Source organism: Nuphar pumila, chromosome 17, assembly GCF_984573655.1.
Source record: "Nuphar pumila chromosome 17, dmNupPumi1.hap1.1, whole genome shotgun sequence".
NCBI lineage: Eukaryota > Viridiplantae > Streptophyta > Magnoliopsida > Nymphaeales > Nymphaeaceae > Nuphar > Nuphar pumila.
In genome coordinates this window covers 51,059,899-51,131,987 of record NC_143265.1, presented here as the reverse complement: position 1 = coordinate 51,131,987, position 72,089 = coordinate 51,059,899, and the positions used below count along the sequence as shown (strand labels likewise).

The 72,089-nt window shown below is 40.7% G+C and overlaps 1 protein-coding gene across 1 annotated transcript; it reads left to right on the top strand.

Moving 5' to 3' along the window:
• Positions 1-45,800: 45,800 nt before the first annotated feature.
• Positions 45,801-46,211, top strand: LOC149811951 (uncharacterized). Its single transcript, XM_089992952.1, has one exon. It carries the CDS (start codon positions 45,801-45,803, stop codon positions 46,209-46,211), a length of 411 nt encoding a protein of 136 aa, XP_089849078.1.
• Positions 46,212-72,089: the final 25,878 nt, after the last annotated feature.

The following is a 72,089-nucleotide window of genomic DNA, read 5'->3' as shown; positions in this document are numbered from 1 at the left end:
ATCCTTAGATATTTAAGGATAACCACGACCTCCATACCTCTGAGTGACGAAGGCCATCAATGAACTCTATCAGGTTCGGGTGAAATATATGTCACTCAAGGCTACGCCATCACCGTCTTCCTCGGTGAGAAATTCTGAAAGGGGCCTGCCGGTCTTACAATTACTTGACGAACATTGCATGCCTATAGGGCAGCCTTTGAGAAGTATGTACCCGACCCCAATCAACCACACGGTTTTCACCGTGGAACAAAGGTTTTATTCATATGCATGCTTAACTCTGCTCTCGGCACTTCGGCCTTGACGAGCACTTCACCTCTTTCGGTGGAAACAACACACTCCGGCTCAGCGGCCCTTACGAGTCTGGTTGTCTGATAATTCTCAATGAGCATGCACATGACTCGATCTCTACGGATCGGCTACTCGGCGTATTTTTACGCAACGAGCTCAGGACCTCGTCAAGGCGCTACCACTACTTTGGCGCAACGGCTCTTACAAGTATGATGCCCTTGCAGGTGTCAGGGAGACGAGTCATTCTGACATCGTTCCAACAAAGGACATCATTGTGCCACTTAACTGGTTTTGGAAGCTCTTCTGCCAACCATTCTGTCAACACCTTCTCTGCTCTACCGGCAGTGGTGCGATGAACCTTTCTACATTGTAGAAGGCGTTTCATAACTGGGTAGCACTTCTGCTACGTTCTTTCTGAGCCATTCTTAGCTCCTTCAGGAATTTCAGCAGCACTTCCTCTCTTTTACGGAGAAAGCGTGCGTTTCTTTTATCCATTTCAGCGGCATCTCCCCTCTTTGGTGGGAAATCGCTACGCTTAACTCGGGAAATGGATGCGCACTGTTGTGCGTACTTTGCATCCATCAAGGTTGCAGGAACCTTGGGCCATAGCTAGGCCATACGTAATTGATTTAGTCTTTACGTAAAGAGCATTTTGCCAAAAGGCGAAGCCTTTCCAATAGGGGCTTCATTCGTCAAGCAGAATCTTGTACGAGGAGCGGTAAGGGAATCACATGGGCGATTTTGGAGTTGATCTCCGTTTGAACGCTCACTTACGCGCCATATATGTAATATAAGCAGAAGCCTGTGCTTTATACAGCGGAGGCGTAAAGGAAATGCATATACTATTATTCAGGGTGTGTAACTGAACGAAATATTCTACATATATAACAAAACAGGAGCCTTGGCATCGTTCGACGCGACGGCGTAAGTAAATGCATAATCGGAAGTGCAGTAATCGGAAGTACAGAAAGCAGGGAGCCTTGGCATCATACGACGCGACGGCAAAGGTAAATTACATGGCCTGTGCGATATAAGACGCGTCGGCAGTATCAGCAGATATATACCTAGATCTGTATCCAACGATAGTTACGAGGCGAGCGAGTGAACACCGAAGTGTCCTAGAGGGCTCAACCAAGAACTAGGGTGAGATACTATTTTGAAGAACGCATATACTGCGTATTCGAACATATATATCCAACGATAGTTACGAGGCGAGCGCGTGAACACCGAAGTGTCCTAGAGGGCTCAACCAAGAACTAAAGCAAGATACTACTTCAGAAAGTATATGCTATATACAAACAATCAAATACTTGAGAGAGATGGTTTAATGAAGCGAACTTACTTCAATTTGAGGAAGAAATGACTCCGATTGCTTCAAACGCTTCGAACGAGGCTCGACTTCGAAAAAGGATCAACTTCGAACTTCGGACGAAAAAGGACTTGGACTTTGACTTTGAACCAAACCAGGTTCAAGTCAAGTCAACTGGGTTCAGACTTAGGTCAAGTAGGTTCAGACCTAGGTCAGGTGGGTTAGGACCAGGTCAGGCAGGCTCAGACCAGGTCAAGCAGGCTCAGGCTAAGTCAGGCAGGCTCAGACCAGGTCAGGTGGGCTCAGGTGGGCTAGGCTAGGTAGGGGAGGTTTGGAAAAGGAGGAGAGAGAGAGGGGTTGGCGATTTTCTAAAGGAGGGGGGGTCCTCTATTTATAGGTTCTGAAACTTGGGCCCCAAGTTTCAGAATCCCCTCTTTACCCTTGGGCTTTTCTGAGAATCCCTTCCATGGAAGGTGCTGGAAGGAGCTGGAAGGCTCTGGAAGGTGCTGGAAGGTGCTGGAATATTCTAGAATCTTCTAGAATATTTTCTGAGAAATATTTCTGTGGGTCCCACCCATATTTCTATGGGTCCCGCAAGAATTTCGGGTTTTCGGCGATTTTTTTCCGAAAAGTTCTGAGTACGCCATTATCTTCGTATTGATGCCACTAAGAAAGTTGGCTCGCAGGAATCCTTTGATTTTGTTCAGATAGGAAGTTATGGCTTCCAGAGTGTTTGAGCATATATTCGCGATTCGACGAATATCCTAAGTGTAACTGGCTCGCAGGAATTGATTCGTTTCGCATTCTGAGAAAAATGTCATTTTTACCGGTAAATGCCATTTTTACCGGTAAATGCCTCATGAATTTTATTCAGATATTTTCTGAAAAATTGCGGGTCTTACACGTAGATTCACAATGCTAATGCAGTGCCTTCCACCCTACATCAATGTGTGAAGTGGTCAAAAGGTGGAATGATTACCACAATACTGGGAGAAGACCCAGAAGAAAGGCTCCCGCAGCCCATGATTCCCCGGCCATCATTCAATGCAGATATTCCCAGCATCAGGGAAAGCGAAGAGATCAATCTCGGAGAGAATCGAGAAATACTTCAGGCACCATCAGAGCCATCTCTGCACACAGTAGCCACGACACAATGGAAAGGTCCTCAATTCTTCAAGGTTGGAGGTCGAATCGACTACAGCACCATTAAGGATCATCCCTTGTTTCCTCAATTCATGAAGTCAAGAAAGGGATTTGACTTACTCCTGAAGCATGGCTATCAACCCTTCAAGGGACTCGGCAAGAATGAAGATGGCCGCATCGAGCCAATGATCCAGAAACATCGTCCCCACAGAGCAGGACTAGGGTTCTCCGGAGGAAGCTCACCAAGGAAGACTGTTTTTGTCAAAGGGGCACAATGAAGACCATTTGTCATTTTCTTTCTGTTCTTTTCCAAATAAATGTCTCATTTTACCAATGTCATTAATCAATTCAATCAATAAAATTCCCAGTTTCTTTGTCTATTCGGATGCCATCTGTCTCCCTTCCTGTCTATCTCTTCATTTTATAATTTGATTGTATGCATGGTTCTCTTCAAAGGATTGCTTGTCTTACTATAAGCCGATTTATCTGAACCAGATTTCTTCTTCAAAATTTCAGAATGACTTCTTGGACAATCAAGAAGCTCGTTCTCAATCCCAAGGCCTTTCAGAAGTCGACAGCAATTCACAGAGTCAAAGCAAGCACCGGAAATGACAAGAGTGCAAAGTAGTCTGATGATTGTGCAGAATATGATCAGTCTCTTCAGGAATTACCGGAGTTCGCCACAGTTCAGAAGCAGGATGAACCATCTCCTCTAGTATAAGATCCAACTGAAGGTGTCAATATCGGTTCAGAGGAAGATCCAAAAATTCTCCAGATCGGAACCAGTCTGAGTCCAGAAGAAAAGAAAAGGCTTATAGATTTTCTCAAGCGGCATGAAGAAGTGTTCGCATGGACATATGAAGACATGCCAGGCTTAGACCCCAAATTAGTTGAACACCGTCTTGTCTTAAAGCCGGACGCTAAGCCAGTCAAGCAGAAGCTGAGAAAAATGGATCCCAGAATAGAACAACAAGTCAAAGAAGGACTTGAAAATTTGCTCAGAGCAGGATTTATTCGAGCTATTGACTACCCGGACTGGTTAGCCAATATCTTCGTTGTCCCAAAGAAAAGTGGCAAAGTGAGGATCTACATAGACTTCAGAGACCTTAACAAGGCAACTCCGAAGGATGACTATCCACTTCCAAGCATCGATCTTCTAGTCGATAGCACGACAGGACATGCCATGTTCTCTTTCATGGACGGATATTCCGGCTACAATCAAGTTAAGTTGGCCGCCCGCGACCAATCAAAAACTTCCTTTACTACGCCTTGGGGCACTTTCTGCTATACAGTTATGCCTTTTGGGCTCAAGAATGCCGGAGCAACGTATCAACGGGCAATGGCTGTCATCTTTCACGATCAGATGCGCAAAATCATGGATGCATATGTTGATGATATCCTCGTGAAATCTAAAGAGGAAGAAGATCACCTCGAAGCACTTGACCAAGTCTTTAAAAGACTTATTCTTTACAAGTTAAGGCTTAACCCGCAAAAGTGTGTCTTTGGAGTCGAATCAGGCAAACTGTTGGGTTTTCTGGTCAGCAAAAAGGGAATTGAAGTTGACCCGGCCAAAGCCAAGGCTATCATTGATATGCCACCCCCGAAGAATCTCAAAGAACTACGTAGCCTTCAAGGACGTATGCAGTCAATCCGGCGATTCATTTCCAATTTGGCGATGAGATGTGAGCCCTTCAACCACTTAATCAGAAAAAGAGTGAAGTTCGAATGGGGGCCAGAATGCCAACAATCGTTCGATCGAATCAAGAAGTATCTTCTCAATCCTCCCATCCTGAAGCCGCCAGAATTGGGAAAACCTCTTCTGTTATACATCTTAGTCAATCAAGTCGCATGCGGCGGATTCTTGGCACAATACAAAGAAGGCAGCCTGATAGAGCACGCCATTTATTACGTGAGCAAGACTTTCATAGATTATGAAAAGAGATACTCTCAAATAGAGAAGACCTGCCTAGCTCTGGTATGGATGTGTCAGAAGCTAAGACACTACCTGTTGGCATCAGAAGTCAAAATTTTGTCTAAACTCAATCCCCTCAAGTATATCTTAGAACAACCTTTCCTCAGCGGACGAGTCACAAAATGGCAAGTCTTACTGATGCAGTATGACTTAGAATATGTCTCGCAGCAATCAATCAAAGGCCAAGCAATTGCAGACCAATTGGCGGATTTTCCTCTGGCTGAAGAGGAGAAAGCCGAAGATGACTTCCTTGATGAGCAAATTTGCAATATCCAGCAATTTCCAGTCTGGAATTTATTTTTCGATGGTTCTAAGAATATAGCGGGAATAGGCATCGGAATTTTATTAATCACTCCTGAGAGGGAGATGATTCCATTTTCTCTCAAGTTAGATTTTCAATGTACTCACAACATGGCTGAATATGAAGCCCTGATTCAAGGTCTAAAAATTCTATTAGACTTCGATGTCAAGAGAGTGCATGCCTACGGTGACTCATTACTTGTTGTCAATCAAGTTTGAGTCGAATGGCAGGTCAAAGATCAGAAGCTATTTCCCTATCAGAAAATTGTTTCAGCTCTTATCAGCAAGTTTGAAGAATTCCAGCTCTTCCATATCAAGAGAGATTTTAATCAAGTGGCCGATAGCCTAGCCAGTTTAGGCTCCATTATGGCATTCAAGAATGGAGAATCTTGTCGCTCTTTTGAAATTGGCAGACTTGACTAACCTGCTTTCATTTCAGCGGAACAAATAAACCAGGCTGAGCAAGGGAAGAAGCCTTGGTATTACAACATCAAAACTTTCATAGAAACTGGCGAATTTCCTCCAGAACTCTCAAAGAAAGAGCAGCGAGCAATCCAGCGTATGTCTACTCGATACTTCATTCTGGAAAATGTCCTCTATCGTCGTGGATTCAGCTCAGAGTATTCCAGATGTTTAGATGAAGACGAAGCCAAAGAAGTCGTGCGAGAAGCACACGAAGGCATCTGTGGTGGTCACGTTGGCTACCAAACCCTTGTCAAGCAAATCATCAGAGCAGGGTACTACTGGAAGACTATGCAACAAGACTGTTATCATTATGTGAAGAAGTGTGTGCAATGTCAGATACACACACCTTCTATCCATGCTCCGGCAACTTATTTACAGTCTGTTGTGTCTCCATGGCCGTTCTCCATGTGGGCCTTCGATGTCGTAGGTCCCATCACTCCTTCAGCTTCAAATGGCCACAAATACTTTCTTGCCGCAACAGAATATTTCACCAAGTGGGTAGAAGCCATCAGTCTCCGCACAGTAGAAGGCCGACACGTGGTCTCTTTCATTCACAAGAACATCCTTTGCCGTTTCGGCATCCCGCATGACATTGTGTCAGACAATGGCAGTCATTTCAAGAATGAAAAGATGAAGACATTCTGCTCAAAATTCAAGATCTATCACCATTTTTCCGCTCCATATTATCCTCAAGGGAATGGTCAGGCAGAGGCCACCAACAAGATTTTAATTCGTATCTTGGAGCGAACTGTGGAAACAGGCCGTGACTGGCATGAGAAAATCCACGATGCACTATGGGCCTATCGGACCACCATTTGTACACCAACGAATGCTACTCCATCAGAACTGGTCTATGGAACAGAAGTAGTATTGCCGCTACATGTTCAGAAGCCCGCTTTGAAATTTGCTTCACTTCTGCAATTACCTCTTGATCAATACCAGCAGCAGCGACTAGTGCAGCTAGACTTACTCGACGAGAGAAGGCTAAAAGCAGCAGAGCATGCTCAATCCTATCGTCAGAGAGTAGCCAGGCAATATGCGAAATCTATCATCGAAAGAAGATTCAAAGTCAATGATTTAGTACTTCGATCCACAGCTTATCTCAAGCATCATCCCGACGGCAAATGGTCGCCAAACTGGGAAGGTCCCAATGTTGTCAAAGAAGCATTACCCCGCAACTCATATCGGCTCGTCAATGCCGATGGGGTAGAATTGCCAGATCCTATCAATGCTCGACACTTGAAAAAGTTTTATACTTGAAACATTTATCCTTCTCTTGTAATCCTTCCTGTTCTTTCAAATAATGATCCAACTTTCTTTCCCAGTTACACTGGGCATTTTAAAATTTTGTTCTATATGCAGACAGGATAAACAAATTCTTCATTTCATGCACATGTGCATTCATATGCATCAATTCATATTCATTTGCATTCAATTGCATTAACAACAATCTGGTCAGTATTGAGATTTCAACAAACAGTCCCATCACGATTCCTAATGATTCAAAATCGAAAGGTCATCACCAATACTGAACCAAAACCCAGCGCTCGAACTGGTATTATTTCAAAATCCAGTACTCAAACTGGCACATTTTCAAAATCCCAATTTTTCAGAAAACCGAGTTCCGACTCGGGTTTTTTATTCAAATCATGTTCTTTTGTTGATCCGGGTTCCGACTCGAGATCTCTCTATTCATTCGAGCTCTGATTCGAGCTCTTCATTTTCTTTGTTGATCCGGGTTCCGACTCGTAATCTCATTATCTTATTTGAGCTTAGATGCGAGCTCTTCATTTTCTTTTGTTGATCCGGGTTCCGACTCGTGATCTCTATATTTTATTCGAGCTCTGACTCGAACTCATCATTCTCCTTTGATTAATCCAAGTCATTTCAATCATCAGGGTCTGTCAATTGCTCAAATTTGATATTTTGCTCTCCAAATTTCAAATTAAATCCTCAAATCAAGCAATTCTCCAATTTCGACCTCTGGGTCACCCAATTTTCAATTCTCAATTTCAATTACCAATCTCAATTTCGACCTTCGGGTCAATCAATTTCCAATTTTTGACCTTCGGGTCAATCAATTTCCAATTCTCGACCTTCGGGTCAACCAATTTCCAATTTTCGACCTTCGGGTCAATCAATTTCCAATTTTCGACCTTCGGGTCAATCAATTTCTAAATTTCGACCTTCGGGTCAATCAATTTCCAATCTTTGACCTTCATTTCTCAATTTCGACCTTTAGGTCACTCAATTCTCAATTTTGACTTTTGAGTCACACAATCTCGACCTTTTTGGTCAAATCAATTCTCAATTTAGACCATCAGGTCATCCAATTTCGACCTTCGGGTCATTCAATTTCCAGCAACCAATTTTCCAATTTCCAATTTCGACCTTTGGGTCAATCAATCTCAATATCCAATTTCAATCATTTTCTCTTGAGAGAGACCCTTTTTAGGGAGAGTTCGAGGGAGCTCGTTCTTTTCGCATGCTATCCAATTAGTTCACTTAGCCCCTTTTTAGGGAGAGTTTAAAGGGGCTCGCGTCTTTGTGAACCGTTTGCAAAACAATTTCCAATTTCACACGAGGAACCCTTTTTAAGGGAGAGGCTCAACGGAGACTCGTTTTTCTTGTGACCCCCCAATTTCATACTAGGCCATCTTCGTCATGAAAGACCCTCTTTGCAGGGAGAGTGTGATGGACTCGTTCCTTTCATGACCCAATTTTTAGACCTCACTATTATCGGCCCCCTTTCCATAAGAGAAGCCTAATATTAGGGAGCTTTGACGAAAGCTCAATTTCTCTTCGAAAGTTCGTTTTGCAAACACCTCCTCTTCAGGGAAGAGAGGAGTATTTCCCATTTCCCATTCAGGTAAGGGCTAAGCCTGAGTCTCTCTTTTTGGGGAAAAAGAGAGGAGAATTTTCGTCACGGACGTATTGAGTCGGATTTCAAATACTCATTTTCACCAAGTATTTCAAGAAAATTTTGTCAATTTGTCAATCAAATTATTTGTAGATTTCAGAATCTTTATTGCACTAATCTCGGCACATCTTTAAAGGCTATTCTTGCAAAGATGAGGCAGTGAAAATATCCTGAGTGCTAGAAAAGAGAGCATTTACCCAAACCCTGTCTCCTCAGAATCACCTAAGCTGCAATTAAATATCCGCAAAAGGGATCTCTCACCTGTCGTCAAGATGAAGGCGAATTAGGCGAGTAGACCCCTGGGGCCAAAGAAGATTCGAAACATCTCCAAGATGACGGAGTTTGTGACGGGTCCTTCCAGAGAAAGTCCAAAGCACTGTCGAGATGAAGGCAGATGCGATGAACCTCTCGACAATCCCTAAAAGATATTTAATTTCAGCTATCATCCAAAGATCTCCAAACCCATCGTCCAAGAAGGATCGAAACATCTCCAAGTTGAAGGAGTTTGTGACGTACCCTTCCCAAAAGAGAGAAAGAGAGGAAAAAGAAAGAGAGAAAAAGTCAGAACATCTCCAAAATAAAGGAGAATGCAGCAAAAACCCAAAGAACCAAAAGAGTACAGAAAGACTATCATGAGAGAAGCTCTCAGGATATCAAACTGCCAAATCTATCAAGAATCCCCTTTAATCTTGTGAAATTCTATTATCAATATTCTTTCATCAATTGCTTTCATAATATCAAATTCTCTTTCCTGCTCATATCAAGGAAATTGATAACTTCCTTGAAGAAGGTCAATTGCGAGCAATTTGGATTTCAAATCTCGATTCTACGAAGTGAACCTTATTTGGAGGTAATGCTTTGGGTAGAAAAGAAAGAATATCTCTGCAACCATGTGCAACATTTTCAAATACTTTGGATTAACAACAAAATTCTCAACATTTTGACAATATTTTCTAGCTATCCCGACGTGAAGTGAGAGCTTGATATCCGTCTTCGATGCATCCTGACACCAATTTTAAATCCCTCTTAAGGACTTGATTCCTTCCCTTCTTTGAGAGCATGAACTCTCATAATTGCACACTTCCCTGTGTCCCCACTGTCCCACCATAGACAGTCCCATTTCGGTTCGAGGTCGAACCACCAATCATTTCCTCGCGAAAGGCAATTTCAAAAGCTGATTTTAGTCTCAGCAATGAGACACCCAAAATCGATCCCTTTTCAAGCTTTAGGGACCCCATTTTCTTCCTTTTGCAAAACCCCTGTCGGATTTATTGTGCAAAATCCGAAGGTTCCATCATACCAATTCCATTTTCCGCCCGATCAGGATAAGGGTACAAACCTGAGCCTCAACCAATGAGGTATTCCATTTTCCGCCCGATCAGGATAAGGGTACAAACCTGAGCCTCATCCAAAGAGGTATTCCATTTTCCACCCGATCAGGATAAGGGTACAAACCTGAGCCTCATCCAAAGAGGTATTCCATTTTCTGCCCGATCAGGATAAGGGTACAAACCTGAGCCTCATCCAAAGAGGTATTCCATTTTCCGCCCGATCAGGATAAGGGTACAAACCTGAGCCTCAACCAATGAGGTATTTCATTTTCTGCCCGATCAGGATAAGGGTACAAACCTGAGCCTCAATCAAAGAGGTATTTCATTTTCCGCCCGATCAGGATAAGGGTGTAAACCTGAGCCTCAATCAAAGAGGTATTTCATCTTCCGCCGAATCAGGTTAAGGGTACAAACCTGAGTCTCATTTCAATGAGATATTCCATCCCCCAATCAGGTTAAGGGTCAAACCTGAGCTTCGTTCCATGCGAGGTATTTCTGTCCCATCCAGGTTAAGGGCATAAACCTGAACTTCACTCTAATAGAGTGAATCTTTTCTCTCCATTCTTCGCTTCATATCTACCATCTTCCTCGGGCCAATTTCTTCACACCCAGTCAGATCCTCCTAACTGGGGCATTTTTTTTTATATAGCCCAAATTTGGTGTGTTTTTCTTTGCCACTAAGCTCGGCCATGAGCCGGCTTAGTAGCAAAGAGGGGCATCTGTAAACACCCCAAATTTTCACTCACCTCTCCGACATTTTCACCAAGCATCAACATCCAGCCTCTGAAATCGCTGGAGGGCAAAATGGTCATTTTCTGAGCCCGGACCTTGCAAAAGTCCAAATTTCATCTGAAACTCTCAATTTTCTCTATTTTTATCTCAGATATTCAAGATTTTACTCCTGACAGGAGACAGACATCTCCAGAGTCTTGGTTCAAGATTGCATTTCATAAGACATGACATTGCATATCATTGCACGAGCATTTCAAATCACTGCATTGCAAAGCATGTCATTTAGAGGTCTAGAACTCTTGATTTCAAAATCTTCAATCCAGATTAGAATTTCAACTCTTTTCAAAATTGATTTCAAAACCCTGGGTCTTCAAAATTATCAATTCTTCCCATTTTACCCCCAGGACTCTGAATTTCAAAATATTTTCTCAGGAAAACGATCTGGATAGTTTTCAATATGGATTTCAGTCACTTCACCTCAGATTTTGCCCCTTTTTACAATTTCAAATATCCTCCTTTTACAAAATCGCCCTACAAGGGCCAACTCTTTCCAAAATTCCTGTTTTGCCCATTAGTCCAGATTTTATGAAAATTCCAAAAAGAAGTTGTTGTTTTATCCTTATTTCAATAAAGAAGCAATGTGGGACCCACACTGAGGTGGTGTCACACAAGCTTTCCTTTTGAAAATTTGAATTTCGAAAAACCCAAAAATATAGGAGCCTTGTCCCCTGGATTGGTGCCACTTGTCCTTTCTCTCTCCTCTCATCCACATGCCAAGTGTCAGTGTGGGGCTACCTTCAGAAGCCGCCACATGTCATCCCAATTATCTGCCATATGTCACCCTATCCATCCTGCGCCATGTGTCATTTCAAAGACTACCAGGAGATGCCAAGTGTCATAGGTTGTCCTGTCTAGAAAAAGTGGAGTTTGTCTCCTCTGAGGTGGCGCCACTTGAAGTGTGTCTCCTGCAGAGGACACGTGTCAACCTCTCCCTCCTTCTAGAAAAGTATCCTGACACGTCTCTTCCTACTTTTTTCAGAAAAGTAGGAAACATGTGTCACTCCTAAATTCCTACAAAAAAGGTAGGCTTGTCTCCTCTGAGGTGGCGCCATCTGGAGTGTCTTCTGCAGAGGACACATGGCAAGCTCTCATTTCCTCAGAAAAAGCAAGTGCCATGTGTCGTTTTCTGTTTTCTTCAGAAAAACTAGAATTCAAAAGTTCAAAACTCCTCATAGGTGGCGCAAATCCTGAACTCCTACCTTTTTCATCCTGTCTGAGATGGCGCCACATGGCCTGGCCCACCTTCTCTCCCCTCTGCCACGTGTCATCTTCTGCTTCTTTCAGAAAAGAAGGTGACACATGTCTCCTTCTCACTCCTTCAGAAAAAGTAGAGGACACATGTCCTCTCCCTACTTTTTTCAGAAAAGTAGGAGACACATGTCACTGTCCTCTTTTTCCTCCCTCTTGCCACATGGCATTGTAGGAGCCACCCTGAGGTGGCGCCACATGTCCATCCTCCATTCCTCCAGGGCCAACCTCCATTTGAAATTCGAATTCTCCTCTGAGGTGGCGCCATCTGAAGAACCTCCTCCAGCAGGCTGACACTTGGAACCATCCTGGACTGCCACATGTCCAGATCTCCTTTCACCAGAAAAAGCAAAATTCAAATTCCTCTGAGGTGGCGCCTTCTGAGCCCACTGCTCTGTCCTTCTGACATGTGTCAAACACCTTTTGAGGTGGCACCATTCCAGGACTCCACTTGGCTCCATTTTCATTTTTTATTTTATTTTAATAAAGGTAGCCCACCATGAGGTGGCGCCACCTGAAGACTCCCTACAAAAAGTGAATTTGAAATTCAAACTTCAAGAGAACACCCTCTGAGGTGGCGCCTCCTGGGAGTTCCCTGCAGAGAGAATCAAGCAAACTTTTGAAAATTTCCAAATTCCCCCTGCTGAGGTGTCTCACCCACAAAATTTCCATTTTTTTTATTTTTCTCAAAAAATCAAAAGAGCCTTTTGAGGTGGCGCCACCTGAGGGCTCCCTGCTGAAGACAAATTCGAATTTCAAACCCCTCAGATGGCACCCCCTGAGATGGCGCCACATGGAGGGCTCAGATTGAGCCTGTTTGAATTTCAAAAATTTTTAGAAAATTTATAAAAACAAGGGTTCACGCCCAACCTAAAAAGAGATCATTTTTTTTTAGCTTTTGTGAACTTGGAAAATCCCACCTAGCCTTCCTAACATCTGATTTTGAACCTTGGAAATCGTGCCCCCTTTGGCGCATTGAAGAAGGTGGAGTAAAGTTCGTGCCGTGGCCAATCCGATTCCAACAGAGCTCGATTTTGGTGGACCATCCGAAGCTCGGAGCGAAGGACGAAGGAAGCTCGTGATAGCTGCCCCTTTCAAGAGCTCCTACGCTGCGTAACGAAGCAAGGTGCACTTCTTTTCCCCTTGATGTGATTCTATAATCCGAATCGGGAGTCGTTTGAAGAAAAAGCTCATCCGAGGGATGGATTGAGTTATTCTCATAAAACGACATATATAAAAATGTTTTGTTATGCTTCCTTGATGAATTTTAACATTTATATAGTTAGCTAGGTTTAATTTGCATTTTATTTCATTCATTTAGCATATTTCATGAATTAATTAGGATTAATTTAGCCTTTATTTCAATTCTGCTTATTTTTAGTAGGTCTCTGTTTTTGTCAGTCAGTCCACACGTCATTTCATGCATTTGTTTTTTATTAAAAATCCCAAAAAAATCACGGAATGCTCCCTTAGGTGTCCCTGAAATTTTTCCAAAAATTCGGAGGCATTTGAATTTGTTTACTGCAGTAAACGTTCAAAATGACAAGTCGGGTTTTTTTACCCGGGATGAGTTTTGAAAATCATTTGCCGACTTGTAAAATCGAGATATCCCTCATGGGAGATCCGATTTTCGATCCGAAAGATGTTCTGAACTCGGGAGAATGTATAGTTTTTAATATGAGTTTTTTAGATTTTTCTGATTTTTTTTTATGTCTGATAAAAATCCGAGAGTTCGGGACACGTGTCAAAGACTAATTCGGGCCTCTGAGATCTTGGATCGACTTAGGGCTATGGTTTCTCTTTGTGTGTTGCTCCAAATCCGAAACTGTAAAAAGTTAAAGTGGTTTCCGAGATGTACTCTGTTTGAATCTGAAAGCCTGTAAGTTTTAGAACAGTGTTGACCCCTGCTTCGGATTTTTTTTGTCAGCCCCCTATTTTGCTACATTTGTCGGTTCTGATAGTTTAGGCAGAAATAGTTATATTTTTATCTGTGTTTCCGTTGATCAAATGTCAAAGTCATAAACATAAAAGTTGTTTATGTAGGTGTCTTTCATAACTATGATTAATTTCATAAATTTCCATGGCCGTTTTGTATTTCTTTAGTATTTTTCATCAGATTAGTGTGATTTTTACCTCTGTCAGAACTAAATCTCTGTTATTGAACTCACCATGGCTCAAATCCCGAGGCTATAAAAACTAAAAATGTTCCATTTCAGTTCTTTTAGTAGTCTGCAAAATATCAGAAGTTTCCATGGTGTAAATCTTGCATTATCATATTAGGCATTGCATTTGGTTCGGATCCATAGGCAAAATCCATCATTTTAGGACTTTCCTTGAATTTTAGCATTTAAATCATATCATTTCGTGATTTTTAGCATTCTAGGTTGTTTATCAGAGTGTTTAGATGCTTCATACCGAATTTGGTGCAATTTGGAATCCATTTGAGGTTCGGATCATCCATAATACCAAAAGAGGGTCCCGCAGGACCCGGATCCAAGCAAAAAACAAGCAAAATTCGTTATTTTGAGTAAATTGCAAAATGCCAAATTCTGATTTTACAGTCCTAATGTGTTTAGCAGCATGTCATATTGCATTTCATCATCATTGAATTCAATTTGAATTTCGAAATCCCAATTTTACTAAGTTTTCCTTCAAAAAACCCTGATTTTAAAGGTATAACTTTATAATTAGGGGTATTTTGGTCATTTTGACCACCAATTCCGAATTTCAAACTGTTTTCCACTGAATTCCCTGCATTTACATCATTTCAAAACATCAAGGAAGCATGATCATAGGGTTTATATCCAATTAAATCCAATAATTTCATAATATTATTGGAAAATCTTGGAAAAACCCACATATTTGAGCTAACTTTATTTCAAGCTTGGCAGGGACATTCCAAAGAAGGAGCTGAAGTCTGCAAATTTCTTTTATTTCCTTCATTTAGTGATGTAATAATATAAATTTTGGAATAAAAGAGTTAATTTCCTGCTTAGACTAGGATGCATATCATATAGTTTAAATTTATGCAATATCCTGCTTATGTGATTCATGCATTTTATTTCAAAAGCACTATGGATGTTCACGAATGGCACGTGCACCAACTCTTAGGGAGTTGATGGACTCGGTGGAATCCATATTTACGGCCCTAGTCGGAATATGGACGAGACCCAGATCCATCATCTTTCTATTAGTCACATTGAGCCTACACTCTTAGGCTATCTTGAAAATGCACATCATATTTCCAAAGTTTTCAAAATCATGTGCATCAAATCAACTAAATTCTGAACATATTCATGGCCACAGTCAGAATATGTGAAGGATTTATTTGGACTTAATGCACATTTTCCAACCAATCCCTCAGAAAATCTTTTCAAAGGGCATTCATTTACTCATGTCATTTGCATCATGAAATCATTGATTTTCTCAAGATTTTCTCAAGAAAACTTCATTCTTAAGAAATCGATTTCTCAAGAAACTCTAAGGATTTTTCAAAATCGGTTTTCCAAAGACAAGTTTTTCCACAGCTTTTCCTGGAAAATGATATTTTCTTAAGAGATTCAAAAGAGTTTTTCAATCTTTCTCCAAGATCAAAATCGATTTCCAAGTATTTCAAGGGTAAAAATTCCTAAGATTTCAATTTCCCAAGTTTTGAATTTCCTTTCCTAATGAGTTTTCCTATAAATTTTCCATTATTTTCCTAAGAAAACTCTCAAGGTCCAAGTTTTCCTAAGAAGTATTTCCCTTTTCAAAGGTTCACCTTTTTTCAAGAATCACTTCCATTTTCCCAGGATTTTCAACTATTCCTGATTTTCTCACATCTTTATAAGCTTTCTCATGTTTTCAAAAACCCTTTTTATCTGAGTTTCCTGAGAAATTGACCCTTTTCCTGAGAGATTCTTTCCAACTCCAAATGTTTTCTAAACATACATCATGTTTTCCAACTTGCATTTTCCAAAATCTCATAGCACATGCCTGAATTCTTTGTGCATCTAGGATAGAACACGATTTTGATGATTTAACTAAGTCAAGCATAGTTTTGGTCCTTGGTTCGATTACCCCTGTTAAAGGCGGCAGGAACGGTCGAACCTCGTACCGACAGGTCGAGCCCCATCCCATGGATTTTCCCGCAATTTTCAAAAACGGAGGCGAGTATTTCAAAAGCAATTTCCAAAATCGGGTCAAAGTTTGAAGCGCGAAAGCGTTTCCCTCTTTCTCTTCCGCAAGGAAGGGAAGACGGGGAAAAATTTTGCGACGAAAACAGAAAGTCAAGCTAAATATATTCAATGTCACGATGGGACCAGCAGGAGACATGGACTGCTTTCATATAGATATTGCACATGAGCTAGTGGAAGAGCAGCCCGAGTTGTATATTACTGAGGATTCTTTAGATTTGTACCATGTAGAGAAGAATAATTGTATAGATAGTGTAGATGTGTCTAGAGTGGCGTCTGAAAGACCACCTTGGGGAGCTGTCAGTGAGCCTCTTCCCCCACTTGCGGAGACCCCCGCCAAATCCTCGATCGAGTCACCTCTGAAACTTGAGTTGAAACCCTTACCGGATTCACTCAAGTATGCTTATCTCGGAGATGATAAGACTCTGCCTGTGATCATCTCATCCCTGCTCACTGAGGAGCAGGAGCAGAGATTGTTGACTATTCTTTGAGAGCACAAGGCAACGATTGGCTGGGGAGTTGCTGATCTAAAAGGGATTGATCCTTCATTCTGCATGCATAGAATCCATTGTGATGTGGAAGTCAAGCCAGTTAGGGATATGCAGAGAAGGCTAAATCTCAATATGAAGGAAGTGGTGAAGAACGAGGTGGTGAAGTGGTTGGATGCCAGAATCATTTACCCTATTTCTGATAGTCAGTGGGTCAGTCTGATTCAGGTTGTGCCAAAGAAGTCAGGACTCATTGTGGTTGAGAATGAGAAGGGTGAGAGAATTCCGATGAGAACCACTAAAGGATGGCGAGTCTGTATCGATTATCGGAAGCTGAATGTGGCAACTAAGAAAGATTATTTCCCATTGCCATTCATTGATCAGATATTAGAAAGACTCGCAGGACAGAGCTACTACTGTTTTCTAGATGGATATTCAGGATACAATCAGGTAGCTGTCCATCCTGACAACCAGGAGAATACTACATTTACATGTCTGTATGGCACCTTCGCATTTAGACGTATGCCGTTTGGGCTCTGTAATGCCCCGACCACTTTTCAGAGGTGCATGCTTGCTATCTTCTCGGACATGATTGATGATGTGAGGGAAGTTTTCATGGATGACTTTTCAGTTTATGGCTCTTCTTTTAAAGATTGCCTCCAAAAACTTACTCGAGTACTGAGTAGGTGTGCGGAGACAAATCTTGTTCTGAGTTGGGAAAAGAGTCATTTTATGGTTCAGGAGGGGATTGTGCTTGGACACATTGTGTTCAAACGTGCCATTGAGGTTGATAGAGCGAAGGTGGAATCCATTTCCCGTTTGACTTCACCCACCTCTGTGAGGCAGATTCGGTCATTCTTAGGGCATGCGGGCTTTTATAGGCGGTTCATAAAAGATTTCAGTAAGATCTCGCGACCACTGTGTACTTTATTAGAGAAAGACCAGCCCTTTGTTTTTAGCGAGGATTGTATGAAGGCCTTTGAGATTCTCAAAGAGGCCTTGATTACTGTACCCATTTTGAGACCTCCAGATTGGACTCTTCCATTTGAGATTATGTGTGATGCATCTGATTATGCTATGGGGGCTATTTTAGGACAACACATTGATAGGAAGCCCTATGTGATCTACTATGCTAGTAGAACTTTGTCTGATGCTCAAATGAATTATACTACGATAGAGAAGGAGCTACTTGCGGTAGTTTTCGCATTCGACAAGTTTAGGTCCTATTTACTCGGTTCGAAGGTGGTTGTCTATTTTGACCATACTGCATTAAAATACCTGTTAAATAAGAAAGACACCAAACCGAGATTGATTCGTTGGGTTCTACTACTATAGGAGTTTGATCTCGAGATTCGAGATAAGAAGGGAAGCGAGAATGTAGTAGCAGACCATCTTTCTAGACTGATCGTAGAGACCACGCAGGATCAGAGGCCGATCAATGATTCTTTCCCCAACGAGCAGATCATGACAATTAGGACATCGCAGTTACCCTGGTTTGCATATATTGTGAACTATTTGGTTTCGAGGCAGATACCTGAGCATTGGAACAAGAATGAGCATGAGAGATTCCTATCTCAGGTGAGGCACTATTATTGGGATGAACCAGAATTGTTCAGATACTGTGCAGATCAGATCATTAGGAGATGTGTTCCGGAGGAGGAGTACCAGTCCATTCTTAATTTTTCCCATTCATTAGCCTGTGGAGGGCATTTTAGTAGTAGGAAGACGGCTGCAAAGGTTTTGCAGTCACGATTTTATTGGCCTACACTCCACATGGATGCTCATGAGTTCTGTAGGCGTTGTATTCGATGCCAGCAGATTGAGAACATGTCCAAGAGGGACATGATTGTAAACACCCCAAATTTTTCTCATCTATTCTTAAAAATCCCTCCTCGTGTAGTGCCAACCCTGTAGGTCAGTGTAGGAGTCAAACCCCGAGTCAGTTTCAAAAAATCAACATTTTACCCATTTTCATTAGGAAAATTACCATTTTACCCCTAGGTCATCCCGGACCCTAGTCAGTCGGAGTCAACTAAGCTCATTGGTTAGTTCAGAACATTTAGAATATCAGTCATTTCAAATTCATTTGAGCTCACAGTGAGAAGACCATTTTCATTTCTGACAATTCCTGCCAAAATGGGATCATTTCTTCAGAAATGAGCTCATTTCTTGCTCAAATCCAAGCCAATTGTCTCTGAGTCAGTCATTCACAGTCCGTCTTATCCCCCAGAGTATAACTTGAGCTCACCAGGAGTTCGAGTGCTCCTGTTTCAGTTCAAAACCATTTCTAAGTGTCCAGGAGCCCATTTTAGTCCATTTCAGCTGAAATTGAGCTAAGTTCAGTCAATTGAGCTAGTGTTCGAGCTTCGATTTTAGTTCATGTCAGTATTATTGACTTTTTTTTTAGCTCAAAGCCAGCTCAAATTCGTAATTCATTTCACTCCAGTGACCATTCCGTACCATTTCTCTAAAAATGACAACTTTTCTTGAAAATTCAGTTGGAAAGGTCAGTTGAGTCAGTGTCTGGTGAGTTCATTTGAGTTTTGAAGCTCTAAAACCCAGCTCAATCTAGCTCATCTCAGTTCAATCCAGCTCGAACCCCAATTTTCAGTGTCACTCTGACCCAGTAGAGTCCCGAAAACCATTTCTTGACCTATTTTGCAAATTTTATCAATTTTAATGCTTTTTAAACTAGTACAGCTGCCAATCGGGGTCTAACATCTAAAATTCTTCATTCAGGGTCTGCATTTCGCATGTCATTTTTCATCATTTCATATCATTTCTCAGCATTTCATAACATTTCATCACATTTCATTTCATTTTCGAAGTCCAGAACTCCAGTTTTATAAATTTCAATCCAGATTGAGTTTTAAAAGTTTTCAGAAATCAATTTCAAACCCCGGGTTTTCAAAATTGACATTTTTACCCCCGGGAGTCTAAATTTGGAAATATTTTTGCAAGAGAAATAATCTGGATTTATTTCAAACTCAAATTTTTGAATTCTACACTGGATTTGCTTCGTAACGAGATATTGAACTTCAAAATCCAAGCTCGCTTTAAAAACTGCCAAAAATAGCTCATTTTGCATGGAAATTTTCTGAAAAGACTATTTTACCCCTCTAATCGTCAAAATAAATTTCAAAAGTAGAATTTGGACCCGCTCTGAGATGGCCCATTCATTTACAATTCTCTTTTATTAAAAAAAAAATTTGTGTTTCTTTTCAAATTTCTTTTTATTTGTTGGTGTTTATTTATTTTTTTTATTTATTATTTTATTTTGTGAGGTGGGACCCGTGAGGGGGTCGCCCAAACCTCCAGCCCAGTTCCTTTCTTCTTTTTCCTCCATTTTCTTTTTTTTTTATTTTATTTCTTTTCTTTCCTTCTTTTTTTCTTTTCTTTCTTTCTTCTTCCTTTTTCTTTTTTTTCTTTCTTTCTTTATTTCCTCCTTTCTTTCCTCCCTCTCCACTCACGTATGATAATCCAGCCCCCCTTCTCTTTCCTCTTTCCCTCTCCTTTCTTCCCCCTTTCTTTCCTTTTCTTTCTCCCTTCTCTCTTTCCTTCTTCTCTTCCTTCTTCCCTTCCTTCTTCCCTTTCTATTTTCCCTCCACAGCCGTATGGCTACAGCCATTCATGTTACAGCCCTTTTTCATTAATCAATAAAAACTTAGGGAAAGATTTCATCTTTCCTAAGTTACCAACCAAAACAAGAGGAACGGCTGCCTCCCATCTCTCCTCTCATTCACGCATCTTTTCATTAGCCCTCTAAAAACTTAACTCCATCCTCAATTAAAACCTAAGTTTTAGGTTTTAATTGGGGGAGCATTTTACACGGCTGGGCATGATTATTGACAACTTTCCTTTCCCTTTAGATTCCCCAACATCATACGGGTGGCCCATAATTCCCTTTTTCATGGGGACTCCCTCTCATGGATTCAGGGGGCCATACGGCTGCACCCTGCTTCCTCTCTCAGGCATCTCTCATCCAACGCACCTCTCATCTCTCTCTCTCTCTCCCTTGAACTCTCTCTTTCTCTCCTCTTTGGCTGCCATTTTCCATCCCTTCAAGCTCCAGCCCTTCTTCAATCAGCCACAGCCTCCTCTTCAATAGCTACCAACCTTCTAACAGCCACCATACAGCCACCACACAAGGATCGTCCAGCCTCTCCTTCAGCCCCCACGCCCAGCAGCAGCCATGCAGCTTCTCCTTCATCTTAAGTCATCTCCAGCAGCACCACCAACTGTAGCAGCAAACCTCTCTACCACAGCCGGTGCTCACCTTCAACCTTGCAGCAATCTCCAGATTTCACCATTGTAGCAGCACCATCTTCCTACAGCCCCAACTCTTCAATCGATTCCACACCAGCCGGCAACCACTTCCTCAAGCCATAACTCCAGCCAGCAGCATAGCAACAGCCTCCTTCAAGTCCAGGTTCAGCATCAACCTTCTTCAGCCCCCTTTTGGTAGCAGCCAACCGTTGATTGTGGTCTGGATTCCGACAGCACTTCCCAGCAGCCACTTCAATCATCACAACAGTCACCATCCCTAGCAGCTTCTCCACCTCAAGTCCATCCGTTGGTGCAGCACATCAGCTCCAACAAGCACAAGCCATCATTCCATCCGGCGATCATTTGCTTCAGTCGGTGCAGCAATAAGCATCAAGCTTATTCCAAAGGAGCTCACACCTCCATTGTTGTTATTTCTCCATTATCCGCAGCCGAACTCTCAAGGAGACTCTCTTTGGTCTTTTGCTTCAACCGACCCAAGGTAAGATCCTCGCATCGTTAGTGCTTGTTTGATGAAGTTTATGATTTTTTTTTATCTTTTATGTCAAGGCTATCTAGGTGAGAGGATCCATCCGATGGATGGATCGGATCCGTCTCACTTGTAGCCAATATCAAAATAAGCATCGTACCCTCTCAACCTTTATTTCATTTTCTGTTTATTTTCATGTCGATTATACATTTGTAGGCATTACATTTATTTTATTTTATTGCTTTATGCGTGTTTCATTGGTCTCATTAATGTTTACCTAGAGAACTATAAGTTTTGATTTTATGCATGAAGTCCAGTTATTATTTTATGCTTGATTTTTTGTCAATAAATTCTAAAATTTTTGTTATGAATGACTCTATTTGTCTGCAATCTTCTAACAAAAATTCGAATTGATTTAATGTATATAACTTCATTTTAAAAATAAAACCCTAAACCGGGTTTTCTGTTTCTCTGAACTTCCAATTTCTGCTTTAGCAGACAAAACCCATAAAATCGCCCCCTGTGGAATATTCAAATTGTTCTCCAAAAATCACAGTGGATTCATAATCGAATCTACTGATGATCTGGAAATTTTGAAGTTTTTCCAGTTAGTTTTGACCTCTGTAAAAAATCGGATTTCTCAGACCCTTGGGAAAATCTTGATTTTCCTTCGTCAGGGTATAGACAGACCCTAATTCACCAAGTCCACCCAATCCATAGTCCTTCTGCAAAAACTTTCAACATGAAAGTTGTTCCTAATATATTTTCCTGTCATTTCCCAAAATTTAGGAATTTTGTTGAACTGTTTCATTATTTTTCCCGAAATTTGCATGTCTGTCTGACAGATTTCAATATTCCAAAATTCCAGAGATTTGGGTCTCTGATAACAGCATGCCCTTTTCCAAACCGTAACCCGAATCCCAATTCTATAAAAATAGGAAATCTTACTCTGTTTATCAGGGACATTTGGCCATAATTTAAGACTTTTTCCCATCTGTCTACTATTTTTCCCATGTTTTCTACCGAAACCTGTCTGTTTCCCCTAAATCCTAGAGTCGCCGGATTCCGATCCGACTTGCCGGAGTGGTACAGCTCCTACCATAGGTCAAAACCAGAAAGTGTTAAAGGCAAAAATCCTTGCCTTACTGTCCTCTGTCATCCCATAAAATTTGGGAAATTTTTATGGAAATTTGATATCCTAAATTCACTTTAGAATCAACATTTTAGGCAAAAATCACAAAATTTAGGGTTTTTATTTGAATTTCCATATTTAAAAATACAAAAAAAATAAATTTTCGAGCTCCATTATGTTTTTAGGGTTATTTTAGGTGTCCATGCCAAATTTGGTTTAATTACAAGTTCATTTGCTTCTTGTGTTAGTTTATCTTTAAATTCAGAAGCGAAAATCAGGTTAAATTTGATATTTATGATATTTTCGCCATTTTAGGGTTTTTATCATGTACATGAGCATATAGAATTATTTTAGGGTTAATTTCAATGTCATTTGCATTTCACATTTTTCATTTTTGCAAAATTTATTTCAGAAAACCCTGGTTTCAAGGCCAGTCTTGTTATCGAGGGTATTTTTGGTCATTTTGACCTAAATTTCGAAATTTCAATTTCTAATTATCCAAAATTTCATGCATATCATCATATTTTATCATATTATGTTTGATTTATTTCATTTGATTTTCAAAATTCCAAAATTTATAAAAATTCTTTCAGAAAACCCTGATTTCAAGGTCATCAAGAGTATTTTGGTCATTTTGACCCCAATTTCGAATTTTCAAGTTTATTTTCAAAATTTATTCATTATTTATTATGTTTATATCAAAGGGGGTATGATTTGGGGTTTATATCTGAATAATATTCGATAATTTCCCATATTTTCGGATAAATTCAGAAAAACCTACATTTTTGTGCTAACCTTGTTTTCTAGTTTTGCAGGAACATTCAAGAAGAAGACTTAGCTTTTATTTTTTTTTATTTCAATTCAATGTAACCTCAAATGTAATAATTTGGAATAAGAGTTACTTTTCTGCTTAGAATAGGGCTGCATTGCATATAGTTTAATTTATGCAAATTTCAATATGTGATGTATCATTCATGCACATTATTTCAAATTCACTATGGTTTACACGAATGGCACGTGCACAAGCTCTTATGGAGTTTATAAACTCGGTGAGATTCGTATTTATGACCATAGTCAGAATACGAAGAAAACCAAGATTTATGATCTTCGTATTAGTCACATTCAGCCTACACACTTAGGCTAACTTAAAAAATGCACTGCATTTCTCAAAGTTTCAAAAGGATTTCCCAATTCCTCAATTGAAATTTCCTTTTCAAATTCATATTCATTCATTCATATTATTCAAATTGCATTATTCTCAAATTCATTTTCCAATTTCAATTTAAAAAAAAATCAGTTTTCTCAAGAGTTTCCAAGTCTTTCTCAGGATCTGATTTTCTCAAAATCCTAAGTTTTTCAAATGACATTTCAAAACATTTCCCAAGTTCAAACCAAGATTTTCCAATGTTTTAAAATTCTCAAATTTCAAAGTCTCAAGTTTTCAAAAAGATCGATTTTCTCATGATTTCCCATTTTCCTGAGAACTCAGTTTCCTGAGAATCCATTTTTCATGTCAAAAGTCATTTTCTAATGAATTTCTTGATTTTCTCAGAATTCTCAAATCTATTTTCTCAGAAAAGCAATTCCAAATTTCAAAATCGATTTTCTAAAGTTCAAATTTTTCTGAGAAATCACTTTCCAATGCAAATTTCTGATTTCCAATAAAATTCAATGATTTTCCCAGGAATTCCATTTTCAAGCATTTTCCAGTCCTTGTCTAAATGCATTTCAATTTTCCAAAGCAAACATCATATTTTCTCAAACTTGCATTTTTCAAAATTCCATAGCACAAGCCTGATTCTTTGTGCATTCTAGGAAAAATAGAGCATAATTTAGATATTTGAGTCAAGTTAAAGCACATAATTGGTCCTTGGTTCAATTACCTCTGGTAAAGGTGCCAGGAACGGTTGAACCTCGTATCGACAGGCGGATCCTATTCCATGGAATTTTCCCGCAAATTTTCAAAACGGAGGCGAGTAAATTTTCAAAACAATTTTCAAAACTTTGGTCGAGTTTGACTCGCGAAATTCGTTTCTCTCTCGCAAGGGAGGGGAAAATTTTTGCGATGATAACAATGATGCCCTTGCTTCCGATTTTGATAGTCGAGATTTTTGATGTGTGGGGCATTGATTTCATGGGACCATTTTCGCCTTCATTCAGAAATTTATACATTCTGGTGGCGGTTGATTATGTGTCCAAGTGGGTCGAGGCTGTGGCAACCAAGACCAATGATCATAGAGTAGTGCTTAAGTTCATTAAGCACAACATTTTCAGTCGTTTTGGTGTGCCACGTGCGATGATTAGCGATGGTGGCAAGCATTTTAGGAATGTACAGATAGCTTCTCTGCTGAGACGATATTCTGTCAATCATAGATTCACCACTCCATATCATCCGCAGACTAGTGGACAGGTTGAAGTGTCCAATAGGGAGATTAAGCGAATTTTAGAAAAGACAGTTCGCCCGGACCGCAACGATTGGTCCCAGCGCTTAGATGATGCACTTTGGGCATATAGAATTGCATTTAAGACTCACATTGGAATGTCCCCGTATCGCCTTGTATTCGGGAAAGCATGCCATCTTCTTGTCGAGCTAGAGCATAGAGCGTATTGGGCTATCAAGAAATTGAATTTTGACCTCACCCAGGCTGGCAAAGAGAGAGCACTCCAGCTCTCAGAATTAGAGGAACTCAGGAATGATGCATATGAGAATGCCAAATTATGCAAAGCTCGCACGAAAGCGTTTCATGATAAACATATTTTCAGGAAAGTGTTTGAACCAGATCAGAAAGTGTGGCTATACAATTCTCGTTTACATTTATTCCCAGGGAAGTTGAGATTGAGATGGACAGGTCCTTACATTGTGAAAGAAGTATTTCCCCATGGAGCAGTGACATTATTTGATCCTATGACCCAAGGTACATTCAAGGTGAATGGGCAAAGATTGAAGCCCTTTATTTCAGATTCCTTGCAGGATGGTGAGTGTGAGATAGTGCATCTCATGAAGGCATGAGGATTCAACCAGAGGGATGTATCATATGTACACTAGTTTATTTTTCATTTCAGTATTTTCCTTTATTCAGTATTTCATATGTGTTAACATTTGTTTTGATGTATGCAGAATGAATCTAACACTTAGTATATCAAGTTACCAGGTACAGAGCAGAGCTTTCAAAGAAGAAAAATATCAGATGAAATTCAACTTCATAAACTCAGAGCAGATCAGGTTGTATCTATCCTTTCCCCCATATTCTTTTTATTGTATTTTAGTGTGCATTTGCATTGCATTTTTACTTATTTTGTATGCCACTATGGACAGTGTCATTCAAGCATGGGGGGGGTGGTTTAGATGCACACAAAAATTTCAAATTTTTTTTTATGACTGGTAATTAAAGTAGGCATTTGAGAACAAGTTGTAGCATATATGATTGTTTTTGGCATAATCTAACAGTTTAAAAAAAAATTAAGCCCCATAAATTTTTTTTTTCTCTGAACTAATTCGAATAGAGTAGTTAGTTATTAGAAAATTCAAAGAAAAGATAGTATTTGATTGTTAGAAAATTTTGAATCACTTATGTATAAGTATGCACAATATGTTTTGTGAAAGAAATAAGCAATGGAAAGATGTTTTTGAAAAATGAGTTTAAAAGAATAGAGCTACGTTTAGTTGTTGATGTCTTCGTGAATCATAGTAGTGGAAATCAGACACGAGATGAAGTGTTTGAGTCTCTTAACGAAAAGGATAACGAAGGAAATCATCCTCTTATCTAGTTGATATCTGTGGCCTTTGTAGTTCGAGTAAGTAGAATCTGAAAGGTGTTTTACACCTGGTGCCCTAAAGCCAGCTGGTTTGGGAGCCACCGGTTCGAAAGCTTCTTACATGGACTGCATAGAAAGCCTAAGAGATAGAGACATTGCACATGAAGAGAGGAAAACTATACGTAAACTATTAGAATAGAAGGTCTAGTGACTCGAGCAATTAAGTCTGAGGGATACTTTGTATCTAGTGCCCTAAGGTTGGCCAGCCTGGGAGTCACTGACCCAAAGCTCGCTACACGGGTCACGAAAACTGACTATTCGAAATAGTGCTCATGTGAGAAGAATGCTCAAGAGAACAAAGTTGAAAAAGTGTGAGAATGAAAGAAAACGAATGTGCTGAATGAGAAAATTTTTATTGCTTAGGCATATATGTGTATTACTGTGCAGAAAATATACAAGTGAGGATAAATGAGTAAAACATAAGAATACTTGACTTTCTGAGAAAAATCATAAAATAGCTACAATATTAGAAAAGTGAAGGAAAAAGAATTTTTACTGTGGTGGCATGAGATTTTTAAACTTGTTTTGAGAATGTCAATTACATGAAATATTTGTTCCAACTGCATTCTTAAGAGCCTAATATTTTTGAAAAATCATCCTCGCATTTCATTGATGTTTGTGCGTAGCATCTCTGCAAACCCTCACGAGACCTTACTCGTCCACTGGTGTAAACCAGGGGTTTAAAAGGCTTGTTGCATATGCTAAATGCAACCGTGATTCCTACGAAAGTGAGTTAGTTTGTATGCATTCATATTTAGCATTTCTTGTCTTTGTTGCACAACATAATTAGGGTTTGTTAAGAGACTAACAAACATTCAAGCATGGGGGTATTTGATGATGCATGAAATGCACATCATGTTAATAAGTTTTTCATGCATTTTGTAACAAGTTTAAGGTTTTAAACCCATTTTTAGATGTATTTTGATAGTAATGGGTTATGGTTTGAATTTTAGAAAAATCAGAGTTAAAATGAGAGAGTTATGACTATTTCAGTGTTTGGGCACGGATTTCGAGGTGGATTGGATCCATATCCGACCCAATTAGGCTGTTTGGACTTTGGATCAACCTTTAAAAAGCCCAAAACCCAACCCACATGCCTATCCATATCCATTTCAAAAAGTTTTGCAGAAACCCCCCCCAGAAAGTGGCGCCTAGCAAAATATTTTTTTTAACCTTCTTTCTAAAAAATATCAAAAGTATAAATTATAGTTTCTAAAAACCCTAGGCGTCTTTGGCTTGGATTTGACGCCCCCTACAGTGCCTCTAGCTCCAGCACCTTCTTCCCCTCCATTCTCCCACGTTTTGGCCATTGAAGACCGGTTTATGCTTGGGTTCCAAGCATATTTTGATCTCTCTTGTAATTTCTATACGTTTCTTCCTTTTTCCTTGCTGCGTTTTCACCATTTTTCTGTGTTTTTGCAGGTGTACCAGAGGTGGAGACTACTAACCTTGATCCGTACTGCGAAACACACGTCAAGGTGAGCCGGCCCTACCTCCATCCGATTTTCTACGCCCTCCGATCGAGAATCGGCGCACATTCCATCATCGGTGGATCTCCAACGTGTTGCAGCTGCAAAAGTGTTGTTTTTGGTGAAGTTCCAGAATTCTCGAACCGTTTGGGACGTCAAGATCAAGCCACGGTCCGCTCTTCTTCATCCCCACGATCGTCGGATCAACCGAGAGGTAGGTCTTCTTCTTTCTTCTCTTCTAGCTAAAACCGAATTGGGTGTGTGATTTTATTTTATTATTTTTCTGTGTGTTTCTTGTTGTTCTTTTCATTTCAACCTTAGAATAGACCTCGTGCACAGACCAGCACGGTAGATCTAGGTGTGATTTCAAATTTTTTATTGTTGAGTCTTATTTTCTATCGTTTTCACCTAAATCGTGTAAATCGGCTAGACTCCTCTCTAACCGATTTTTGTATCCTGTCCAGCATGTTGCAGTGAGTTGTTTTGCAGAAAAAAAAATGTCGAAAAAGTTCATGTTGATTTAGTGTAGTCGTTGGTTGTGATTGAGTATTGTTTTAATCAAATAAAAAAAAAGATATCGGCTAGACTACTTCTAGCCGATCCTTGCGTTTTAGGAAGTTTAGTATTTGCGTGTTTGGATCAATTTTCTGTAGTTTTATTTCATCATTTGAGTTTGTTTATTTGTTTCCTGTATGATTTAGATTCGTTGTAAGTAGGGATAGAGTTAAAGGGTTGTCGTGTGATTTGTTTTGGAATAGTTGTGAGTTAGAGTTAAAATTGAGTTTATGCGTGTGATTTTAATTTCAAGTTGTGATTTGTTTGTGTGGTTGATAGTTTCGCAGTCTCGTAACAGTTGTGTGGTTAAATTCAGTAGTTTAGGGTATTTCTAAAGATTGTTTATTGTTTTATTGTTTGGGTGTTTTAAGCATATTGGGAAAATTATCAAAATCGAGTTTTATTATTGTTTTTGTTTTATAGCATTGTCCAGACGGCTGTAGAGTCTTACATAGTTTGTTATATCAGAAATTTATGTCAATTTGGTTTGTCATATGATGTTAGTTAGATCTTGTTTTTGAAAGAGGTTTAGTAGTTGTAAATTTTTTATGTTTTATTCATTAGAATATTCGTTTGGTTAGTTTGTAGTTTTAGGTGTCTTATGATTTTTAACTTAGATTATTGTTTGATGTTTATTTAAGTGATATGTTCATGATGCATAGTTTTGTTCATGTTTCATTCGTGTAATTAGGAGTTTTGATTAGGTATTATTTTAATTTTCGCAATTTGCTTGTTATTTAGGTTAAATCAATTTTTTTTTTTAGTTTAGTTCTTCTTCTTCTTCCCCAAGGAGGGACGGCAGCCATTAGAGCTCCAATTGAGCTCTAGGTCGATTTTTTTAGAAGGTATTAATTGCAATTAGGTAGGTTAGGAAGATGTCTAGATTCAATGTATTAGGGTTTTATTGCCTTAGTCGTTTTTAGGGGTCATTTAAGTAAGTTTTGGAATTAGGGTAGCATTTAATTCTAGAAAATCGTATTTCTATTTGAGTCTTTTCATTCCCTAGGTAGTTTTAATTGTCTTAGCCTAGAAAGTAGCTCAATTAGGGTTGGCGATTTTTGAGAAGGAAGGTAATTAAGGTAATTGAATTTGAAAAGTTTTTGGAAAGAGTATATTCTTCAAAAATCGTGTGGAGCATTCAAAGGTGTATTAAATTTTGAGTGTGCATTAAAAAAGGGAGTTACTATTTAGCTTTGGAAAGTGTTTTTGAAATTCAATTAAACTTCCAATCTAGGTTTCACGATTTCTAGAAAGAAATAAAGGCAATTTAATTCAATCTTGGAAAGCAAAAATCGTGGGTTTCTAGGTTGGACTTTTCGTTTTTCCAAAGTAAGCTTTAAAGATATTTAAGGAGTGTAACTACCTATTTGATTGGGGCGATTTTTGATAATCTAATTATTCCAAAAAATTCAAGCATTAACATTTATTACCTTATTTTTCCAACGTTCTCTATTGAATTCATTGAGTTTTTTAATTAATTTTAGGTTAATTAGCAGTTTACTAATTTAGTTGACCTAATTAGTTAAGTCAAACCTAGATCGAGTCCAACCTAGTCTAAGTCAAACCTAACCCCAACTTAAGTCAACTGAGGCTACCTCACCCAACCTGAGCCAAGTCAAACCTAACCTAACCTAACATAGTCAATCCCCTTGACTATGCATAGGAGTCGTGTACCTAACTTCCCCCAAGTCTAGTCAACCCAAACCGACCTTAGTCTAACCTAACCTAGTCAAAACCTAACCTAGTTGAGTCCACCCTAGTCTAAGTCAAACCTAACCTAAGCTTAGGTCAACCGAGTCTAACTAACCTAGCCTAACCCAAACTGAGCTCACCCAAGCCAACCCGAACCTAGTTAAGTCAAGACCGAGCCTAGTTGAGTCAACCGAGTAAACCTAACCCTAACCCTATCCTAAACCCGCAGCCTTTGTTCTTTAGTGGATTAATTTCATTTTAGTGTAATTTATTTTGATTTTAGACTAATTAGTTTAGTTATTTGATTTAGTTATAGTGTAGAAGTGTGTGTGCGTAAGTTGTACTCGTTTTGTGTGTGTGAGTTGTGCATTTTGAGTATTTTACTAGTAGTTATTTAGTATTTAACATAGTTAATTAGAATTGCATTTCATTGAGTAGCTTAGTTGCGTTTGCATCATTAATTTAGTAGTGTTAGTCATAGTTTGCAATTTATGATTATTCTTTAATTCATGTAGTAATAGTGCATTCAATAGCAGCATATACACTATCATTCAGTGTCATTTAGATTGCATTAGGTTTAATTTGCATATTGTAGTGTTTAAATAGATTTATAAAGTGAATAGTGCACTCAAAGAAAAACCTGATTTTTGCCCCATCGCACTGTCGTCATTTCATGTGCAAAAATTCTGAGTTTTTAGAAACTTCTTTTTCTATTCACTTTATCAACGTGTTAGCTAACTTCAGACCAAATTTTAGCTCAGTCCGAGTTGGTTTGGTCTGATTTTTAAGCGTTTTGTGAAAACCGCTTTTTCTGATTTTTAAATTACGGGACTTTCGATGTCCTGATTTTTCCCAGTTTTGAAACGCTTATATCTGGAGTTCCAGATATTGTTTTTTCATTCTGTGAAAACTGTCAAATTATTTAATCTGTCAGTTATAGAACAGAACAAGTTTCGGGAAAATCGGACCTGGTTTGCTTTGTCAAACAGTGGTTTTCCGATAACCTGTCAGAAATCTATTTTACACTAGTTAGGGGCATTTTTGTAATTTCCTTAGTTTCGGCATTTTAGGACTGTTTTCAGTATTTTCTGCATGGTAGAAGCTGCATAAGCATCATACAGCATTATTAGCATTAGTTTAGCTAATATTAGAATTAGTTTAGTATTTTATTTAATTATTGTCTGATAATTAGAACTTGTTTTATTAATTTCGTAAAATTAGATTTAGTTTCATTTATAGTTTCATTCTTAGAATAAAATACTAACTTTGCATTTTACTTCATTTTAGGTTGAAAAACATCTTCATTTTTCCAGGGTTCTTTGTCCAAGTGCAAATATCGTCTAAGTGGTGAAAAGACCAAAATACCCCTGGCGTGCAACTGAAGACTGGATTGCTATTTCAAGTTTTTTTTTATTGTAATTTCATTAGTTGTGTAATTGTAGATTGATATTTGTAATTAATAAATTAAATTTTACAGAAATATCTTGATTAATTCTTGTTCCCTGAGGATTCGACCTGTACTTACCACTTTTGTGGAAAGTCGGTTTTTATACTTTTGGTTGACGATTTTCCAAAGTTTTATTGAAAATAATTGTTTTAAAAATATCATTCCAAAAGATCAACCACTGGACAAATTGTGGTGTGCAGCAAAGACACCAAACTTGTGCAAGATGACAAGAAAGGCGTAGGCATCCAAAATGAGGTGAAACAACAGTTGAAAGGGAGTAACTTGCTGCCTTATGCGACTGAAAAGCCGACTAGTGTACCAATTCGAGCTAGTCTCTTAGAAGTCAAGTTGTTTCTAGTTCAAGAGTGTAAGAGCAAGGAAGGACCATGGTTGCTTGCAATACGACATTACCATATGCATTTGTTGAGTGACTGGAGGGTGACTGGGCAGCAAGGGAGACCATTAAACCAAAGCCTAGTGGATGAGAAGAGATTGCGCATTATCCAAATGCAACCTACCTTACCAATGCCAGAATGGAACAAATTTTCATTTGATCCGGGAGGTTGAAGAATGGATGGAGATCAAAGTGTGGCTAGTAGAATTAGAAAAATTAGCATATAATAAGATCAGAGTAGCGCAGTCAGAAATGTGAAATAAGCATGGAGTTGGAGGACCATAACCCACAGGTTTGGAAGATGTCTTGAGGACAAGACTAAACAGAGCATGGTGAATTGATACGAACCTCATTTCAAGTGCCAAAGCATTTGTACAATGAGGGTAATTGCAGTCTCATCCAAGGCGTTACAAGGTCACAATCTCGACAAAACATGGTAAGAGGGTGCACATGGCACATTAGAGGTTTGGGTCAGCAGGCATGCATGTCATGCAAGAATGCGGTAGTGCAAGCAGAGCGTAGCCTACATAGTTGTTCTCAAAGTCACCAGCTCCTCCTCTTGAGTCAACATTAATAACCAATCACTTTCAAAACGGTCTCGATAACCCAGTTGTTCCTAGAACTAGCACGACCTTATTCGGTGAGACTATAAACGGACTGAAAAAACCAATTTCTCCTCTGACACTAACCCAACCTCGTTCGATGAGACCACAAACAGTCTTAAAAACTTAGTTCACCCTAACAGTGGTCTGACCTCGCTCATTGAGACCACAAATGGTCTCTATAACCCAGTTGTCCCAACACTAGTTTGACTTCGTATGATGAGACCCAAAAAGGTCCTACAATCCAATGGCGCCAAAATTGGCATGTCCCAAGTGTCTGCTTCTTTGCCATAAATTAAACCACATTTGATTAGCGACAAAGAGGGACATTTGTAGACACCTAAATTTTTTTACAAAATCCTTAAAGATGACAAACATAGGGATTTGAAAAAAAAAACCATTTTCTATGGGATGCCAAACTAAGTTTGTGGTCTCATCTACTAGACGACAAACTAGCTTTGTTGTTCTACCCTGAGATGACAGTCTACTGTGCGGTCCTGACTAGGATGACAAACCAGCTTTGTCATTCTGTCTCATTAGGCACGTGAATAAGCCTCAGGTAGAGATGTGTCCCAGTTGGACTCAACCTTCTCATGTGCATTTTGTGTAAAATTCTTTATGAATGAATTTTATCCCCATGAGGATAAGAATATATCTAATTAGGTTGAATTAAACCCCAAAAAACCTTGATCCATATCACATCCAAGATTTCTATAAATAAGAGCTGACCCCTAAAGCCTGAAACATCTAAAAATTCCTTGTCTCAGTATTGGCCCTAGAGGAAGAGCCTACCTAAGTCATGCCTGCACTCTAATGCTCTCTCAGCCTAAGCCCTAAATTTCCATACTTACATGGAGGCATTGTCGAAGTCATTGCAAGAAGTTTTGAACCCACACAGAGGTGTGGCTGAACCGAGAAGGGAAGCCTTAGAGAACCATACGAACCCCAAAAGTTTGAAAAGGTATTTCAAAGATCAATTTGCCTATTCATTTGAATTTTATAAATCTATTTGTCATTCTCATACATGTTTAATCTCTTTGCATATATGATAATACAGTGAGCATCAAACTATAAAGATTGAAAACATGCTTTGCTTTACCTTTTTCTTGAACAAAAGGATGGCTAGGGCTTGAAACGAGTGTTCCCACATCTTTTAAAGGCCTTCAAAAATGAATTTAGCAAAATTCATGTAAGTTATTCTTCTCCTTTAAAAATTTTTATCTGCATCTTTGTCATCAGATACTCATGTACTCTAATGCTTGTATAACTCAAGGGCATGCTGATGCCCAACCAATAGACCTGATAATTACATGATTTTTAGGACAACTTATGGGATGATGGGACAATTATCTTGCCAATAATCACAAGATTTCTACACTAAATGAGGTAAAATAGGACCTTTAGGGAATCCCTTTACCTAATAATCATACAAATGCCACCTTTACCCCTATTCACAATATATTGTTTCATTTTGCTGGAGATATAGGTGATGTATACTAAAAAATAAGGATTCAACTCATCAATTTAAGATGTAAAACACTTTCATGTTTTAGATGGTACAAAGATACCTTCCTGTCAAAGTTCTATCTACTTTCAGATCCAAATAATGATTTCTAGAAAGAAAATTTTATCTCAGATGTAACGCCATAAAATCCGAACTTAAGAAATCCTTAGTTTTTTTTTTTGAAAACATTACGCAAAGCAGTATAACCATAAGGGAAAACAGTTGAAAATTTTGAGTGGGTTAAAGGAGGAAACAACAAGTAGGAATATTTTATTACCACTAGTTTACAAAATAAGAGGGAAGAAGCAATACATCAAGTCCCATTACAAAAGTCTCCCCGACAAGGGATTTCCCGAAACCAACTACCAAGATGCCAAAGTTTTAGAGTGTGGATTTAATTCTCTACGGCACATCGATCACCATCGCATCACTAGTAGTCGCCACCTGTATTTCCATAAAACAGAGTCAGTACTCTTGCGAGTTGGAGATAAAGAATTCACAACTATCCATTTTATGAGAAACATAAGCAGTAATAATGTGGTACACAACTATTAACAATGGCTAATTATAAGTAAATCTAACATAATGGAACGGTAAGAAACATTTGCAGAATTTAACAAGTGCAACTATAAGCCAGAGACAGTAAGCAGGAAAAATACACCTTTGGCAATATGATTAGAAATAAGCAGTAAGAACATCATCAAGTGACTGGCATGCTCATGTGATTATAGTTAACATTCAAATACAACACGAAGCAGTTCAACAATTGTAACTATGAGCAGATAAATATGATTTTAATTACAGAGTTATCATAAGGCAGTGAGTGACAACTTCATGTAACAAGCATGCAACTAGATTCATAACCAATGTAATTACACAATTAAGCAATTAAGCAATTAAGCAATTAAGCAATTAAATAATTAAATAATCAAGCAGTTGAGCAAGTAAGCCATTGAGTAATCACTATGATAGAAACATCCCGTTCATGAGTTAGTGGTTAGTACATCAGTTTAATTGCTTCATCGTGATTATCCCTTCGAGTATGCGTAGGAACCTCGCATTCTGCGAGAATCATCGTCGGTATCGATCATTTCAACTTATGTGAATGTGCAACCAAGAGATTATCTTTGTTAGTCTTAAGTAGCATTCCCCCCTTTCGAGGTACTTAAGCCCATCTGACCCTGTGTTCCCCGTAGGGCAACCCGATCAACATGATGAGGTCACACTCGTACATTCAAATGTTCTAGTACGACACAACTAAGTGGAGTACTTTGCCAGTGAAGGTGACATCAATCAATCATCATTCAGGGGTGTATGACATTATGCACATGTGAGTTCAACTCACAAAGTGAGTCCATCACCCACACATAACTCGCCACGAAGTTTCACATGCAACAAGTGTCAAAACAACAATGTCATAACTCTACTGTGGTGCTCCAAGTCTCCTTTTCTTTTTGGGACGCAACAAGTGTCAAGTGTATAACAGGCATCATGAGTTATGCGAAATGTACATGCCTCCATTTGAGAATACATAGCATGTTAAGAAACAACTATAATTTCAAAACACTTGATAAACAAAACTTGCTTATCTTAGCACATTTTAATTCAATGACATGATGTGACAACTGTGCTTGTTGACATGTCAAACTATTAAGCATGTGGCCGAAACTACAACACTTGAATTATCAAAACATGCACATCATAGGCAATTCACAATCATGTCGAGATGTGAGAGAAGTGTCCGTGTTAAGATGTGCGAGAAGTGCACGTGTTATGTGCAATTCACTTATCATGCTACATTAATTTATTCCTTCCTTTATTGTATGATTCCAGTCCCCTTTTCTTTTGGGGACGCAACAAGTGCCCATGCCCAACACATCGTGTGATTGTAAAGGAGATTTTGTGCTAAACATTTTTAGCATTTCATGGTACAATCACGATATTGCGACACTTAAATCAAACATGCTCATAACTCAAAAATTTAACTGTGTCAGGATGTGTATGTGACAAGATGTAACTCATTAAGCATGCCTCATTGTAATTTCCACAAACATATCCTTTTATCAAAACATCAGGAGGTTCATTTTCGCATTGTACCCTCAAGGACATGACGACCTACAAGGTGCTGCCCGAAAACATAGCTTCTGCAGAAAATTACGGCACACAGGGTGACGCCTACTACATCGATGTTGTGGGAAATTTCCAGCAAGAGAGTTGTTGCGCAAGGGCTGTTTGCTTGCAGACTTATGGAGTGGCTATATGTGGCCAAAACGCGATAAAATAAATGTAAAATCGCAGCAAATATTATATGCTGCCTCAAGCGTCATTGCAGCAGGGTTGTGCTGCCTAATGTGCATCAATTTTGTAGGAAGACGCAACAACTACATGCTGCCAAACGCTTTCAAGTATGCTGTCAATCACAACTCTCTAGGTGCTGCAGTGGTGCCTATAATATGAAATAGATTTCAGCTAGAGGGGCACTGCCATAGCTTGCCTAAAGTGCAAGCAAGGCATGACTTATGAAAGGCTGCCAGCAAGGGCCGGTTATGCAGAGAAAAGGCAGTAGCCAGGAGCTGCCCAAGGGTGTCAAACTTCATGGAAAATTGCAGCCAAAAAAGTGTTGTCGCAGGTGCAATTCCAGCAGTAATGTACAACAAGCAATACACGGTCATAGAGCATGGTTTCTGCAGAAAATAGTAGCAGCGAGGAGCTGCCAATGCGTGCATTACCATCCAAAAATCATGCAGCGAACAGGGCTTGTTCACAGACCTATTACTGCTGGAAAATGCAGCAACAAGGTTGCTGCCAGCTAGGCCCAAAACTACAGTGAAATGTAGTAAAATGCAACAGGAATGTTGCTGCCAATGGAAGCCACAGTTGCAGAAATACCACAACTAAAGGTTGCTGCCAAGCGAGGTACACACGCAGGGGAAAATTCCAGCTTGAAGATGCTGCCACGATGTGCATTGCTACAGGAATGGAAGTGGCAAAAGGGCTGCCCTACATATGTATCTCTGTAGTCGCACCCCAGCAGCAAAACGCAGCCCAACAGGTGATGTTGCTGCGAGAAATTGCAGCGACACTAACGCTGCCCAAAGTGGCACAGACCCTGCTAAAAAAAATGACAGCCACTAGGGGCTGCCCAGCAATGCACTTACTTTAGGAAAAATGCAGTAAGGTAGAGCTGCCGAGGGGTGGCCAGACTGACATAAACGGGCTCAAAAATTAGGGTCCTCAAATGGGGCTTTGGCCAAGGATGGGCTGCACCATGGGGCTACAGCCAAAGCGTGGTTACACACGGACTGGTTGAAACAGGGAGATTCCCACTCACCCAAACTGCTGCCCCTAGAGGGCAAGACTGCCGAAAGTGAGTTACAACACTTGATGTGTTGTAACCGCAACACACACGGCAGCAAGTCCTAGACTGGTCTGAGCTAACCAGGCTGGCATTGCCCGCAACGAGCAAGACGCTCCAACTGCTGAAGAAAAGAATAGGCTTGGGTTGCTGCCATAGCAGGGCAGCACTCAGGTCTTGTAATACCTAGGAAAAAAAAAACCGAGTCGGACACGCGTCGGACACGTGTTCTGGTCAGTGGGCGATCTCGGATCCAGGCCAGACCCGGATCTATGCCGGACCCGGACCCGGCTTCTCGAACATTCGAGAAGCCGGTGCGCGCCCCCCTTTTTAAAAGGGGGTAGGGTGCCTCGGAAGAGGGCATTTGCCCTCGCTCGACTCTCTCTCTTTCTCTCTCCCCCCTCTCGTTCTCGGCTCGTTTCCAGCGACGCACCGACCGGCGAAGGTCCGATCGCCCTCCGGCTGCCACTTTGGTGGTGTCTCCCCCCCCCCCCTTCGTGCTCTTTCGCCGCCATTTTCCTCCCTCTTTTCTGGAGACTTGCCGCCGGACTGTTGAGAGGTACGCGTTTTCCCCTCTTTTCTTTTTTTTCCCTGGGCTGCGGACTTGTCGGCCGGCAGGGGGTCGGTCCCCTGTCGCCGACAGTGCGCCGGTAGGATGGGGGCTTCGCCCCCCTGCTGTTGTGCTTGGGTCGGCTGGGGGCTTATCCCCTATCGTCGGCCGCTCGTTGGTAGGGGGAGCTTCGCCCCCCTGCCCGAGCCTCCTTGTCAGCAGGGGGTCTCCCCCCCCCTTGCCATCGTCGGTGTGTCAGGGGGGGGGGAGGTTTGGCCCCCCTGACACCGACGTTTTGTCGGATGGGGGCTTAGCCCCTATCGCCGGCCGGTTGTTGGCAGGGGGCTTCGCCCCCCCTGCTGGGGTCTGTTTGGTCGGCAGGGGGTTTAGCCCCCTGTTGCCGGCGTGTTGTCGGCAGGGGGCCTGGCCCCCTGCCGTTGTTTGTTGCGTTGGTAGGGGGCCTGGCCCCCTGCCATTTTTCCGGTTATCGGTAGGGGGCAAGGCCCCCTGCCATTTTTTCCCGGTTGTCGGTAGGGGGCCTGGCCCCCCTACCATTCTCTGTTTGGCGGCAAGGGGCCTGGCCCCTTGCCTTTGTGTTTGCTGGCAGGGGCGGAGCCCCCTGTCACCCCTGGTTGTAGGTAGGGGGCCTGGCCCCCCCTACCATTCTCTGTTTGGCGGCAAGGGGCCTGGCCCCTTGCCTTTGTGTTTGCTGGTAGGGGGCGGAGCCCCTGTCACCCCTGGTTGTGGGTAGGGGGCCTGGCCCCCCCTACCATTTTCTGTTTGGCGGCAAGGGGCCTGGCCCCTTGCCTTTGTGTTTGCTGGCAGGGGGCGGAGCCCCCTGTCACCTCTGATTGTCGGTAGGGGGCTTGGCCCCCCTACCGTTATCTGTTTGGCGGCAAGGGGCCTGGCCCCTTGCCTTTGTTTTGATGGCAGGGGGCGGAACCCCCTGTCATTGTTCTGTTTGGCGACAGGGAGCAGGGCCCCCTGTCGTCTCCTTTGTTTGTCAGCAGGGCTCAGCCCTTGCTGATCGCTTGCCCTTTTGGGATTTGTTTTGCTTCTGGCTTGCTGACCTCTTTAGTGTGTACAGGTTGCACGACGGAGCGCTCGCGTGTCTCGTGGCCCGAGACCCTTCGAACTTACGCCCGCAGGCGTGCAGTGATCCGCGACTCCCCAAGGTAGGGGAAAGTTGCGTGAAAGGATTTGAATGAACTAAACTAAACTAAATGGAAGATAATTAAAAGAATCTGCTTATATACGTATATGTATGTCTTTATAACTCAAGGACGCGGTTTTGCGATCCTTGTCCTGTTTATTTTCCAGCATTTACTTTCTGCTGCCATCGCGCTATATGTGCCCAGGCTTCCCTTTCTGTCTTTTTAACTCAAGGACGCGGTTTCGCGATCCTTGTCCTATTTATATTTCAGTATTGTACTTTTTGCCGCCGCCGCGCTATATGTGCCTAGGCTTTCCTTTTCGTCTTTTTAACTTCAAGGACGCGGTTTCGAGATCCTTGTCCTGTTTACTTTTGTCGTACCTTACTTTTTGTTGCCCCGCGCTTTATGCGCCTTGGCTATTATATTTGTGCATTTTACTTGTTGCTTTGCTTATTTATGCTGACTCATTTCTTGCCTATGTTATATAGACTTCGATTTTGCTATTGTTCTGCCTTGCAGATGCTTTTAGAGATTGCTATCAGTACTCGAGCCCCTTTGTATATTCTTGGCGGCTTATGGCTATAAACTTAGCAGTATCATGCGATGCTATAATGCGTAGCGCAGAGTGAATGGGTTTTATGTTCGGTTTTGAATATCTCACTAAGCGATAATCATGTGCCTTCACAGGCAAGATGCTCGAGTGGGTCGAATAGACCAGGGCATATAGAGCAAGGTGATGAAGTTGAATAACCCTTCATCGTGCTTGTTCGGGCTGGTTCATCAAGAGAGAGGATGGATGGTACAAACCCTTCGGTGGACAGGCCATTCATGGCCATTTCGAGCAAAGGCTCGGCTTCCCTAGTCATCGAAGGTAGGGGAGTTGGCGTCACCATAAGTATCCTAGGTGGTAGTCGCCCGGCACTTCTGCAGAAGTTGGATGCATCCGTGGGCCCCTTCTAGCCTTTGAGGACTTGCTCTCTCGACCACAGGTCGTCCCCTTAGGAGCGGACTCAGTCAGTCCTTCAGGGTATAATAAGATATATGGCATAATGGACCCCTGAAAGGTTCTCGGCTGTTTCTACGTTTATACATTGTGCGTACCCACAATGTCCAAATAATAAGCAGATCACACTTATGGCATGCTCACATTTATTTGTTCTCGTACTGTTACTTTTACCTCACTATCTGTCTGTGCTTACGATAGTTGGAAGGTATGCATGATAAGTCTGTTTATGATTGCTTACAGTTGTATTGATATCACTGTTTTGCTTACGTTCATGACATACCTGTTAGCTTTGCTATTCACTTGCGTAGATTGTATCTGTTTCTGCTTGCTTCTGTTCAAGCATGCTTTAGATTAGTTCATTTTACTTTTTTTACGCACCTACCAATTTTCAGGACTGACCCCATTCCTTTATGGGTGTAGGTGACAGGTAGCTCTTCTTTGGTGGTGGTGCAGAAGCTACGCGGTCAAAGTTTCGCCTCTCTCGTCGACTCGCTGGCTATTTTGTTTTTGTACCCCTTTTTTGTTTTGGGGGTGGACACCCTCTGCCTTGTATAAATTAACTCTGTCTGTTATAAATGCACTTTTTATTCTCTGCTCACTATTTTGGTTTAAAAAGGTGAACTTGTATTTGTGATGAGTCTTTTTGCTAAAGTACCCAGAAGCTTTGACTCGTGTTTTTAAAACCCTTTGATATCTTTTGAAATTCTTGCTGCAACTCTGATTTTTCCTTAAAGGTGTTTCGATTTCAAATCTTTTCCTTTCTCGAGTCAAACTTTTGGGGCGTTACAACTTTTGGTATCAAAGCCAGGACGAGAATGGTTGAGCTTTGACATCGAGCTTCCCACCGCACTGTAAGTAGACATTTAATTTTCTTGATTTGATAAAATTAATGCTTTACTTTTACCTTGAACAATACTTGTGTGTAATGGATCCGTCAGCTGATCCGAGTGGCCACCACGGCAGGGGAGGGCGCCGAATGCTCGCTCGTTCGGTTAGAGGTAGGGGCTTCCATATGCAGAGGGGACATACGGTGTCCTGCGAAGAGTGTTGGGCTAATCGCCCACCTCCACCGGTTTTCACAGATGAGACAGGTAGCCCACTGCCTCCAGAATTTCAGTTACCTTTGGCAGAAACCTGGTCTTCGGTATATGTTCAGATGGGAGGACATCTACCCTCGCAAGTCTTGGCAGGTCTGCAAGCTACGCCGGAATTTTCTGATGGTAGTGGTCCTGCTCTTGTACCACTTGAGTGCATCTTTTGTGGCGATTCCGGACACACCTTAGAGTTTTGCCTCCTTAAGGAAGAACAAGATAGAGCAATCGTAGTTCAGGAGTCTGCTGAAGCTGTCATCCCTGACCTTAACATGCCAGATTTACCTTTAGCAATCCTTGAACCTTCGCCCCCAGTAATCTCTGAGGGCCCTGCTCTCCCTATTCCTGGTGTGGATTTTCCAATTGAAATTTCATATTCGTCTACTAGTGGCTCGGCTTCATTGGATTACACACCTTCGACTCCGATGTATGATGTGGAAGTTCCTTCAGATGAGCCGCTCCCTTTTGTCCCTCGACGCAGATTTAGGCGTACGGGGAATAAGAGAGAATACCTTCGCCAGTTTGAACGTCCCTAGAAGGGAGTACTTGTAAATTTTTGTTCAATATTTTGTAAGAGAGGCTGTGAACTCTCATGCGGATAAAGTTTTCTTTTGGCTTGTATACCAGCATCGCTGGAATTTTTGTATATGCGGTAACTTAAGATCTATGAAATATCTTTTGTTTCTTAATTGTCTTGGTGCATTCTAACGCATTTTATGTGTTTTTAAGGATGGCTCGTCGACCAGATGAGGATTTGTCGGAGGACGGGCTCGAACGCAGGGGATTCATTATGGATTCTCTGAATGCGTTAGCCGAAGCAATTCAAAATCAAGGGACTACGCAGAGACGTCAGGCTCCAGAGCAGGGGGGCTCTTTCGAGAAATTCTTAAAGTTGGACCCTCCTGTTTTTTCCAGCGGAGCGGACCCGGATGAGGCAGAATACTGGGTCAGTGAGATTGAGCGAGTCTTTGACGTCCTCACGGTTCCTGAGGAGAAAAAGACTCTATTTGGGTCCTTTCGTTTAAAGGATGAGGCTCGTATTTGGTGGGATACCACCCGCAGGATTCGTTTCTCAAGCATTGGCACGGTGCCCTGGGAAACCTTCAGAAAAGCATTTCTCGACAATTATTTTCCCCCTCATGCAAGGGAGAAAAAGAAGATGGAGTTTTTGGAGCTGTGTCAGGGCAGCTTGACTTTGAATGAGTATGCGGCCAAGTTTCAACAGCTGGAGAGGCATTGTCCCAACCTCTTCGAGGATGAGCGTGAGCGGGCACGGAAGTTTATTAGAGGCCTGAAAGAAGGACTCAAGCACAAGTTTCTTACTAGCATGCCTGCAACCTTAGCGGCAGCTGTCGAGACAGCTGCTTTCCTCAATGACGAATGGGAGCGCTTCAAGAGCATTCAGACCCGGAAGCCACTTACGACTGGTGGTGATCGAAGACGGACGCAGCAGCGTAGTCAGGCCAAGCAACTGTTATTGCCCATCAAGGTTGAAGGAGGTAAGCAGCCAGTTCTGCCTGTAAAGGTGGAAGGAGAGAAACCGTCAAGTCCCCCGGCAAAAAGGCAGCGAAACCAGTATCGTCTGCCACGGCGACCGCCTAGTGGAGCTTGCGGTAAGTGTGGGAGGTTTCACGCGGGTCAGCCTTGCCCTCGTGAGACAGGTGGCTGTTTATATTGTGGCAAGATGGGCCATTTCATTCGTGATTGCCGCAAGAAGGCGGCAGACGAATTCAGGCAGGCCACCGGTGCGTCCCAGCCACCCCTGCAGCTACAGGCACCATCGTCGACCCTGCCAGAGCAGCCACAGACCAGCGGCGTGAAGAAAGCTCATGCGCGCGTCTATACCGCTATGGCCGAGCAGTTGACTAAAGGAGATCTTGTGCAAGGTATGATTTTAGTTGCAGATCGTGCAACCTTCGTTCTTTTCGATTGTGGTGCTACACACACGTTTATTTCTGCAAGTTTTGCTGCACAATTGAAATTGCCTATATCTCAATTAGACTCTGCTTTAGATGTTTATAATCCGATTGGGAAGAATACAGTTTGCGTCACCTACTTGTCAGATTTAGATGTGGTTGTGGCTAAGCGACATATGCCAGCCTGTGCCATTTTGCTCGAAATGTCTGAGTTTGATGTTGTCCTGGGCATGGATTGGTTGCACAAATACCATGCCAAGGTTTTATGCCGTGAGGGTAGAATTGTTCTGTCTCCTCCAGGCTCTTCGAAGGTGGAATTTAGGATTCCACGATCGGTACGGGAGACCAAAATGATTTCAGCTTTTCAAGCGCAGAGCTTCTTACGAAAGGGATGTTCCGCTTTTCTCGTAAATCTCATTCAGTCAGTGGAGACACTTACCCCCATTGACGAGTTGGATATAGTACGTGATTACCCCAATGTTTTTCCCCAAGAATTGCCTGGTCTTCCTCCTCCCCGAGAAGTGGAGTTTTGTATTGATTTGTTGTCCGGCACCGCACCTATCTCGAAGGCTCCGTATCGTATGGCACCCGCTGAGCTTGAGAAGCTCAAAAAGCAGCTTCAAGAGCTTATGATTCAGGGGTTTATTCGCCCTAGTGTGTCACCCTGGGGGGCTCCCGTTCTCTTCGTGAAGAAGAAGGATGGATCTTTGAGGTTGTGCATTGATTATCGAATGCTCAACCAAGTCACGATCAAGAATAGATATCCGTTACCGCGTATTGAGGATTTGTTCGATCAACTGCAGAAAGCTAGGGTCTTCTCCAAGATTGATCTTAGATCCGGATATCATCAGCTTCGGATCAAGGAAGACGATGTTTTGAAAACAGCTTTTCGTACTCGGTATGGGCATTTTGAGTTCACTGTTATGCCTTTTGGACTCACTAATGCCCCGGCAGCTTTTATGGACCTTATGAACCGAGTGTTCAGGCCTTTCTTAGACACCTTCGTGATCGTGTTTATCGACGACATCCTGGTCTACTCTGAGAGTTGGGAACAGCACCGGGAGCATTTGAGCATTGTCTTGGAGACCTTGCGAAGGAAGCACTTGTTTGCTAATTTCTCCAAATGCGAATTTTGGCTCGAGGAAGTGATGTTTTTAGGGCACGTCATCTCGAAGGATGGGGTGTCCGTAGATCCTGCAAAGGTTGAGGCTGTGTTGAACTGGCAGCAACCAAGAAATGTGCGTGACATTCGAAGATTTCTAGGATTAGCTGGATACTACCGCCGGTTTATCCAGGATTTCTCCAAGATTGCTTAACCTATGACCAAGCTGCTGAAGAAAGAGACAAAGTTTTTATGGGACGATAGTTGCGAGGCCAGCTTTCAGTCTCTGAAGGAGCGACTTACTTCTGCTCCTATCCTGGCCTTGCCTTCTGGCCAGGAAGGATTTATGATTTATACCGATGCCTCAGGCACGGGCCTGGGCGGGGTTCTTATGCAGAATGACCGAGTGATAGCATATGCCTCTCGTCAGCTCAAACCGCACGAAAAGAATTATCCTACGCATGATCTTGAATTAGCCGCGGTAGTCTTTGCTTTAAAGGTATGGCGACATTACCTATATGGTGTGCAGTTCGAGGCTTTCACTGACCACCAGAGTCTCAAATACCTCTTTTCTTAAAAAGATCTCAATATGCGTCAGTGGCGATGGCTTGAGTTTCTTAAAGATTACGATTTTTCGCTTTCCTACCATCCAGGAAATGCGAATGTTGTTGCGGACGCCCTTAGCTGCAAATCCTCTGGAATTTTGGTCAGCATGTTGGCTGTTGAGTGGAGGATGATCGAGGATTTTGTTTCATGGAAACCTTTCCTTTCTCCAACAGGTTCGTTGCGTTTATCAAACCTCATAGTCCTTCCGGAGTTGTCTACCCGAATCATTGCTGGGCAGAAGCTTGATCCACGCTATGAGGGGTTTAAGGCGAGTGCGGCTCAGGACAGTTCTTCGTTCCGTCTGAAGGAAGACAGTAGTATTTGGTTTAAAGATCGCCTTTGGGTCCCTAGTGACCCTGCCCTGAAGAATGAAATTTTGTCTGAAGCACATGGATCGAAGTATACCATCCACCCCGGAGGCACAAAGATGTTTAAAGATCTACAGAGGAGTTTTTGGTGGAACGGCATGAGGCGTGAAGTAGCAGAGTTCGTGTCTAGATGTTTGACTTGCCAGCAGGTCAAGATCGAACACCAACGACCGGGTGGAGCCACGCAGCTAATGGAGATCCCACTATGGAAGTGGGAGGACATCGCTATGGACTTCGTTGTCGGGTTACCTCGAACGAAGAAAAAGCACGATGCAATTTGGGTAATAGTTGATCGACTCACTAAATCCGCGCACTTCTTGCCTTTCCGTCTCGGCCAGTCGCTCGACAGCCTTGCGGATATGTATATTCGGGAGATCATTCGCCTGCACGGAGTGCCAATCTCTATTATATCCGACCGTGATCCGAGGTTCACTTCGAGATTTTGGGGGCAGCTCCAGCAAGCCTTGGGAAGTAAACTAAAGTTTAGCACAGCTTTCCACCCTCAGACTGATGGGCAGTCAGAACGCACTATTCAGACCCTGGAAGATATGCTACGTGCTTGTATGATTGATTGGCATGGAGAGTGGGATTCTCACGTTTGCTTGGCCGAATTTGCCTACAACAATAGCTACCACGCAAGTATCGGCATGGCCCCATACGAAGCTTTATATGGGAGACCGTGTCGGGCACCGATTTATTGGGATGAGGTAGGTGAGCGAAGGCTCGAGTCACCCATCGTACTCCAGCACTATACCCAACAAGTGCATCTTATTCGGGAGCGTCTTCGTACTGCTCAGAGCCGGCAAAAGAGTTATGCCGATCGACGTCGTTGAGAGCTTTTCTTCGCAGTTGGAGATATGGTGTTTGTAAAGGTATCTCCGACAAAGGGTGTTTTCCGTTTTGGAAAGAAAGGGAAATTGAGTCCCCGGTATATTGGACCTTTCGAAGTTTTGGAGCGGATAGGTGGGACGGCCTATCGGGTGGCGTTACCTCCGCAATATGCTCAGATTCACAACGTTTTCCACGTGTCTATGTTGCGAAAGTACATCCATGATCCATCCCATGTTGTTTGCTTTGGCGACATGGATGTTCGAAATGACCTAACCTTCAAAGAAAGACCAGTGGAGATTGTTGATCGTTGCGAGCGAGTGACGAGATCCAGGACGATACCTTTTGTTAAGGTTCGTTGGCGACACCATGGCTTCAATGAATGTACTTGGGAGCCAGAGGCTGATGTAAGAGATAAATACCCCGAATTGTATGCTTGAAACTTTTTGTAATAAAATTTCGCGGACGAAATTCTTTTAAGGAGGGAAGGATGAAATACCTGGGAAAAAAAAAACCCGAGTCCGACACGTGTCGGACACGCGCCAGGCACGTGTCCTGGTCAGTGGGCGATCTCGGATCCGGGTCGGACCTGGATCTATGCCGGACCCGGACCCGGACCCGGCTTCTCGAACATTCGAGAAGCCGATGCGCTCCCCCCTTTTTAAAAGGGGGTAGGGTGCCTCGGGCGAGGGCATTTGCCCTCGCTCGACTCTCTCTCTTTCTCTCTCCCCCCTCTCGTTCTCGGCTCGTTTCCAGCGACGCACCGACCGGCGAAGGTCCGATCGCCCTCCGGCTGCCACTTTGGTGGTGTCTCCCCCCCCCCCCCTTCGTGCTCTTTCGCCGCCGTTTTCCTCCCTCTTTTCCGGCGACTTGCCGCCGGACTGTTGAGAGGTACGCGTTTTCCCCTCTTTTCTTTTTTTTCCGTGGGCTGCGGACTCGTCGGCCGGCAGGGGGTCGGTCCCCTGTCGCCGACAGTGCGCCGGTAGGATGGGGAATTCGTCCCCCCCCCCCCCCCCCTGCTGTTGTGCTTGGGTCGGCTGGGGGCTTAGCCCTTGTCGTCGGTAGGGGGAGCTTCGCCCCCCTGCCCGAGCCTCCTTGTCGGCAGGGGGTCTCCCCCCTCTGCCATCGTCGGTGTGTCAGGGGGGGAGGTTTGGCTCCCCTGACACCGACGTTTTGTCGGATGGGGGCTTAGCCCCTATCGCCGGCCGGTTGTTGGCAGGGGGCTTTGCCCCCCCCCCCCTGCTGGGATCTGTTTGGTCGGCAGGGGGTTTAGCCCCCTGTTGTCGGCGTGTTGTCGGCAGGGGGCCTGACCCCCTGCCGTTGTTTGTTGCGTTGGTAGGGGGCCTGGCCCCCTGCCATTTTTTCGGTTATCGGTAGGGGGCCGGGCCCCCTGCCATTTTTTCCCGGTTGTCGGTAGGGGGCCTGGTCCCCCTACCATTCTCTGTTTGGCGGCAAGGGGCCTGGCCCCTTGCCTTTGTGTTTGCTGGCAGGGGGCGGAGCCCCCTGTCACCCCTGGTTGTAGGTAGGGGGCCTGCCCCCCCCTACCATTCTCTGTTTGGCGGCAAGGGTTCTGGCCCCTTGCCTTTGTGTTTGCTGGCAGGGGGCAGAGCCCCTGTCACCCCTGGTTGTAGGTAGGGGGCCTGGCCCCCCCTACCATTTTCTATTTGGCGGCAAGGGGCCTGGCCCCTTGCCTTTGTGTTTGCTGGCAGGGGGCGGAGCCCCCTGTCACCTCTGATTGTCGGTAGGGGGCCTGCCCCCCCTACCGTTATCTGTTTGGCGGCAAGGGGCCTGGCCCCTTGCCTTTGTTTTGCTGGGAGGGGGCAGAACCCCCTGTCATTGTTCTGTTTGGCGACAGGGAGCAGGGCCCCCTGTCGTCTCCTTTGTTTGTCAGCAGGGCTCACCCCTTGCTGATCGCTTGCCCTTTTGGGATTTGTTTTGCTTCTGGCTTGCTGACCTCTTTAGTGTGTACAGGTTGCACGACGGAGCGCTCGCGTGTCTCGTGGCCCGAGACCCTTCGAACTTACGCCCGCAGGCGTGCAGTGATCCACGACTCCCCAAGGTAGGGGAAAGTTGCGTGAAAGGATTTGAATGAACTAAACTAAACTAATTGGAAGATAATTAAAAGAATCTGCTTATATACGTATATGTATGTCTTTATAACTCAAGGACGTGGTTTTGTGATCCTTGTCTTGTTTATTTTCCAGCATTTACTTTCTGCTGCCGTCGCGCTATATGTGCCCAGGCTTCCCTTTCTGTCTTTTTAACTCAAGGACGCAGTTTCGCGATCCTTGTCCTATTTACATTTCAGTATTGTACTTTTTGCCGCCGCCGCCGCGCTATATGTGCCTAGGCTTTCCTTTTCGTCTTTTTAACTTCAAGGACGCGGTTTCGTGATCCTTGTCTTGTTTACTTTTGTCGTACCTTACTTTTTGTTGCCCCGCGCTTTATGCGCCTTGGCTATTATATTTGTGCATTTTACTTGTTGCTTTGCTTATTTATGCTAACTCATTTCTTGCCTATGTTATATAGACTTCGATTTTGCTATTGTTCTGCCTTGCAGGTGCTTTTAGAGATTGCTGTCAGTACTCGAGCCCCTTTGTATATTCTTGGCGGCTTATGTCTATAAACTTAGCAGTATCATGCGATGCTATAATGCGTAGCGCAGAGTAAATGGGTTTTATGTTCAGTTTTGAATATCTCACTAAGCGATAATCATGCGCCTTCACAGGCAAGATGCTCGAGTGGGTCGAATAGACCAGGGCATATAGAGCAAGGTGATGAAGTTGAATAACCCTTCATCGTGCTTGTTCGGGCTGGTTCATCAAGAGAGAGGATGGATGGTACAAACCCTTCGGTGGACAGGCCATTCATGGCCATTTCGAGCAAAGGCTCGGCTTCCCCAGTCATCGAAGGTAGGGGAGTTGGCGTCACCATAAGTATCCTAGGTGGTAGTCACCCGGCACTTCTGCAGAAGTTGGATGCATCCGTGGGCCCCTTCTAGCCTTTGGGGACTTGCTCTCTCGACCACAGGTCGTCCCCTTAGGAGCGGACTCAGTCAGTCCTTCAGGGTATAATAAGATATATGGCATAATGGACCCCTGAAAGGTTCTCGGTTGTTTCTACGTTTATACATTGTGCGTACCCTCAATGTCCAAATAATAAGCAGATCACACTTATGGCATGCTCACATTTATTTGTTCTCGTACTGTTACTTTTACCTCACTATCTGTTTGTGCTTACGATAGTTGGAAGGTATGCATGATAAGCCTGTTTATGATTGCTTACAGTTGTATTGATATCACTGTTTTGCTTACGTTCATGACATACCTGTTAGCTTTGCTATTCACTTGCGTAGATTGTATCTGTTTCTGCTTGCTTCTGTTCAAGCATGCTTTAGATTAGTTCATTTTACATCTTTTACGCACCTACCAGTTTTCAGGACTGACCCCATTCCTTTATGGGTGTAGGTGACAGGTAGCTCTTCTTTGGTGGTGGTGCAGAAGCTACGCGGTCAAAGTTTCGCCTCTCTCGTCGACTCGCTGGCTATTTTGTTTTTGTACCCTTTTTTTGTTTTGGGGGTGGACACCCTCTGCCTTGTATAAATTAACTTTGTCTGTTATAAATGCACTTTTTATTCTCTGCTCACTATTTTGGTTTAAAAAGGTGAACTTGTATTTGTGATGAGTCTTTTTGCTAAAGTACCCGGAAGCTTTGACTCGTGTTTTTAAAACCCTTTGATATCTTTTGAAATTCTTGCTGCAACTCTGATTTTTCCTTAAAGGTGTTTCGATTTCAAATCTTTTCCTTTCTCGAGTCAAACTTTTGGGGCGTTACAGGTCTGGTCGGCACCGGGACAATGGCATCTGGTGCACTAAAATCGCCGCACGAAGGGGTGAAAGAAAGGGGAGAAAAGGGGCATGGCCACCCTGCAGCAGACCAACCTATGAACAGGGCGTTCTGCTGCAAGATCTGACCTTCAGCAGATAGGGTAAGCATGCCCGAACCGGCTGGGTTAAACCCACTTACGCTGGAAGGAAAGAAAAAAAAACAAAGGAAAGTTGTGCATGGGAAAGAAAAAAAGAATGTGCTGGTGTTTGAAAAAAAAACTGGGGGTTCAGCCCTTGGCAATCTGCGGTGCCGAAAATGGCGTCCTTTGCCCTTAATGCAGCAAGGATGAAGGATGAGACCATGAACCATCCAGCGAGATCCCTGAGCTGCTGGCCCTTCCCGCACAAGGAAAAAAAGAGTCGAAATCGTGCATGATTATGAACAAGAAAAAAAAAACAGGGAAATAAAAGAAATATGGGATCGAAATGTTACCAACAAATGAGCTTGGTGCGTGTATGTGGGTGTGCATTATGAGATTTGCAAGAGAGGCAAAAATAAACACCATTGGAGATTCCTAATCCGCCTAGCCTCCAAGCATTTCATAAAATGCTATGGAGCTTGGCATCATGCTAAACTCATGTTTTTCTACAAAAGGGAGTGGCGGCCATGGAGTTTTTCTCACCTTGCAATCTTTGAAGTCTCCAAGATGAGGGGATCTCTTTGGCTCAAAGTGTAGATGGGAGTCCCGCTCGGTACCCCATGCCACACCCAAGCACACAAGAGAGAAGGTATGATCGGTGACCAAGGGGAGGGAACCCCACGGTTGGGAGATAGGGAGAGAGAAAGAGAGGAGAGAAAAATGAGTTTTTTTTCTCTTTCTCAAGGTTTTATAAGTTAGGGTTTTGATCCAACGGTAGTGTTTTAATCTTGAAAATGGAGGGTTGTGGTTCATTCACTTAAGTGTCACACCCTTCTAGGTGGTGGCACTTTTGTAAATAATCCCTTCAGCCCAAAAATGCCCCAATAGGCTTATTTCATTTGAATTAATTTGAAAATCTTTCAATAGTGCCCCTCCAAGGCATGATTCATGCACTATTCACGAAGGGCCCCACTAACCTTCATTATTTTATTTATTCCATCCTTTTTTTTATGAAATTGCATTTAGGTTTTGAAAGTGTCTTTCTAAACTTTCAAAAAACTCAAAATTCTCTTAAAAACCTCGATTCTTGTCAAAATTTCTTAAAATACCTTGAGCTTAGGCGATTTAAAATTTTTGTTGGTTCAATCCAAATGATTTTATGCATTTTAAATAAAAACTTAGGGACTTGATATAATATCATTACGATGTACATATATATATATATATATTTATATATATGTATGCCCTAAAAATACATATGAAAATCTTATCATGAATTGATTTTTTCTCAAAAAATTCGCGGGTCTTACATCTTACCCTCCTTAAAAAGGATTTCGTCCACGAAATCACAAACATCAAACAACAAAAAGGTTGGGATAGTTTTCCTCTGTTACTCATTTTGGGCTCCCATGTGCATTCTTCGATGCCATGGTGTTGCTAACACACTTTGACCGACAAAATGGTAACGATACGCAAAACTTGATCTCAATGATCAACGATCTCGACAGGTTTCTCGGTCCTTGTCATGCTTTTCTTTCGATGGAGTCTAATCAGCATAAACTAAATCTCCAATAGACTTCTTCGGACAAAACTTAGCGATTTGCTATGGCTGCTCATACTTGAAACACTTGCCATTATAGAGAGGGCAAACTCTGAGGGGATGATCTTTATTACACCATCGACACATTTGCTGGACATTTGGTTGTTGCGGTTGCCTTTGATGTTGGTGGTCTTTCTTACGCTTTGGCTTTTTGGTAGGGGGCATGGACTCCTTTCTGCTAGGATTCTTCTCACTAGTACTCACATGAATCTTGGTCTGTGGTCCAAGTTTATTCCGCTGGTTCTTCTGCTCCTCAATCCAGTCTTCTTCCAACAGTGTTGTTGTCTCGATGGCCTCATCGAGTGATTTTGGCCCTCGAGTGAATACCTTGGTTCTCAGAGCTGGCTTCAACTCACGAGCGGACTTCATTGCTTGATCCTTTTTCGTGACGTATACATTTGAACAATATCGCTCCAAATAACAAAACTTAGTGATGTAGTCTGTCAGGGTTGTAGTCCTTTGTTGTAGGTCTAAAAATTCTTGCATCTTCTTACTTTGTTCATGCTTAGAAAAATATGCAGAGTTAAAAACCTCTACAAACTCATCTCATATAATGTTCCAATCTTGGAACTTAACCGCAGAGATCGTGTCCCACCACTTATCTGCATGATCCTTCAAACGATAGGTACCGAAGTTCACCTTCTGCTCCTCCGGGACATTCAGAACATGAAAAATATGTTCTATCTCGCGTATCCATGACTCAGTAGCTTCAAGGTCCGCCTTACCCTTAAAAGCAGAAAGATCCATTTCCATAAAGCGCTTGTAGGTGACCTCACCTATGTTTGGTCTGTCTTGGGCCACATATTAGAGGTTCACACCCATCTGTTGCATTGCAACGACCTGTTGTTGCACAACCTCAGCAAGGTTGTTCACCGTGTCCATGATATCACTGCACCTAGCCTCCCATGCCATCTATCAGGACAAAAACATATAATAATAGTAAATCAACAGATTTCACTATCATGCTCACTAAGTAATATCCCTAGCAATCTTTCAAAAGTCTCGAGCGCACGATGCACAATTCAAACAGTGCCACAATACAAAAATTTATTAGTATAATATCTCAATGTATTCTTTGAATGACCCCAAGTGACACTACTTAAGGCCGCTATCGTCAAAAAATCACCATTCTAGACGACCATCATTAGAGAATTGCCACCCTAACACACTATCTGGAGAATCACCACTCTGATATCATAAATAATGAGCCACCACCCAAATGACATTGTTAGAAGATTACCATTGTAACGGCATTGCTGAAAAGTCACCACTCTAGCCACTTTATTAGGGCATCACTACCCCAAATGACATCGCTAGAGAATCACCATCCTAACGGCATTGTTGAAGAATCACCACTTCAACAACATCATTAGGGAATCACCACCCTAATGGCATAGTTAGAGAATCACCACCCTAAACGTATCGTTGAAGAGTCACCACTTCAACCATTTCATTAGAGAATCACCACTCTAACGACATTGCTGGAGAATCACCACTCCAACAACCTTTATTAGAGAATCAACACTCTAATGGCATTGTTAGGGAACTACCACCCTAACGGCATCATTAGAGAATCACCACTCTAATGGTATCGCTGGAGAGTCACCACTCCAACAACCTTCATTAGAGAATCACCACTCTAATGGCAGCGTTAGGGAACTACCACTCTAACGGCATCATCAGAGAGTCACCACTCTAATGGTATTGCTGACATCACTAGGAATCACCACTTGAGCCAATCTCATCACACCACGAGCCCCTTAGACTATGGCTGGGAACAAGAATTCCCATATTGCTTTCTTAAAAACAATGTCACCATGAAGATCGACATTATGTTGTCCCCGTCTACGACCTTCTTAGGTGTCGACTGCCATCAGGGGCAACTCATAAGCAATTGCTAAGTGCATACATTTTGTGCATGTTCTTATCACCAAGAACAACTGGGAAACTTCAATTTCCTCCAATGAGAAATTCCAAGGTTCAATAGGTACAGACAAGGCTCTAGTAGTCTGCCCGAAAGATTACTTCTATAAATTACCCTTCAGCAAGAATAGGGTTACGAACATATCCAATGTAGTTGGAAAACAACAAGAAACACCAACTTAGAGTATCATCAGACGACTATTATCAAAACCCTATCATCTTTAATATGATTGGTGTAATCATTCGATAATCGTTATGATTCATCAATCATCTCTGCTCAAGTAATGTGGAACGAGAAGGTGAAATATGCAAGTAGTCTCTTGGTTTAGGAAAAGGACTTCAACTCACACAAGAGTTGACACGAACTAACTTGGGAAACCACATCCACAAGCATAAAAGACAGATTCATCCCACGTGTTCTATCTTACATCTCGCACCAGAAAGTGCTTGATTAGCAAATACTTGCACGCTTCGCTTGATAGTCTGAACCGCTTGGTTCAGGCTCTCAATGCCTTGAGCCAAACCATGTAAGGCTTCAAGCATCAAATTGTGTCTCGCATTCGGTGACAACGGATAAAACATACGTACTTTTTTTTCTAGCTATGCATGAATAAACAACCAAACATCAATCAATAAAATCTACTAAGTCAGGTATACTTACAGTGCAATGGTCGATGCGTGCAGAGTCTTGAACCACACTTCTAAAACCTAGCTCTGATACCGGATTTGTAACGCCTCAAAATCCCAACTTAGAAATTCCTTAGTTTTTTTTTTTGAAAACATTACGCAAAGCAGAATAACCATAAGGGAAAACGTTTGGAAATTCTGAGCGAGTTACAGGAGGAAACAACAAGTAGGAACATTTTATTACCATTGGTTTACAAAATAAGAGGGAAGAAGTGATACATCAATTCCCATTACAAAGTCTCCCCGACAAGAGATTTCCCGAAACCAACTGCCAAGATTCCTAAGTTCTAGAGTGTGGATTCGATTCTCTGTCGCACATCGATGGCCATCACATCACTAGCAGTCACAACCTGTATCCCCATAAAATGGGGTCAGTACTCTTGCTTGTTGGTGAGAAACAATCCACAACTATCCATTTTATAAGAAACATAAGCAGTAATAACGTTGTGCACAACTATCAATAATGGCTAATCATAAGTAAATCTAACATAATGGAACAATAAGAAACATTTGCAGAATTTAACAAGTGAAACTATAAGCTAGAGACAGTAAGCAAGAAAAATACACCTTTGGAAATATGATTAGAAATAAGCAGTAAAAACATCATCAAGTGACTGGCATGCTCATGTGATTATAGTTAACATTCAAATACAACACAGAGCAGTTTAACAATTATAACTATGAGCAGATAAATATGAGTTTAATTACAGAGTTATCATAAGGCAGTGAGTGACAACTTTGTGTAATAAGCATGCAACTAGATTCATAACCAATATAATTACGCAATTAAGCAATTGAACAGTTAGGCAATTGAACAATTAAATAATCAAGCAGTTGAGCAAGTAAGCCATTGAGCAATCACTATGATAGAAACATCCCGTTCATGAGTCAGCAGTTAGTACATCTGTTTAATTGCTCCGTCCTAATTACCCCTTCTGGCATGCGTAGGAACCTCGCATTCTGCGAGAATCATCACGGTATCTATCATTTCAACTTATGCGAATGTGCAACCAAGAGATTTATCTTTGTTAGGTTTAACTAGCAGTATTCCCTTTTTCTGAGGTACTTAAGCCCATCTGGCCTTGTGTTCCCCGTAGGGCAACCCGATCATTTAGGGGTGTATGAAATTATGCACATGTGAGTTCAACTCACGAACTGGGTCCATCACCCACACATAACTCGCCACAGAGTTTCACATGCAACAAGTGTCAAAACAATAATGTCATAACCCTACTGTGGTGCTCCAAGTCTCCTTTTCTTTTTGGGACGCAACAAGTGTCAAGTGTATAATAGGCATCATGAGTTATGCGAAATGTACATGCCTCCATTTGAGCATACATAGCATGTTAAGAAACAACAATAATTTCAAAACACTTGATAAATAAAGCATGCTTATCTTAGCACATTTTAATTCAATGACATGATGTGCCAATTGTGCTTGTGGACATGTCAAACTATTAAGCATGTCGCCAAAACTACGACACTTGAATTATCAAAACATGCACATCATAGGCAAATCACAATCGTGTTGACATGTGAGAGAAGTACCCGTGTTAAGATGTGCTAGAAGTGCACGTGTTATGTGCAATTCACTTATCATGCTACATTAATTTATTCTTTCCTCTATTGTATGATTCTAGTCCCCTTTTCTTTTAGGGACGCAACAAGTGTCCATACCCAACACATCTTGTGATTGTAAAGGACATTTCGTGCAAAACATTTTAAGCATTTCATGGTACAATCACGAAATCACAACACTTAAATCAAACATGCTCATAACTCAAAATTTTAACTATGTCGAGATGTGTATGTGACAAGATGTAACTCATTAAGCATGCCTCATTGTAATTTCCACAAACATATCCTTTTATCAAAGCATTAGGAGGTTCATTTTTGCATTGCACCCTTAAGGACATGATGACCTACTAGGTGCTGCCCAAAAACATAGCTTCTGCAAAAAATTAAGGCACACAGGGTGTTGCCTACTACACCAATGTTGCGGGAAATTTCCAGCAAGAGAGTTGTTGTGCAAGAGTTGTTTGCTTGCAAACTTATGGAGTGGCTATATGTGGCCAAAATGAGATAAAATAAATGTGAAATCGCATCAAAAATTATATGATGCCTCAAGCGTCATTGCAGCAGGGTTGTTCTGCCTAATGTACATCAATTTTGTAGGAAGACGCAACAACTACATGCTGCCAAACGCTTTCAAGTATGTTGTCAATCACAGCGCTCTAGGTGCTGCAGTGGTGCCTATAATGTGAAATAGATTTCAGCTAGAGGGGCACTGCCATAGCTCGTTTAAAGTGCAAGCAAAGCATGACCTACGAAAGGCTGCCAGCAAGGGCCGGTTATGCAGAGAAAAGGCAGCAGCCAGGAGCTGCCCAAGGGTGTCAAACTTCATGGAAAATTGCAGCCAGAAAAGTGCTGTTGCAGGTGCATTTCCAGCAGAAATGTGCAGCAAGCAATGCATGCCCATAGAGCATGATTTCTGCAGAAAATAGTAGCAGCGAGGAGCTGCCAATGCATGCATTACCATTTGAAAATCATGCAGCGAACATGGCTTGTTCGCAAGCCTGTTATTGCCGAAAAATGCAGCAACTCGATTGTTGTCAGCTAGGCCCAAAACTACAGTGGAATGCAGTAAAAAACAGCAGGAATGTTGCTGCCAATGGGAGCCACAGTTGTAGAAATACCGCAGCAAAAGGTTGCTGCCAAGCGAGGTAAACACGCAGGGGAAAATTCTAGTTTGAAGATGCTGCCACGATGTCCATTGCTACAGGAATGGCAATGGCAAAAGGGCTGCCCTACATACGTATCTTTGTAGTCGCACCCCAGCAGTAAAACGCGGCCCAACTGGTGTTGCTGCTGCGGGAAATTGCAGCAACACTAACGCTGCCCAAAGGGGCACATGCCCAGCTAAAAAAAAATGGCAGCCACTAGAGGTTGCCCCGTAACGCACTTACTGTAGGAAAAATGCAATAAGGTAGAGCTATCGAGGGGTGGCCAGACTAACATAAATGGGCTAAAAAATGAGGGTCCTCAAATGGGGCTTCGACCAAGGATGGGCTGCACCATGGGGCTACAGCCAAAGCATGGTTACACGTGGGCTTGTTCAAACAGAGAGTTTCCCACTCGCCCAAACTGCTGCCCTTAGAGGGCAGAGCTGTCGAAAGTGAGTTACGGCACTTGATGTGTTGTAACCGCAACACTTGCGACAACAAGGCCTAGACTGGCCTGGGCTAACCAGACTGGCACTGCCCACAACGAGCAAGACGCTCCAACTGCTGCTAAAAAGAATAGGCCTGTGTTGCTGCCATAGCAGGGCAGCACCCAGGTCTGGTCGGCACCAGGACAATGGCATCCGGTGCGCTAAAATCGCAGCACGCAGGGGAGAAAGAAAGGGTAGAAAAGGGGTGTGGCCGCCCTGCAATAGACCGGCCTATGGACAGGGCGTTCTGCTGCATGATTTGGCCTCCAGTAGATGGGGTAAGCATGCCTGAACCAGTTGGGTTAAACCCACTTACGCTGGAAGGAAAGAAAAAAAAATAAAGGAAAGTTGTGCATGGGAGTGAAAAGAAAAATGTGCGGGTGTTTGAAAAAAAATGGGGGTTCAGCCCTCGACTATCTGGGGTGCCGAAGATGGCATCCTTTGCCCTTAATGCAGCAAGGATGAAACCATGAACCATTCAGCAAGATCCCCGAGCTGTTGGCCCTTCCCGCACAAGGAAAAAAGAAAGAATGCTGAAACCATGCATGATTATGAACAACAAAAAATCAGGGAAAGAAAAGAAACATGGGATCAAAATGTTACCAACAAATGAGCTTGGTGCGTGTATGTGGGTGTGCATGTTGAGATTTGTAAAAGAGGCAAAAATAGACACCATTGGAGATTCTAAATCCACCTAGCCTCCAAGCATTTCATAAAATGCTATGGAGCTTGGCATCATGCTAAACTCATGTTTTTCTACAAAAGGGAGTGGCGGCCATGGAGTTTTTATCACCTTGTAATCTTCGAAGTCTTCGAGATGAGGGGATCTCTTTGGCTCAAAGTGTAGAGGGGAGTCCCGCTCGGTACCCCATGCCACACCCAAGCACACAAGAGAGGATGTACGGTCGGCAACCAAGGGGAGTGAACCCCATGGTTGGGAGAGAGGGAGAGAGAAGAGAGAGAGGGGAGAGAGAAAGAGAGGAGAGAAAAATGAGTTTTCTCTCTCTTTCTCAAGGTTTTATAAGTTAGGGTTTTTTATCTATTGGTGGTGTTTTAATCTTGAAAATGGAGGGTTGTGGTTCATTCACTTAAGTGTCACACCCTTCTAGGTGGTGGCACTTTTGTAAATAAACCCTCCAGCCCAAAAACGCCCCAATAGGCTTATTTCATTTGAATTAATTTGAAAATCTTTCAATAGTGCCCCTCCAAGGCACTATTCATGCACTGTTCATGAAGGGCCCTGCTAGCCTTCATTATTTTATTTATTCTATCCTTTTTTTTGTGAAATTGCATTTAGGTTTTGAAAGTGTCTTTCTAAACTTCTGAAAAACTCAAACATTCTCTTAAAAACCTCGATTCTTGTCAGAATTTCTTAAAATACCTTGAGCTTAGGCGATTTAAAATTTTTGTTGCTTCAATCCAAATGATTTTATGCATTTTAAATAAAAACTTAGGGACTTGATATAATATCATTACGATGTATATATACATACACATGCATATACACCTATACATACATACATACATATATATATATATATATATATATATATATATATATATATATATATATATATATGTATGTATGCCCTCAAAAATACATATGAAATTCTTATCATGAATTGATTTTTCTCAGAAAATTTGCGGGTCTTACATTAGGGCTACCACCTCTTTTTGCTAAACAACTTAAATCCCAGTTAAAAAGTGAAGTCAACAATCAAACTATTCCATATTCATCATACCATATAGGTTATCTGATTCAAAAAGTCTAAATTATTGGATCTCAATTGTGTAATGATCTAATAAATTAAAGATCAAATCAAATAAAATAAAATTTTAGGGAGGTTGGAGTTACAAAACTTCTGCGAGCAATTTAAATTATCCTCTACAACCCCTATATTCAAAATTAAAAGAAAGAGTCATAGTTCTTAAAAAAAGAAAGCATACCCACAATAGCATATGGGTCAGGATAAATTTGGGAAAAGAAAAATTAGGCAAAAAACAAGAGAACAATTTCTTATGTTTGCTATAAATATGGAAAAAGGGGCACTACACAAATAAATACTTTCAAAAATATATAAAGAAAAAGATATGACAAATAGTTGATAAAGAAGATATGGTTGAAATAAGGGGAAAATAAAAAACCTTCTACAAATATTAGAAATAGAATCATCAAGAAAAGAATGCTCCTATAAGAATTAGTAATCTTCTTATTCAGATAGTGAAATATGGGTTCTTACGTTTGAATAACAGTTTCTCCTAGAAATTATTGATAAAATTGAAGATCATCAAGAAAGAAAAAGACAACTAATTAAATTTTTAGAGTTACAAAAATGGGAAGAGAAAAAGAAGAATTATATTCAATAGATATGTTAATTTGAAGAAGCCAAAGAAATAGGGTAGATTAATGGTAAACTATGCTTAGAAGACCTCTATAAAAAAACAAAGAGAAATGAAGAAAGAAATTCATAGCCTAAAAACGAGGATACAAACTCTGTAGTTATGCCAGATAATGGAAAACACGTCCCATGAAGAAAGTGAGTTTGATAATTTAATAAGGGAACAAGAAGAGCCTCAAAAGGAAAATCAATCACTTGAAGGCTTTATAAATTCTATTAAGAAATTATATAAACAAATATGGTATTGTGAAGTCCAATATAAGGTACTACCAAAGTTTAATTTCAACCATAAAATCTTGATAGATTCTAGAGAAGAATTTAATTGCATAAGAGGGTCTAATTTCAACTAGATATTTTGAAAAAACTCTCCATCAAGTAAGAGTTGCTAATGGAGAAAAATTAAAGGTAGAATACAAACTACCAGAAGTACATGTATGTTCTCAAGGAACATGTGTCAATACCTCCTTTTTCATAATTAATAACTTAAGGCAAGGAGTAATTTCAAAAACTTTTTTTTAACACAAATCCAACCACTCCGGGTAACCAAGGAAGGCATATTTGATAGGATTAAAGAAAACCCTATTTTTTTTAAATAATGCACTAAAATTGAAGAATCATTACAACAATTAATGGAGATGACCCACTACAAAGAAAATTTTATAAATGAACTCTCAAGTAAAATCAAGGCAACAAAAATGGAAGATAAGCTAAAAGACTCAAAGCTTCTTAAACAAGTTGAAGAATTTAGACAAAAACTAGAGAAAGAAGTGTGAGTAGAAATACCCAACATGAGGTTAATTTACCCTATATTGAAGGGTTTGATGAAAATAAGATCCCCACTAAAGCTATGCCAATTTAGATGAACAAAAGATTGTTAGAAATGTGCAAGAAGGAAATTAAAGGCCTTTTAGAGAAAAAGCTTGTATGAAAAAATTCTTCTCCTTAGAGTTGCACAAGTTTACCCATTTTCTAACCGTATATGTTGAATCAAATCTTCAACTTACCCATTTTATAATCGTATATGTTGATGATTTGTTGATATTTTCACAAAACAAAGATCAATGGTGTGAGTTTTGGAAAATGATTTTTAAAACAATATTTAAAAAAAAAAAAAAACTAGTGTGAAAGCCAAACACCAAATAATAAAAACCGGCTCGCACGAGTGGTGGAGTCCGGGTCGATCTTAGGGAACGGGAAATACTTGTATTCAAACACACAAGCTAAACTACTCTTTATTGCCAAAATAAAAAGAATTAATTAAATAATTAACTAACTAAGGGAGTACGGCCCTACGCAGAGGGCTTAAACAAAATAAATAAATGGTTTTATTACAGACCCAATTAATAAAACAAAATAAAACCCTAATCTAAAAAAAAGGAAAAGAAAAGGCTTCAGTGCTTCGAGTCTTCTTGTCCCTTCTTGAGGTAATGTATGTTTTCTTGAACCTTTGCTTTTCTGAGGGCTCCCTGAGGACCTCTCTGAGGGGACCTCAGAGGGTACTTTTTAGGGCACAAAAAGGGCTTTACCGCACGTTCCACCGCTTCCCTGCAAAACACAAAAACACAAAAACAAAGCAGTACGACGAAACTAAACAAGAAATTAATACTAATGACTAAAAATATTCAGCACATACACGATTTGAATTAAGTAACTAAACTAAACATGAACAGCTAATCTATCCTAACACTAAAAGACAAAAATTCAAAACTACCTAAACACTAACAATTAAACTATGCTGCTTATGTAAACAAAACAACATAACTAAGAACTAACATTGACTATTCTGCCTATGCAATGAAATACTTAATAAACAACTAATGGAATTATCTAACATAGGTGATAAACAAATGCTGAACAAAAACTATGACAGAAACATTACTAAATGAGAACTACACAAACGATGAACATAAATGTTACACAACGCTGAAACTAAATAACACAAAATGACTAAACCTAACAAAAAAAATTTGCTGACTGAAGAACCGACTGAAAGTAAATATTAAACAGAGTGAAAAACTAATAACTTACAGACCTATGTTGTTCAAACATGTAATTGTTATCTAATTAAAAACTTACACTCCTCAATTAACCTCAATCACTAAATAACAGAACACAAAACACATTAACTCATATGACTCACTAAAGAATCAACATATAACAACTTAACCACTTTACAAGAAGCGTTGAATCACAAAGATAAAGCTGGAAAATTTTATTTAACTACTAACTTAAACTAAATTAACAATAACATCAACTAATGCTAAACTATTAGATGACTCAGTGCTAACAAGGAAAGATCGTAAACTATACTATGGATTAATCAATCATGCAACAATATAAATCTAATGACACCTAACATGCTATCACTAATGGAAGAGATCTAATGCACTAACACATGAACGAAGGATAGATGTCTAATTAATTTAAAGCTGAAACAAAACTTATTATGAAAACTAAAACAACTAAGTACAATAAAAAAAAACTAACATAACAAATCCCATAACCTACAGCGTAAGTGAAATAAACTAAACTAAGAAATCTACCTATTAACGTCAATTGCTAGAATCTAAACACTTACTGCATCAATGAACTAATAACGACTAATGCTAATAAAAGAACATTGCAACTAATAACAAACAAGAACGTTGCAGCTAAAGAAAGTGCTGAAGCTAAAGCCGACTGAGTAAAAAAAAATTTAACTTGCAGTTTGACACAAAAACAAAAATGACAAAACCTAAATGGGAAAAACGCTGAAGCTGAACAAAGGAATATGCAGATTACTGAATAGGATGCTAAAAACGACTGAATAATAATAATAAAACGCTGAGATTCAAGAAAAACAACATGCATTGACTAAACTATTTTATATATATATATATATTTTTTTTTGTATTTCAGATGTTACACCTAAACTAAATGTGATAAACAAATCTAATATACCCTACTATGCCACTGTATCTACAGAAAACAGGCTCAAAGAAACAAACCGTTGAGGGTTGCCTCCACAGAGGGGTTGAGGAGAGAGCGGCCTCTCACGATCTATGCCTGTCACGCTGCACCCCTTGATGATAGACGATGAAGAAGATGTTGGTGAAGGGAAATGGTAGAGGAAGGAAAGAAAAAGAGGAAAAGAAGAAGAAGAAGAGGAAACTGGTTGGAGAGAGAGAGGGAGGGGGCGTGAGTTTCCAAGAGAGAGACGTCCCTTTTTTCTGCTGTAGAAGACTACTTATAATATTAAATTAGGGTAAAACAAAAAAATTCAAAACGAGTCCACAATTTTCAATATTTTTCAAAAGACCCATTTTTGTAAAACATGTTTTATTGTCTAAAAACAAACAAACAAACTTCCTAAACTGATTAAAAATTAGCTAATAAAAACCTAAGCAAACTAAACTATGATTAAGACATTCTAACTATAATAGAAACACTAAAAAAATATATGCAGGGAAAGCTTTGAAAAATACGATTTTCTGATAAAATTCAATTCAATGCAATTTCTCAAAACTAACAATAAAAATGTGTTTTTAGAGCGATTTTAACACGGATCATGCATAAATAATGATTAATAAAATGCAAATATTATACATGATCAAATACCCCCATGCTTATCGTTTGCTAGTCCTCGAGCATACTAAAGCAAAACAAAAATAATAACTAATCAACACAAAAACCTAACTCACTTTCGTAGGAATCACGGTTGCATTTAGCGTATGCAACAAGCCCTTTAAACCCCTGGGTTACCCCATAGAACGAGTAAGGTCTCGTGAGGGTTTGTAGTGATGCTACCCACAAACATCTGTGTCAAGTATGCATAAAAATTTTAAAACACAAAGCAATAGGCAGTTAAGGAGTTTGTTTTCACAAATATGCCATTGCATCATCAAAACATGAATAGAGTCTTCTACTTGACACCACAGAATAAAATATTTTCTTTCACTTTTCTAAATAGCATAATCATTTATGTTTCATCCTCAGAAATTCAAATACATACATATTATTATTTACTTCTCCTCACTCATATGTGTTCTGCACAGGTTTTCTCAATATTTGCTTTTAAGCAATGAACTTTTCTCTTTTACGCTCTTTTCTTTTTCTTGATTTTCAATTTTCCTCATTTTTCAATTTTTTTTTCTGAGCACTATAGCCAATTTTCAGTTTTCGTGACCCGTGTAACGAGCTTTGGGTCAGTGACTCCCAGGTCAGACGACCTTAGGGCACTAGATACAAAGTATCCCTCAGACTTAATTGCTCGAGTCACTAGACCTTCAATTTTTTTATAGTTTACGTATAGTCTACTTCTCTGTCATGTGCAATGTCAATATCTATTAGGCTCTCTATAAAGTCCATGTAACGGGCTTTCGGACCGATGGCTCCCAAACCAGCTGGCTTTAGGGCACCAGGTGTAAACACCCCTCAGGCTCTACTTGCTTAAACAAAATAGGCCACAGATATCAACGTAGACAAAGAATTGACTTCCTTCGTTATCCTTTTCAACATGGAACTCAAGCACTTCAACTTGTGTCTAAACCCAGCTACTAGGGAGTACGAAGATATCAAACAACTAAACGTATGCTCGTTTTACTTTTTGAGCTCTTAAATGCAATATTGTTCATTTGCTTAGTTTTTCAAAAAAAAATAAAACTGTGCATATCCATACTTGTGATTCAAAATAAACTCTAACATGCATCTATAATTATTTCTTTGAAATCCACACAAATAACCATGTTTTTCTAGATTCGTGTTAGAAAAAGTTTTTCGTGGGGCTTAAAAATTCTCTAAAAATGTTAGATGTTGCAAAGCAGTCATATAAGTTCAAACTCGTTCCCTAAAAGCCTAATTTTTATGGGTTGACATAAAATTGCAGGTACAAAGACATGAAAAAAAATTTGGTGTGCAAACTACACCCTCCCCCATGCTTGAATGACACTGTCCTCAGTGGCACTCCCCCATGCTTGCATGAAACTAAGGGAATGCATATGAAAACAAAAATAAATGAGAGAAAAAGGAGTAGAAGTCACCTGATCCACACTGTGAAACCTTACCTGATACAACATGTGAATGGCTCTACATAGGTTCCACCTGTCTCACAGTGACAACTCATAGAGATATGCAAAAGAATGCAATGCATACATGATCTAGGCTTGACGCTCATGAAGAAAAACTACCTAAAAACAAAAAATATTAAAGCTACTAATGGTACATCAAAAATATGGGTTGCCTCCCATAAAGCGCTAATTTTTACGTCCCCAGCCAGATGGATCCCTGGAAAAATCTTCATCGTCCATGAGATCAATGGACATGAAGTCTCGCTCAATCAGGCTCAATAAAGAAAAGAGTGTCATCTGTGACACTACGCACTGTGTTTCCATCCCTTCTACCTGTAAATGTAATATCATGACTCTCTCGACAAGAAGAACGAAGATTAGTCTCATCTGAGAGACTAGTCAAGAAATGAGAGTCTAGGTCCGACCGACTACCCATGAATGCAACTTCAGACAAGTGGTGAATATGATCTGGCTTGACTTGGTTAAGCACCTTCTGCATCTGTACCTCTTGCTTACTAAAAATCGGTGATCCTAAAAGCTGAGAGAATGGGGCTTTATGAATATATGATGATTGTAGAAGTTGTGGGCCTTGACTCTTCTCCTGGGGCCTAATGGAGGAGATCGACTCATCAGTGAGTATGACATTGGGTTCATGAATCGATTCCTGAATGGGGTGACACGCCTTCCCATTCCTAAGGGATGTAACAGATTTAACCTGCGCAGGATGTGAATCTGCGGGGTGCAGGTCAAATGACATAGGATCCTTTCCCTTTGGGTTGACCCCAGGCTGACTAGATAGGCCCCTCTCACTTTGCCTACTGAAGGCCTGAGCCAACTGTCCCATTTGAGTCTCTAGCTTGGCTATTGACTGCGTGTGGGAACAAAGAGTGACCTTAATATCAGAAAAGACCTCTAACATCTTCTGCTGGAATGATGGACTCGATGTGAGCTCTTGAGGAGAAGGTAGACTAGACTGGGGATGAACCTGTGGAAAAATGGGATGTGAGTAACCTTATGAAGGGTTACTGTGTCTAAACTGTGTCTGGGAGGGCTGATGGGATGGGGCAATGGTATGGTTTCGCCAACCTGGGTTATATGATGGTGCAAATGAATCAGGCTCAGGCCCAGCGAAACCTTGGGCAGCATTCACCTGCTCCTGAACGAATTCAGGATATAGCGGTGTTGTCGGACATTCTGAAACACAGTGTGCAGGGCTAGCACAAAGCTCGCACACTTTTCCTACTGGACTTCTCGAAGAGTTTGCTAAGAATTGATCTAACTTCCTATTCAACTGGTCAACCTTGGTACGCAAATCTAACTAAGACCCAACTTCGGAAATCCCAACTTTCCTAGGACCACTAGACAAAGGTGTAGTCCTATCGAGCTGTGAAGACAAAGCATGATGCATCGTGTTTTCACTCAAGGTCTCAAATAGAGACCACGCCTCGTCCTCACCCTTGAGCATAAAAGTGCCCCCACACGATGAATCAACCATTTGACGATTCTTTTCAGTAAGACCGTCATAAAAATACTGCACCAGTTGCCAGCGAGGCACCTGGTGGTGGGGACACTTGCAGAGAAGATCTTTCATCCTCTCCCAAGTCTCATGAAACATTTCTCCCTCTATTTGTGAAAAGCTGGTGATGGCCTTTCGATACTGGTTCGTCTTACCGATTGGGAAATATTTTTTTAAAAACTCTCTTTACATCTGTTCCCACGTGGTAATTCGAACTGTATCTAACGCCTTCAGCCAATGCTTGGCTTTATCCTTCAGAGAGAAGGGAAATAGGGTTAACCTCATAACATCGTTGGTTGATATTTTGGAGTGCTCTTTTAAAAAAAGTATTTTCAATAAAACTTTGGAAAATCGTCAACCAAAAATTTAAAAACTGACTTTCCACAAAGTGGTAAGTACGGTTCGAATCCACAGGGAACAGGAATTAACCACAATATTTCTATAAAATTCAATTTATTAATGACAAATGTCAACCTACAATTATAAAGTTAATACAACTGCAAATAATCACTAAAAGAAAAGTAATCAAGCAATCAGTCTTCTGCTCCGCGCCAAGGGTATTTCCGTCCTTTTTGCCATGTAGAGAATCTTCTAACTTGGTCAATAACCCTGGACACTAAATATGCTTTTCAACCTAAAAATGCAGAAAAATACAAGTTAGTTTTCTATTCTAACAATTAAAACAATAACTAAAACTATTTCTAATTATACGAAAATTACGAAACAAATGCTAATTATCAAACAAAAACTAAATAAAATACCAAATTAATTCTAAAATTAACCAATTTCACTCTACTAATGCTGTATGATGATGATGCAAATCCTAAAACGCAGAAATTATGGAAAACAAGTCTAAATTACCGAAACTACGAAAATTACGAAACTGCCCCTAACTAGTGTAAAATAGCATGCTGACAGGTTATCGGAAAACCACTGTTTGACAAGGCAAACGAAGTCTGATTTTCCCGAAATTTGTTCTGTTCTGCAACTGACAAATTAAACAAATTGACAGTTTTTACAGAATTTAAAAACAATATCTGGAACTCCATATATAAGCGTTTCAAAACTGGGAAAAATCAGGATATCGCAAGTCCCGAAATTTAAAAACCAGAAAAAGCGGTTTTCACAAAATGCTTAAAAATCAGACCAAACCAACTCTGATGGAGCTGAAATTTGGTTTGTAGGCAGTTGACACACTAATAAAGTGAATAGAAAAATAATAATTTAAAAACGTGAAATTTTTGCACATGAAATGACGACAGTGCGAGAGGGCAAAAATTGGATCTTGTTTTGAATGCACTATTCACTTTATAAATCTATTTAAACACTAATTAATGCAAATTAAATCTAATGCAACCTAAATGACAGATTGTAAGTTAATGTTAAATGCAATGATGCTAAATAAAATATAAACTAAATATGATATGCAAAAAATTTTTTTTCTTTTTTTTTTGACTAAACTTAAATGAAATAATGATGCGAATGCAATTAATATACTTAAAAATACACTTAACTATACGAATGAATGACTGCAATGAATACCAACTAATTGCAACTAAGCTAATTGAATTACTAAAAATAGTTAGCAAACACCTTAGACAAACAATGAAAAATCTATTAGATCGACTAAATGAAAACCTATACTAACTTACACTGAGATTAATCTAACTTGAAAATAAATTGTACTAATTCACTAAATACCAAAGAGTGATGGTTTGAATATAGAACTAAGCTCACACCACACTTGGTTAGAGTGACTGGGTTCACTAGGTGTACTCAACTTAGACTATGGACACGACGAACCTAACTGGGTTGACTAGATTGACTAGGTTAGGTTAGGTTGACTAAATTAGACATTGGCTAATTTAAACACTTAAAATTAAGACTTAATTAATTAAGACTCACACTAATTATATACCTAAAAGAATCAAGTAAATTCTAATTAACTCAATCTAACTAGGGGTCTAATTAGTAACTAAGGTTAATTCTATTAACTAAAATAATTAAACATACTTTATGCTAAAGTACTATGGACGATTAGAGAAATATGAAATAGTAAATGTCAAAGATAATATTGGAAAGTGATAATTCTCAGAATCGTCCAACTAGAAGGGGAGTTACAATCTTTGATTAAATCAACTTTGATATTTTGGTAAAGTAGAAACCATCCCAACCAAGAGGAGTTATTGTCTTTCCTTAAGTGCTTTGCAAAATAAATTTGGAAATCATTAAAAATCGCCCAGCTCACAAAGACTACCCGTTTTGAACTTTCTCAGAATAATTGGAAGATAATTAACTTCTCTTTCTCAAAACCGTTGAAACCCCTTTTGGCAACTTAATTGGATTTCAAACTAAATTTCCAAAACTAAATATGTAACTCCCTTCTACCTTGACTCATTCAAAATTTAAAGATTTTTTTTTTTAGACAAACCACACGATTCTAGAAGATCCCTACTTACCAAATTATTTTTACTCTCTACACTAAGGGCGACAACACCTAATTCAAACTTACTAAATACTAAAAGAAAACGTCTAAATATACTAAATCCTAATACAATGCAGCTAGACACTTTGAAATACTTACTAAAAAGCTAACAAGCTACCAAAAGCAGCCTAGAGCTTGAATTGAGCTCTAATGGCTGCCGCCCCTCCTTGGGGAAGACAACTACCTAAGTAAAAATCGACCTTTCAAAACATAAAAATTCAAAACTAAAATAATACTATGCTACGGATCTTAATCAATCTAACTACACTAATGACAATCACTTTAATGAAATATGATACTGGAAGTAGACATTACATAGAACATGAACAACACCCTAACTACACGCCTAACACAAAACACCACAAATTGAAGATACTTACCACTACAATTACCACAAAATAAAAATCGACTTTAACTAAATATTAATCAACAAAGTACTACTGTAACAACTAGACTAAATGAACATTAAACGACAGTCGACTGGACACTATAATCAAGAACACACGAGAACTTAATTTTTGTATTTTCCTCAAAAACAACGAAACACTAATAACACTAAAACATCAAAAACAATATTTAGAACGAAACTAATACTATGAACTTTGAATTAAACAATCTCACAAGACTGTTATCTACCACACAAACAGCTAACTACATGGATTACTCGATCTAAACACACACACTTAACAAAAATGCACTTCTAATTCAAAGAATGTTTGAAAAACAAATCCCACGACACCATATACTCAAATCAACATGGAACTTCAGCAAACTCAACTTGAATATGATCTAAATGTGGTCTGCTAACCCAGTTTTTCTGCAAAAACCGATCAAAGGCTCAAACTCAAAATGAACCAAGATCGGCTAGAATGGATCTAGCCGATTTATTGGTTTTCAATAAAAACGTTCTTTGATCCAGTCCCAACGCCCAGAATAAATCAAAATAAACTTTTTAAAACAAGTTTTCTGTAAAAAAACATTGTAGAACACGCTGTAAACAAAAATAAACAAATCGGCTAAAAGAACCTCTAGCCGATTTACACGTTTTGCATAAAAACAATAAAAATCGATCCTTGAATCATGAAACAATGAAACAACACCTAGATCTAACGTGCTGGTCGGTGCACAAATGCTATACTAAGGTTGAAACACGAAAAATACAGCAAACACACAGAAAAGAAAACACGAAAACAAGCACACACGATTTGGGTTTTAGCTAGAAGAAAAGGGAGAAGAAGATCTATCTCTAGAGCGATCCGACGATCGTGGGGAAGAAGAGAGCGGACAATGGCCTTGGATTGACGTACCGAACGGTTCGAGAATGCTGGAATGTCACCACGAACAGGATATCTACAGCTGCAACACGTTGGAGATCCACCGAAGATGGAACGGGTGCCGATTCGCGATCGGAGGGCTTAGAAAGCCGGATGGAGGTAGGGCCGGCTCATCTTGTTGGAGTGTTTCTCACTTCCAAGCAAGATTAATGGTCTCCACCTCTGCTATACCTGCAAAAACACAGCAAATGGTGAGAAAACGCAGCAAGGATACTAAAGAAGCGAAAAAGGATGGAAAGAGAGATAGAGTAATGCTTGATTTCCAAGCAAAAACCCAATTTTCGATGGAAATGAAGTAGGATGAGAGGTTGGAAGGTGCTGGAGCTAGAATCACTGTAGGAGGCGCCAATTCCTATGCCAAAGACGCCTAGGGTTTGCTGGAAACTACAATTTATACTTTTGATAGTTTTCAGAAACAAGGTTATAAAAAAATATTTTACTAGGCGCCACTTTCTGAGGGGTTTTCTGCAAAACCTTTTTGAAATGGGTATGGATATGTGTGTGAGTTGGATTTTGGGCTTTTTAAGAATTGATCCAAGGTCCAATTGACCTAATTGGGTCGGATATGGATCCGATCCACCTCGAAATCCGTGCCCAAACACTGAAATAGCCATAACTCTCTCATTTTAACTCCGATTTTTCTGAAATTCAAACCATAGCCCCTTACTATCAAAACACATCTAAACATGGGTTTAAAACCTTAAACTTGATACAAAATGCATGAAAAACTTGTTTACATGATGTGCATTTCATGCATCATCAAATACCCCCATGCTTGAATGTTTGTTAGTCCCTTAACAAACCCTAATTATGTTATGCAACGAAGACAAGAAATGCTAAGTATGAATGCATAATACTAACTCACTTTCGTAGGAATCACGTTTGCATTTAGCGTATGCAACAAGCCCTTTAAACCCCTAGCTTACACTAGTGGACGAGTAAGGTCTCGTGAGGGTTTGCAGCGATGCTACCCACAAACATCAATGAAATGCGAGGATGATCTTTCAAAAATATTAGGCTCTTAAAGATACAGTTATAATACATATTTCATGTAATTGACATTCTCAAAACAAGTTTAAAAATCTCATGCCACCACAGTAAAAATTCTTTTCCTTCACTTTTCTAATATTGTAGCTAGTTCATGATTTTTCCGAAAGTCAAGTATTCTCATGTTTTACTCATTTATTCTCACTTGTATATTTTCTGCACAGTAATACACATTTATGCTTAAGCAATGAAAAATTTCTTATTTAGCTCATTCTTTTCTTTCATTTTTACTCTTTTTCTTCCACTTTTGAGCTCTTGCGCATTCTTCTCATATGAGCACTATTTCGAGTAGTCAGTTTTCGTGACCCGTGTAGCGAGCTTTGGGTCAGTGACTCCCAAGTCGGCCGACCTTAGGGCACTAGATACAGAGTATCCCTCGGACTTAATTGCTCGAGTCACTAGACCTTCTATTCTAATAGTTTACGTATAGTCTTCCTCTTGTCATGTGCAATGTCTCTATCTCTTAGGCTTTCTATGCGGTCCATGTAACAAGCTTTCAAACCAGTGACTCCCAAACCAGTTGGCTTTGGGGCACCAGGTGTAAAACACCCTTCAGATTCTACTTACTCGAACTACAAAGGCCACAGATATCGACTTAGACAAGAAGATGATCTCCTTCGTTATCCTTTTCGTTAAAATACTCAAACACTTCATCTCGTGTCTGAGTTCTACTACTAGGATTCACGAAGACATCAACAACTAAACGTAGCTTTATTCTTTTAAACTCATTTTTCAAACACATCTTTCCATTGCTTATTTCTTTCAGAAAACATACTGTGCATACTTATACTAAAGTGATTCAAAATTTTCGAACAGTCAAATACTATCTTTTCTTTGAATTTTCTCATGAATAACTACTCTATTTGACTCAGTTCAGAAAATAAAAATTTTTATGGGGCTTAAAAATTTATAAACTGTTAGATTATGCCAAAAACAATCATATATGCTACACTTTGTTCTCAAATGCCTACTTTGATTACCAGTCATAAAAAAAAAAAAAAATTGTGTATTTTTGTGTGCATGCATCTAAACCACCCCCCCATGCTTGAATGACACTGTCCCTAGTGGCATACAAAATGAATAAACATGTAATGCAAATGCACA

Coding starts and splice junctions, on each gene's coding strand:
- LOC149811951 (XM_089992952.1), top strand. CDS start 45,801: ATGGTGTTTGTAAAGGTATCTCCGACAAAGGGTGTTTTCCGTTTTGGA.